The 72,089-nt window shown below is 41.9% G+C and overlaps 2 protein-coding genes across 4 annotated transcripts in view; both read left to right on the top strand.

Moving 5' to 3' along the window:
* Positions 1-5,400, top strand: part of LOC132897184 (leucine-rich repeat-containing G-protein coupled receptor 6) — a 188,658-nt gene extending 183,258 nt beyond the window's left edge. For both annotated transcript variants that reach the window (XM_060938605.1, XM_060938606.1), the window contains 2 exons: positions 5-85; positions 1,057-5,400. In XM_060938605.1, coding sequence (XP_060794588.1) covers positions 5-85; positions 1,057-2,201 — 1,226 coding nt within the window. In that variant the 3' untranslated portion in view covers positions 2,202-5,400. The remainder of the gene's footprint in view (positions 1-4; positions 86-1,056) is intronic.
* An 11,812-nt stretch (positions 5,401-17,212) lies between these two features.
* Positions 17,213-68,372, top strand: etv7 (ETS variant transcription factor 7). Of its 2 annotated transcripts, none has more exons than XM_060938604.1 (9): positions 17,213-17,548; positions 19,444-19,537; positions 20,765-20,929; positions 22,851-22,937; positions 39,561-39,656; positions 40,591-40,758; positions 46,342-46,484; positions 57,854-57,954; positions 67,482-68,372. In XM_060938604.1, exons 1-9 carry the CDS (start codon positions 17,513-17,515, stop codon positions 67,663-67,665), a joined length of 1,074 nt encoding a protein of 357 aa, XP_060794587.1. In that variant the 5' UTR covers positions 17,213-17,512; the 3' UTR covers positions 67,666-68,372. The 2 variants fall into 2 exon arrangements, with proteins under 2 accessions (XP_060794587.1, XP_060794586.1); XM_060938603.1 differs by having other exon boundaries at positions 17,215-17,548; positions 39,519-39,656; positions 67,482-68,370.
* Positions 68,373-72,089: the final 3,717 nt, after the last annotated feature.

Below are 72,089 nucleotides of genomic sequence, written 5' to 3'. Positions count from 1 at the left end.
GCAGATGATCCTGATCTGGAGGAATTCCAGGCAGCCATTGAAGAGTCCAAACTCCAAACTAATGTCCAGTGCACCCCTGTTCCAGGTGATTACACGTCTACAGAAACATTAATTATTGTTGTAGTAGAACGTAATTATTTCTAACCGATATTTAAAGGAAAGTGAAATGGACTTAACTGGGATTATATGTCTAATTTGTAGCTTGTGTTACTTTTCCCAAACACATTTTGTCAGAAGTTTATGGCTCTGAATGTATTGCTCTACGTCGCCCCCTAGTGGAATAATAGACTAGCTCTCTTCTTTTATTATTGTTTGATGAAATACTTGTCAACCTAATATTTAACAGTTATTCCATGAAATTGAGTCGTACATGAGCTGATGGTTGACGAGGTGCGTAGCACCGAGTTGTCTATAATCCGTGTACGACGAGATTGAGTGGAATAACTGTTTTATTTTATCCACATTCACTGCATTTTGAGAAACAGAGCATTTTGGGGTTTTTTGGCAAATTTGATAAATTATACAAAATGTCTGACAAAATCATTTCCGCTTAGAATGTAAACAAACCGGCGAAATGACAGGAACAATTTGTGAAAAAAGTGATAATAATAATTTTTGAAAAATAAAAAAGATATGTTCTTACCATCAAATAGTTTTATTCCATATTTTGTTGCTTTTTTGTATTTTTTGTGGGTTTTCTTCTTCATTAGGTTTTTTTTTTTTGGTGATTGGCAAACCAACTTAAAGGTGCATTACCACCACCGACTGGGCTGGAGTGTGGAACAGGAGATACTGGGGGGAAATACTATATTCTTTTAGCTACTTCTGTTTCTTTTAAATACTTGATAATTTTGGGGGTTTTGTTTTCGAGTAGAGTTTTTTATTTCATCCTCGGTTGGTTCAGCAACACGCGCCGCCATTTTGTTTTTCTCTACTCATGGTATATGAGCTGATATCCTAGTAGTAGAGTAGCCAATCAGAGTGCGTGATTGCTCATATCCAGTGAATGTGGATAGAATAAAACCTAATTACTGGATTAATGTCCCTGTCCTGCAGGTCCGTTTAAGCCATGTGACACGCTGTTCGACAGCTGGTTGGTGCGATTGGGGATGTGGATCGTTTCTCTCGTCTCTCTGCTGGCCAACATTCTCCTTGTGCTCTCCATCTTCGCTTCACCCAGCTACCTCTCACCTGTAAAGTTCATCATCGGCTCCATCGGCACTGCTAACCTTCTCACTGGGCTCTGTGTGTGTGTGCTGGCGCTAATCGATGCTTTGACCTTTGGCGAGTTCGCTTCATATGGTGCACGCTGGGAAACAGGTGCTGGTTGCCAAGCAACAGGGTTCATCTCTGTGGCAGCATCAGAATCCTCCATGCTGTTCCTGGTGCTCGCGGCAGTTCAGTGCAGTGTTTCCATCTCATTTGGGAAGTCGCCATCTCATGGCAGTGTCCAATGCGCCACTGCAATATGCGTGACGCTTTCGCTGGTCTCCGCAAGCCTGCCGCTGCTGGGGGTGGGGAAATTTGGAACCACGCCCCTTTGTATCCCCTCTCCTCTCCCAGATGCCCCACCCACCACATTGGGCTTCATGGTAGCTCTGATTATGATGAACTCTCTCTGTTTCCTGCTCATCACAAGCACCTATATTAAGCTCTACTGGGATCTGATGAAGGGGAACTTCGACAGCGTGTGGGACTGTGCCATGATCAAACACGTCGCCTGGCTCATTTTCACCAACTGCCTGCTTTACTGCCCTGTTGCATTCCTTACGTTCGCATCCCTGCTCTCCCTCATCCCGGTCAGTGAGGATGTGATCAAGTCTGTCCTGCTGCTGCTCCTCCCACTGCCATCATGTGTCAATCCGCTGCTTTACCTCCTCTTCAACCCACACTTCCGTGAGGATGCAAAGCTTCTCCTGAACAGAGCTTGCCTGGTGCAGGACCGCGTTCTTGACTCCTTTACCTCTGTGGAGATGGAGAAGAGCTCGTGCGACTCCACCCAGGCACTTGTGCCTTTTTGCTCTGAGGCAGACGCAATGCTGGAGGGCTCAGTGCCACTTGTGCCATGCCAGCTGCAGATGACGAATAAAGAAAATGACAAAAAGGAGGAAAACATGTGGAGCAAAACTATGGACAATCAGAGAGGAAGCTCTCTCATCTCTGGAGTTTATCAGTCTTCACATCCCATGTGCCATTCATAAATCCTGTTGGACATCGCGCAGATATCAGAACCCTTCCGATTAGGAGAAAGACATTGATCATGGACAAAACTATATTACTGTTTGAAAACAGAGAAAATAAATATGGACTCAAACTGTTGGACCCGACATGTTTATGCAATCAACAGGTGTAAAATTTCAAATCCTACTTTACAATAACAACTTGGTCAAAAATGAAATGCACACAATGTCGTCCAAATGTTACCCTAAACATACAGTACCAGGCAAAAGTTTGTACACCTCTACTCATTCATAGGTTTTTCTGTATTTTGTATTTTCTACACTGTAGAACAAGACTGAAGACATCGAAACTATGAAATAACATCTGGAACATGTTATTTACCAGCTGGGAGGTCCGTATGGTGAAATACCGTGACCGAGGTCTTGAAAGTACTGAGCGAGGCCCTCTGGGCCGAGGTCAGTATTCAAGGCTGAGGTCACGGTATTTCACCATACGGACTGACCTTAAGCTGGTAAATAATATATTTATTTTTTTATTTACCAAATTCTAAAAGAAAACGAGAGCGCCCGAAAGGGAAAACTGAGCCGAGCCACCATTTTGAATCCTCATTCACGGCTGTAATGCAAATGGCTTCCTCCTCTGTATACAAGTGCACTTCCATGGCAGGAAAAAAACTACATTTTGCTGCCTATGTCGTCCCCTATTTATACAAATAGGAGTCATTCAGGCTTCAGCCATGTTTTTGCTCAGTGTTAGCAAATTACAGGTTTTATCTTTCTCCTGAAATGTTTTATTTTATTTCTTCTTCCTCAGGGGAGTAAAACTCGCTTTCGCTGTGAACACTGTCGTTATCGCTATCCATGCTGTAAAATTAATGCTATTCTCCTGAGAAATGCTGACAAAAATGTATAAGGTTTTTGATAATCTTATAAATAAATATTATTTAAAAAAAAAGATAAACGTTGACAAAAAATTCTACTATGTTTGTTGTTGTTGTGAACGAGCGAGTCGTCAGAGGTCCGTAACTGGGGTCCGTACTGTAGGATACAGACCCGCTCGCCAGCCAATCAGAGCGCAGGATTTGGACCGCGAAAAAATAAATGGAATTATGTAGTAAACAAAAAAATGTTAAAACAGACAAAATATGATTCATATTTTAGAGTTCTCAAAGTGTCCAGCGTTTCCCTTGATGACGCTTTGTACACTATTGTCATTCTCTTAACCAGCTTCATGAGGGAGTCACCTGGAACGCTTTTCAATTAACAGCTGTGTCTCATCAAAAGGTCATTAGTGGATGAGTTTCTTACCTTCTTAATGTGTTTGAGATTAAACAGTAAACAGTAAACAATAAAAATACAATAAACAGCCCTATTCCATCCACAACTGGAGTAATCTATACAGTATTCTGTCAAGAACTGAACAACTAAGTAAAGAGAAACGACATCCATCATTACTTTAAGACAGGAAGTGACATTTACTTAAAAAATAAAGAAAAAACATTGAATAAGATGATGTGTCCAACCTTTTAACTGGTACTGTAGTCGATCACCTGAGATGCGTTTGCTTTCTGGTGTTAGCTAAAGTGGTAGCTATGAGGTTGTATGGTTTCTTAGCTGCATTATCCTCATAGCTCCAGTGCAAAAACAAGATAATAAACATGTATGCACTCCAGAAACTTCTTTACACCATGTATTACTCAGATTTATCTAGCGATTGCAATATAATACAGGTATCACGCAATTATGACATATCACAGTCACTACAAAAAAGTCGCAGTTGTAGAGTTTCATACAATTGTGACTTTTTAATCTCGCTATTTAGACATATCACTGAATTGTGACTTTATTTTCCCCACTTCAACAGAACATCACTCTGTTGTGACATATCATCACAAATTGCAACAACTGTGAGTGTTTTCTCTCTGTTGCAAGATAACATCATGCCACTGTGACACTGCAACGCAGTTGCAACTTTTTATGTCTCATAATTGTGTATTTTCATGCAGTTTATGTTTTTTTCTTTTACAGTTGAAAGTTAAAATTTCACAATTGTGACTTTGCATCCGGCGGCCCGGTGGTGCAGTGGTTAGCGCTGTCGCCTCACAGCAAGAAGGTCCGGGTTCGAGCCCCGTGGCCGGCGAGGGCCTTTCTGTGCGGAGTTTGCATGTTCTCCCCGTGTCCGCATGGGTTTCCTCCGGGTGCTCCGGTTTCCCCCACAGTCCAAAGACATGCAGGTTAGGTTAACTGGTGACTCTAAATTGAGCGTAGGTGTGAATGTGAGTGTGAATGGTTGTCTGTGTCTATGTGTCAGCCCTGTGATGACCTGGCGACTTGTCCAGGGTGAACCCCGCCTTTCGCCCGTAGTCAGCTGGGATAGGATCCAGCTCGCCTGCGACCCTGTAGAACAGGATAAAGCGGCTACAGATAATGAGATGAGATGAGCAGCTACTTGTTAATGTCACACAATTGTGACTTAGTGCTTCTGTTTCTAATAACCAAACCACAACACAATCCAGCAGTGTGTAAACAAGCAAAATAAAGTGCCCCCTCCAGGAGAATGTCTTGGGCTGAAGAGGACGATGTGTCTGCAGTGTTGGTGCAGGTTGGTTAGAGGTAGGAGATGGCCTTATAACCACAGGGTTGAGATATCCAAAAACTCACGTCAGCAAGATAAAAAGTTGCAGTTTTGAGGTCTAATATTTTCTCATACGTGGCAAAAACAAGCTTCTGTACACCACTCATAACATTCAGCAGAGTTAGAATGGACATTGTGTACATTTCATTTTTGGTTTTAATAAAATGTCCTTTAATATTACAGTGTGAAAATGGTTGCTCGAGCATACCTGTTCATTCAGGGTGTTTTAAAGAAAGCACTTATTAAAATGATAAACAACCACAGCGTATGTTAATAATAATAGTTGTTTATTAAGCATTGGCAGGTCTTCGCTTACCGTAACTGAGCACAACTCGCAGGAGAAGTGATAAAAACTGTCTTAAAAATTCAAAGATTAAAACTGGAATATAAATGTTTAAGGTGGAACAGTCTCACATTGGACTTGGACATGCATTCATTGGGTTTTATTGTTTTTAAAAACATGTAAATGTAATCAGAGAAACAGCCGTGGATTAGCCTGTACTACAGCGCGGGGGTTCTGCTTTTCACAGTTGTAAAGTAGCTAGCTATTATGTATAAAATATAAATATAACTACCTCTGAACTAGCATGCTCATTTCCTTTTTTTTTTTACCCAGAGTGTGTTTTGTTTCTATTCTGCTTAAAATGTACATGAAAAATAAATAATTTTTATATCGACATTTGAAACCCTTTAGTTTGAAATCCAGACATGCTATTTTGGATGTATATATTTTCATATTTCTGTACACATCTAATGAAAAATGATTTAATAAAGTTTATTAGTTTCATACATGTCCTGATTTGGGTAAAATCTGTCTGGGATATTTCAGTTTAACATCAACTGAAGCCTTGACCACTAAACTGTTTGCTCGCTTAGTATTTTCCTGCATTTATTAACATGCATTTGATCAAAAAAATGTACTTATTGAAGATATTTGTTTTTATTTCACTTAAGCAGCATATACAGTACATTATCATTTGTACATTAGCCAAACTGTAATATACCTATATATTAGTGAATTTACAACAGACACTCAACTTTTTCTATAGTTTGCCTCCAATATTTAAAGGAAAATTACTTGCTTTAATAATTATAATGCTGCTAATCAAGTACACAATAATCATGGCAAGTCCAACCCCAAATCAGAAAAAGTTGGGATCATATGGAAAATGCAGATTTAAAAAAAAAGAAAGAAAGCAGTGATTTCGAAATGTACTTTGCCTTGTATTTCACTGCAGACAGAACGACCCCAAGATATTTCATGTTTTATCTGGTCAGTTTTGCTTTGTTTGTGAATATCCATCCGTTCCTGCATTTCAAGCCTGTAACATGTTCCAAAAAAAGTTGGCATGGGGGCAATTTAGGGTGACTAATGAGGTAAAACAGTTAAATAATGATGTGATGTGAAACAGGCAACTGTAATCATGATCTGGTACAAAATCAGTCTCCAGGAAAGGCTGAGTCTTTGAGGAGAAAAGATGGGCTGAGGATCTCCAGTTTATCAACAAATGCATAAGAAAAATAGTGAAATTTTTGAAATCAATGTTCCTCAAGGAAAGATAGGAATGGATTTGGATATTTCACCCTCTATAGTGCATAATATCATTAAACTATTCAAGGAATCTGGAGAAATTTCGGTGTGTAAATGGCTCAAGCCTAATCTGAACCCCCTTGATCTCTGATCCCTCACTGCATCAAGAACTGTCATTCATCTACAGCTGATAGAACCACATGGGCTCAGGATTACTTTGGCAAACCTTTATCAAGCTACAGTACAGAGTTACACCCACAAACACCAGTTAAAACTTTACTGTGAAAAAAGGAAGCCTTGTGTTAGATTATGTTAGCCTTAGATTCAGTAGGGATTAATCAGAATGTCATAGGACCGACCCATAATGGTGGTCACACCCTCGATCTAATACTAACATTCGGGTTAAACATAGAAAATATAGTCACACTTCCACAGTCTGAAGTTATCTCAGATCATTATCTCATCTCATTCAAAATATGTCTGAGTAATAATATTTGCACCTCACCACGCTACTGTATTAAACATACATTCACGTCAACTACTGCACAGAGCTTTATAAATGATCTCCCAGAGTTATCAACTTTGATTGGGTCACTGTCAGCCCCTGCAGAACTTGATCAGGCAACTGAATGCTTAGAGTCAACGTTCCGTCATACTTTAGATAATGTAGCTCCTCTTAAAAGGAAAATGATCAGAGACAAAAAATTAGCACCCTGGTATAATGATGACACTCACACATTAAAACAGACCACTCGAAAATTGGAACGTAAATGGCGTCAAACAAAATTGGTAGCGTTCAAATTAGCGTGGAAGGAGAGCTTCCTGAAGTATAGAAAAGCTCTTAGTGCTGCGAGATCAACATATCTCTCCTCCCTAATAGAAGATAACAAAAATAATCCTAGATTCCTATTTAATACTGTAGCAAAATTAACCAGGAATAAGTCCACTATCAACACATGCACACCTGCAGTATGTAGTAGCAACGACTTCATGAATTTTTTTAATGACAAAATTGAGAATATCCGACAAAAAATTCAAACTACTAATTTAAAGTCAGACAATGTAAGTGACCCTGTAGTTAACAATATAACTGTATCAGATCATCAGTTAGAATGTTTTACTCCCCTTAGAGAAACTGAATTACTTTCATTAATCTCGGCATCAAAAGCCTCAACTTGCGTACTAGATCCCTTACCTACACGTCTATTCAAACAGATAATACCTGAAGTAATTGATCCGCTTCTAAAAATAATAAATTCTTCTCTTACGATCGGCTATGTACCCAAATCCTTTAAACTAGCAGTTATCAAACCCCTGATTAAAAAACCTGACCTTGATCCCTGTCAGCTGTCCAATTATCGGCCAATATCAAACCTCCCCTTTATCTCCAAGATCCTTGAAAAAGCTGTGGCACAGCAGTTATGCTCATATTTACATAGGAATAACATCCATGAAATGTATCAGTCAGGATTTAGACCTCATCATAGCACAGAGACAGCTCTGGTTAAAGTAGTAAACGACCTACTGTTGGCATCTGATCAGGGCTGTGTCTCGCTGCTTGTGTTGCTTGACCTTAGTGCAGCATTTGATACCATTGATCATTCCATTCTTCTGGATAGACTAGAAAATGTTGTGGGAGTTAAGGGAATGGTCCTCTCCTGGCTCAGCTCTTATTTAACTGATCGCTATAAATATGTTGATGTAAATGGTGATTTTTCTAGACGTACTGAGGTAAAGTTTGGTGTTCCACAAGGTTCTGTCTTTGGTCCACTGCTTTTTTCTTTATATATGTTCCCTCTGGGTGATATTATTCGTAAACATTGTATTAGTTTCCACTGTTATGCTGATGACACACAGTTGTATGTTTCTGAAAAACCTGATGAGAGACACCAGCTTAATAGAATTGAGGAATGTGTTAAGGACATTAGACGCTGGATGCTTATTAACTTCCTTCTGCTTAACTCTGACGAGACTGAAGTACTTGTACTTGGACCACATACAGCTAGAAGTAAGTTTTCTTATTCCACAGTAACTCTGGATGGCCTTTCTGTTTCTTCACGTACAGCAGTAAAAGACCTCGGAGTGATTATTGACCCCAGTCTTTCATTCAAAACTCACATTGATAACATTACCCGGATAGCTTTCTTTCATCTCAGAAATATTGCTAAGATAAGAAATTTAAAGTCACTACATGACGCAGACCCTCTCGATGTGTTGCTACCTTGTCGTGGTGGGGGGCTTGTGTGCCTCCATGACCCTGAGGGCTATACCGGTGGGGGCTAGACCCCTGGCAGGTGCAACCAAGCCGGGCAGGGCTCAGGGTAGAGGACAGATGAAGAGCAGCACCTGGTCCTCCAGGTTGGGGGTTGGGCGTGGGGTTAACAACTCCACCCTGGAAAAAACAAATTGTTACAGAATCGCAAACAAGAAACTCAAAAGTCACTAAAGTTCTGGGAGAAGATGGACCCACGGCTGGAGAACGAATGATGCCTAGTAGTGAAAGCCTTATGGAAGCTACTAGGCGGACAACCATCATCTCTACCAGGACCACAACTAACATGGGAACATGGAATGTCAGAACTATGTTTGAAACTGGCAAAACAGCTCAAGTGGTGGCAGAGATGAGACGCTACAACCTAGATCTCCTGGGAATCTGCGAGTCTAGGTGGACAGGCTCTGGCCAGCACAAACTAGCCACAGGGGAGCTGCTGCTGTTCTCAGGTCACAAGGAAGCAAACGCACCCCACAGCCAGGGAGTGGCCCTGATGTTACCGAAGATGGTCCAAAGAGCTCTCATTGGATGGGAGGCACATGGCCCACGTATCATCACGGCCTACTTCCGCACAACCAACAGGAAAATCAACTTGGATGTCATCCAATGTTTTGCCCTGACCAATGAGAGCGATAAGAACATCAAAGAGGATTTCTATAACAGGCTACAGACCATAATCCAGGCGTGGCCAAGAAGAAACATCATTGTCGTCTTGGGTGACTTTAACGCCAAGATCGGCAAAAACAACCAAGGGTTCGAAGGAATAATGGGAAAAGAAGGCTTGGGGAAATGAATGAGAATGGGGAGAGATTTGCCAACTTGTGTGCCACTACAAACCTTGTCATTGGGGGGAGCTTCTTCCAACACAAGCGGATACACAAGGCTACCTGGGTGTCACCAGACCTCAGGACCGAAAATCAGATTGACCATGTCTGCATTGGAAAAAGGTTCAGAAGATCACTGGAAGATGTACGGGTCAGAAGGGGAGCGGACGTTGCATCGGACCACCATCTACTGAGTGCCCGCATAAAACTCAAGCTGAAGCAAAACTGGACAGGACAATCCAGTCAGCGCCAGAGGTACAACACCACCACCCTGAAGGAAACAGACAGGCTAGAACAATTTAAAACTACACTTTCAAAAAAGGCCCAGATCCTACAACAACAGACTGAGGAAAAGACTATGGATGAAAAGTTGCAGAGCATTAAAGAAGTAGTAACATCAACATGCCAAGAAGTGCTGGGTTACAAGAAGCAGGGACATAAAGAATGGGTCTCAGCGGAGACGTTAAAAAACATACAGGAGAGGAAAAGGAAGAAAGCAGATATGAACAACAGCCGCAAGCATGCTAGGAAAGTTAAGGCCAAAGAAGAATATACAAAAGCAAACAGAATAGTTAAGAAGGGTTTAAGAGCAGACAAGAGAAGATATATGGAAACCCTGGCATCCGAGGCAGAAGACGCAGCCCAAAAGGGCAACATGAGGGAGCTGTATGCTAACATCAAAAAGCTCTCAGGTAAATTTAACCAACCAGAGAGGCCAGTGAAGGACAGAGATGGGAACAGTATTCCAGGGTTAGAACAACAAAAGCGGACATGGGTAGAGCATTTTGAGGATCTCTTGAATAGGCCTTCTCCACCAAACCCAATAAATATCCAGCCAGCCAGCTGTGATCTCCCTATTGCTTGTGACGTTCCATCAAAGGAAGAAATGTATAAGGCCATCAAGCAACTGAGAAGCGGGAAGTCCGCTGGTCCTGATGGTATTCCTGCAGAAGTTTTGAAGGCAGACGAAGTGACCATTGTGGACATGCTCCATCCCCTTTTCCAAAACATATGGGAGAAGGAGGATATTCCATTAGAATGGAAGGAGGGCCATCTGATCAAGCTCCCAAAGAAGGGGGACCTTAGCTCATGTTCCAACTACAGAGGGATAACATTGCTCTCAACTCCAGCTAAAATCTTCAACAGAGTCCTCCTAAACAGGATGAAAGACATGGTCGACCCACATCTCCGAGAACAACAAGCAGGATTCAGGAAGAACAGATCCTGCACAGACCAAATAACAACATTAAGGATTATCCTGGAGCAATCCTTGGAGTGGAACTCACCTCTGTATGTAAATTTTATTGATTACGAGAAGGCATTTGGCAGTGTAGATAGACAGACTATCTGGAGACTACTGAGGCACTATGGGGTGCCAGAAAAGATAACCAACATTATCAGGAACTCGTATGAGGGAATGTCCTGCAGAGTGGTTCATGGCCAACATCTCACAGAAGCTTTTCATGTAAGGACAGGAGTTAGACAAGGATGCCTACCATCACCCTTTCTTTTCCTGTTGGCGATAGACTGGGTAATGAAGACATCAACTGCCCAAAAGAGGAATGGCATCCAATGGACACCTTGGTCGCAACTAGAGGACCTTGACTTTGCTGACGACCTGGTACTTCTTTCTCACACCCATCAACAAATGCAGGAGAAAACCACAACCATAGCAACTTACTCAGCAAGTCTTGGCCTCATTATACACAAAGGGAAGAGCAAGATCCTTAAAGTAAACAATAACAACACAACCCCAATCAGGATAGAGGGAGAAGCAATAGAGGAAGTAGAGAGTTTCACCTATCTTGGAAGCATAGTGGACAAAATGGGTGGGACCGATGCTGATGTAAAGGTATGGATTGGAAAGGCAAGGGCAGCTTTCCACCAGCTGAGGAATGTCTGGGGATCGTCGGAACTGCCACGCAATATCAAAATCAGGATGTTTAACTCCATGGTAAAGCCTATACTTCTGTATGGCGCAGAGACCTGGAGGACAATGGCCAACACCATGAATAAAATACAGGCCTTCATCAATACCTGCCTCAGACGGATCCTAAGAGTATACTGGCCAAATACCATCAATAACCTGGAGTTGTGGCTCCAAACAGGACAACAGCCTGTAGAAAAAGAGATCCTCCAAAAAAGATGGAAGTGGGTTGGCCATACCCTTCGAAAACCTACATCAAATACCGCAAGGCAAGCCCTCTTCTGGAACCCACAAGGGAGAAGGAAGAGGGGCAGGCCAAGAAACAGCTGGCGTCATGACCTAGATGCAGAGGTGAAGAGGTCTGGCTATACATGGGGACAACTGGAAAAGATCGCCCAGGATCACGATGACTGGAGAGCACTTGTTCATGGCCTATGCCCAAAATTGGGCGGTAGGCGTAAGTAAGTAACATGACGCAGAAAAACTAGTTCATGCTTTCGTTCCCTCCAGGTTGGATTATTGTAATGCCTTACTGTCTGGATGTTCCAATAAGTGCATAAACAAGCTCCAGTTAGTTCAAAATGCAGCAGCAAGAGTCCTTACTAGAACTAGAAAATATGACCACATCACCCCTGTCTTATCCACACTGCATTGGCTCCCAATCAAATTTCGTATTGATTATAAAATACTACTATTGACCTTTAAAGCACTGAATGGTCTCACACCACAGTACCTGAGTGAACTTCTGCTCCTCTATGACCCGTCACGCCTACTTAGATCAAAAGGTGCAGGCTATCTGCTGGTACCTCGTACAGTGAAGGCTACATCAGGGGGTGGAGCCTTTTCTTACAAATCCCCACAGTTATGGAACAGCCTTCCAAGTAATGTTCGGGAATCAGACACAGTCTCAGTGTTTAAGTCTCGGCTGAAAACATATCTGTTTAGTCAAGCCTTGTGTTAATGGTGTTTATGAGGTAAAGGTGTAGATCTGGAGGATCCTCAGACAGAGTGTTTTGGTAAACTGGGATGTATGGATGCTGTCAGTCCCCACTCGCTTGCTCACTCGAGTTTGTTGACGGTGTAGTGGCTGCTGCTTTATGTCCCGGGGCCCCTCATGCCTGTGTTACCTTCTGGCTCTCCCCTTTTAGTTATGCTGTCATAGTTAGTTGCCGGAGTCCCTGCTTGTACTCAGTGCAATATGTATACTGTTCCTACTTATTCAGGTGACATTGGGCTTACCTAATAACCTGTGTTTTCTCTCTCTTCCCCCAAATCTGTCCCTCTGAGTTACATATCGGTCCTGGGATCGAGATGCTGAACCTCTTCTGCTCCTCGGACCTGCCTGATCCATCCTGGTGCCCTGTGTCTGGTTGGAGTCTCATCGCGTCGCTCCTGTGGAGGGCGGCCCCATGTGGACAGTTGAGGGTCGCGCCTGGAGGACACTCTGGACTCTTGCAGTGGTGTTTTTGTGGCTGGGGACTGCAGTTGACTTGCTGACTTTGGGACTGCGGTTGTCGTGAACGGTTTTGCGCTCGGGTTTCCATCGGTGTGGGGTTTATAGCATCAACAAAGCTGATTTTATGTTAGGACTGTTAATGTCATAGTCATGTTGTCTGTTGTTGCCCAAATGAGGATGGGTTCCCTTTTGAGTCTGGTTCCTCTCGAGGTTTCTTCCTCATGTCGTCTGAGGGAGTTTTTCCTTGCCACCATCGCCACAGGCGTGCTCATTGGGGATAGATTAGGGATAAAATTAGCTCATGTTTTAAGTCATTCAAATTCTGTAAAGCTGCTTTGCGACAATGTTTATTGTTAAAAGCTTGATACAAATAAACTTGACTTTACTTGACTTATGTTAACTGTGTCCAGAATCAGTGTTCCAGGTCTTTTTTGTAAGAAATGGACGCCGTGTGCTCTGAAGAGGAAAAGGACCATCGAGACTGTTAGCAGGAACAAGTCCAAAAGTCAGGGTGTCATGGTATGGCGTTGGGTCAGTGCCCTTGGTGAAGGTAACTTACACTTCTGTGATGGAGCATTAATGCAGAAAAGTCCACTGAGATTTTGGAGCAACATCTGCTGCCTTCAAGACGCCGTCTTTTCCAGGGAGATTTAAACAAGATGATGCAAAACCACATTCTGCTCACATACAAAGGTGTGGCTGTGGAAGAAGAAGGTGTTTCCCCTCTGTCCCCAATAGAGAATGTGTGGAGAATTTAGAAATGAAAAATATGACAGTGACGACCCCGAACTGTTCCACACCTTAAGACCTGTTTACAGGAAGAACGGGACAAAAATAACACCTGAAACACTTCAGCACTTGGAGTCTTCAGTCCATCAACATCTTTCAAGTGTCCGGAGAAGGAACAGGAGCGTTATACACATTATAAAGTAAGAAATACTTTACTGTCCCAACTTTTTTTTTTAAATGTGTTGCAAGAATCAAAATTGAAATGTGGTTATTTTGAAAAACAAATAACAAAAAACAAAAAACCCACAATAAAATCCATGAGATAAAACATGAAATGTGCTGTTGTACTGTTTTGAGTGCAATATGGGTCAAAGATTATTTATAAATAATTGTTTTCAGTTTTAATTTCAATTTCAACTTTTTCTGATTTGAGGTTGTAGAAATCACCAACGAGCACTAGATATGTTTAACAAATTTAAACACTGTAGAGATTTATGTTTTCAACTTTTAGTCCAGAAAATAATGACATTTTAATACGTACATTTACACACACCAGTCAATTTAATAGGAACACCTGCACTCCTGCTCATTCATGGACATGTCCAAACAGCCAGCTGAAGCCTGCAGAAAGACCAGGTGGTGTCCAGTTTGGGTGAATTTGTGCCATGAGAGCCTCAGCTTCCTGTTCTTGGCTGAAGGAGTGGAACCTGATGTGGCCTTCAACTGTTCTAACTCATCCACCTCAGTGTTTGATCTGTCGTTTATGCTGAGATGCTTTTCTGCTTGCTACAGTTGTAGTGATTATATGAGTTACTTAACCATGTCGTGGTTAAAGCCACAGAAATCACACGTTTTCCCTCATTCTACATGATGTTTTGCATTTCACTGCTGCCAGATGATTGGCTGATTCAATAACGGCATGAATGTGCAGGTGTACAGGTCTTCCTAATAAAGTAAGCGTACATCAGTACGTACAGAAATATCTCTGAGAATCATGATTTTTTTTGTCATCTTGCCCACTCCTACAACCCCGATTCCAAAAAAGTTGGGACAAAGTCTCATCTCATCTCATTATCTGGAGCCGCTTTATCCTTCTACAGGGTCGCAGGCAAGCTGGATCCTATCCCAGCTGACTACGGGCGAAAGGCGGGGTTCACCCTGGACAAGTCGCCAGGTCATCACAGGGCTGACACATAGACACAGACAACCATTCACACTCACATTCACACCTACGCTCAATTTAGAGTCACCAGTTAACCTAACCTGCATGTCTTTGGACTGTGGGGGAAATCGGAGCACCCGGAGGAAACCCACGCGGACACGGGGAGAACATGCAAACTCCACACAGAAAGGCCCTCGCCGGCCACGGGGCTCGAACCCAGACCTTCTTGCTGTGAGGCAACAGCGTTAACCACTACACCACCGTGCCGCTTGGGACAAAGTACAAATTGTAAATAAAACAGAATGCAATAATTTACAAATCTCAAAAACTGATATTGTATTCACAATAGAACATAGACAACATATCAAATGTCGAAAGTGAGACATTTTGAAATTTCATGCCAAATATTGGCTCATTTGAAATTTCATGACAGCAACACATCTCAAAAAAGTTGGGACAGGGGCAATAAGAGGCTGGAAAAGTTAAAGGTACAAAAAAGGAACAGCTGGAGGACCAAATTGCAACTCATTAGGTCAATTGGCAATAGGTCATTAACATGACTGGGTATAAAAAGAGCATCTTGGAGTGGCAGCGGCTCTCAGAAGTAAAGATGGGAAGAGGATCACCAATCCCCCTAATTCTGCGCCGACAAATAGTGGAGCAATATCAGAAAGGAGTTCGACAGTGTAAAATTGCAAAGAGTTTGAACATATCATCATCTACAGTGCATAATATCATCAAAAGATTCAGAGAATCTGGAAGAATCTCTGTGCGTAAGGGTCAAGGCCAGAAAACCATACTGGGTGCCCGTGATCTTCGGGCCCTTAGACAGCACTGCATCACATACAGGCATGCTTCTGTATTGGAAATCACAAAATGGGCTCAGGAATATTTCCAGAGAACATTATCTGTGAACACAATTCACCGTGCCATCCGCCGTTGCCAGCTAAAACTCTATAGTTCAAAGAAGAAGCCGTATCTAAACATGATCCAGAAGCGCAGACGTCTTCTCTGGGCCAAGGCTCATTTAAAATGGACTGTGGCAAAGTGGAAAACTGTTCTGTGGTCAGACGAATCAAAATTTGAAGTTCTTTATGGAAATCAGGGACGCCGTGTCATTCGGACTAAAGAGGAGAAGGACGACCCAAGTTGTTATCAGCGCTCAGTTCAGAAGCCTGCATCTCTGATGGTATGGGGTTGCATTAGTGCGTGTGGCATGGGCAGCTTACACATCTGGAAAGACACCATCAATGCTGAAAGGTATATCCAGGTTCTAGAGCAACATATGCTCCCATCCAGACGACGTCTCTTTCAGGGAAGACCTTGCATTTTCCAACATGACAATGCCAAACCACATACTGCATCAATTACAGCATCATGGCTGCGTAGAAGAAGGGTCCGGGTACTGAACTGGCCAGCCTGCAGTCCAGATCTTTCACCCATAGAAAACATTTGGTGCATCATAAAACGGAAGATACGACAAAAAAGACCTAAGACAGTTGAGCAACTAGAATCCTACATTAGACAAGAATGGGTTAACATTCCTCTCCCTAAACTTGAGCAACTTGTCTCCTCAGTCCCCAGACGTTTACAGACTGTTGTAAAGAGAAAAGGGGATGTCTCACAGTGGGAAACATGGCCTTGTCCCAACTTTTTTGAGATGTGGTGTTGTCATGAAATTTAAAATCACCTAATTTTTCTCTTTAAATGATACATTTTCTCAGTTTAAACATTTGATATGTCATCTATGTTCTATTCTGAATAAAATATGGAATTTTGAAACTTCCACATCATTGCATTCCGTTTTTATTTACAATTTGTACTTTGTCCCAACTTTTTTGGAATCGGGGTTGTAGTTGTGTAACATTAAAATGAGCGCTGATCTGAGCACAGCTGATGAAATAACTTCGGTGGCATGGAAACCAGCCCACTAGTCCTTTATTTACATCATGAGGCTGCAAAGATGCTACCATCACCTACATCTAAATTACATGAAACATGCTTTAATTTTAGCAGCCAATCAGAGGAACTGATTCAGCAGGTTACAGTCATCCGAGAGCCGAAATAAATGCTGAGTTATTTAGTGAAAAATAAGTGAGTTATTAAGTCAGACTTCAGTGAGTTTGTAAGAGGTGTTTGTGTCTGAGAATGCTGCAAATAAAAATTCAGCTAGCTATTTATTTATTTATTTATTTATTTATTTATTTATTGCTGTTTAAAGTCATGAACTCAAAAAGAACAAATTTCCAAAATAATATTTTTTTCACACTTTATGAACATTAATATTTACTTCTAGTAAAAAGTTTATAAATATTGTGCAGCTACGTTTTTTTCCTGAAACAAATAAAATGAAATAAAGATAAACCACCAGTAGAGGGCAGCAGTGACCCTTCAGTTTCATTATTAAGTGGTTATTATAGATGCAAAGAGACGAATATGATTCCATAAGTGAACGAATTAAAGAATGAATTCATCTCAGAAGGTTCTTTGTTCAGTTCCCTCCATGGTCTCACAACACACTAGAAGCTGAGCAGCTCGGACCCTGATGTTCCTGGGAGTTTCAGCCTCTTGCTGCTGCTGTTTCTGTAAATCCCACATGCAGATCCTCTTTCACTTTCATTTCCCGGAAGGTTTTCTACACGAGCAGCAGCCTGACCCTCCTTCAGCACCGACTGCATCTGGGGAACACTGCAGTTCATCTCTCTCCACATCCACAGCAACAAACTGAAGAGCTCCTTCACTGAGCACTTTAACTATTTATCAAACTAATGTGATGTGCAGTTTGGGAATAACATCATGACCAACAGCTCTACAGCACCAAAACTCATCACGGTAAGAGTTCACGCGCACACACACACACACACACACTCTCTCTCTCTCTCTCTCTCTCTCTCTCTCTCTCTCTCTCACACACACACACTAAGGAATGGTTATTTGAATCCTCACAGACAGCCATTGTACACACCATTAGGCTACAGAACAATCTACAGGAAATCCAGCCTCCATTTTATAAAGCTCAGGATCCCAGTTTAAAGCAGTGTGTTATTCATTAAAGTCGAACATCCAAGGGATCAAATTTTAGATTTGGTTCAATCATTCAAATATGGCTAAGAGCTAGAACATTATACAGTATAACATCCAGTATGAAGGAATAACTGCTTTCAACAACATTACAAAACTACTGAAAAGCACAAATCTGCTCTGCACAACACCAGCACACTGTTTACTTTCACTTTTGCCCTCAGTGATCCTTTCACTTTACAGCTACAAGAAAACAGGCAGTAAATCAGACCGCTTACAGGAAACCTGGGCTCTTTTCTTGAAAAGTAAATGCCTGATGAATACTCAATTATACTCCATTACATATGTACATACATGCATATACATTATACATACATATATATATATATATATATATATATATATATATATATATATATATATATATATATATATATATATATATATAAAGTACACACACACACACACAGAGTCTGAGGTATTCTATTGTGTTTTTCATACAAACTTTGTTGTAGATTTCTATTTTGTGACTTCTACATTATCAAGTCAGTAAAAAAACATTTTAGAGTCCAAATGTTCGTTTTCCAGCACAAAATTAAATGTTAGGGGAAAAAAAAGTTTGTATCTGAGCAGCATATTCCATAAGAGACACTTTTCAGATGGAAAAAGAAAGCATAATGAAGGCTGCTGGGTTTGGGTGTAAAATGAAGAAGTGAGTGTGACAGTCAAAGTGTCCAGAAGAACTGTGGCTGGTTCTGTAAGATGCTCAGGAAAACCTACAGATCATTTCCACATAAAACTGACCTCACTGGACCTGAGACGGAGATTTTTTTTAAAGCAAAGGGAATTTCGTCTCACACCAAATACTGACTCTGTTTCATTTATTATGGCTCACTGATTACTGTTTATAGTATTTTTTATGCTGAAACATTTCATTTCATTATTTTTTAAGCTGTTTTTGGTCGACAGCATTTCTTTACATATGCTTTTGCACAGAGAGAGAGAGAGAGAGATGCAGAATTAAATATAGAATTAAATTGAGGAATACAAAAATGATAGTAAAATATTAATATATTTATAAAATAACTTTTGTTGTTCTAATGATTATTTTCATTTCAGCATATCTGAGGTCTACAGGCTTTATATATATTTTGAAATACACCCCAAGAAATTGAGAGCAACTTTAGAAAAACAAGAAACAGCTTACAATAAAAAAACCCAGAACAGAACAGATAGATCAATCGATCGATAGATAGACACTTTCAAAAGGATCTGAACATCACATCTACAATGGATGTATGGCTATTTATTTATTTGGTTGGTTGGTTTTCTATTTATTTATTTGTTTGTTTGTTTACTTGTTTATTTATGTATTTACTTATCTATCTATCTATCTATCTATCTATCTATCTATCTATCTATCTATCTATCTATCTATCTACTTATTTATTGCTGAGCAAGGCACTTAAAGTTCCATGTTTGAAAAAAAAAGATTTGATTAAAATGAAAAAACAAACAAAAAACATTCAAAATAATACAAATATTTTGTTACAGTACACAAATTAAATGTAATATACAATCTGACCTGAGGGAATTCTTCTTAACATATTTCTTCACAAAAATATAAATAATATTTATGACTTTATCATTCCACTTCTTCAACAAACAAGCAAACAGCTGTTTTGTGATGGTTTTGATGTCTGTAGGATGCAGGGGAACCTGACCACAACACCACAAACCCCTCGAGCTCCATGTTTCCTGAAACACCAGACGAACTCTGCAGACTTCCTGGACGATTACGTAAGTCCTGAATTTACACCTGAGTTCTCATCTCATCTCATCTCATCATCTCTAGCCGCTTTATCCTGTTCTACAGGGTCGCAGGCAAGCTGGAGCCTATCCCAGCTGACTACGGGCGAAAGGCGGGGTTCACCCTGGACAAGTCGCCAGGTCATCACAGGGCTGACACATAGACACAGACAACCATTCACACTCACATTCACACCTACGCTCAATTTAGAGTCACCAGTTAACCTAACCTGCATGTCTTTGGACTGTGGGGGAAACCGGAGCACCCGGAGGAAACCCACGCGGACACGGGGAGAACATGCAAACTCCGCACAGAAAGGCCCTCGCCGGCCACGGGGCTCGAACCCAGAACCTTCTTGCTGTGAGGCGACAGCGCTAACCACTACACCACCGTGCCGCCCACACCTGAGTTCTGATGATTATTTTGATTTCTTATCTCTTCATTGTTTAAAAGCTAAAATATCTCATGGTTGATGTATTTATTTGCAGGTAAATAATTCCCATTCTTGTGTGTTAAATGCTAAGCAATTAGAAATATCTAATAAATTAATTACAAAATAGATGAATTCAATAAATAATTCTAAGATATATTAGTGATAAAGTACAATTTTAAATCAGTATATTTATGCATTGTCTCTTTTTTACAAGTGTGACATGAAATTACAGAACAGAAATAAAAACAGTAAAGTACTTTGTTGTTAATGAAATAAAATAAATACTCTTGTAGTCAAATTGAAATAGATGTTTCGGCATCTTTTCTGCATTTGCATTTTTTTAATGACTATTTTCAGACAGCATTTTATTGTATGCTATTAATCTCATGGATTATTTATTTTTAGATACTAATTTAATATTTAAAATAATTTAAATTAAAATAATAATAATAATAATAATAATAATAATAAAACATGCTCTATTTATGATAAAAGTACAGTACACAACATATTACAGAAGTAAAAACTAATGTGGTGCACTAAGAGAGATACTGTAATTAGTGCCTTATTATTTTAAATTAAAGAGTATGTGCAATAAAATAATATAAAAAAAGAAAAAAACAGACAGGCACAAATAATTCATGACTCATCATGCGTTTTTGTGTTATTATATAAAACATGTGACTTTAAACAAACCAAACTTGCCTCATTATATAAGTTATCCTGTGTAAAAGCTGTGGTATGATATATATATATATATATGTGTGTGTGTGTGGTTTATCAGGTATTAATCCGTCGCTGTGGGATAAGGACGATGTAAATTTGTGGCTGCGTTGGGCTCAGAAGGAATACGCCCTGCGCCGTGCTGATCATGAGAAGTTTGAGATGAACGGCAGAGCGCTGTGTCTACTCACCAAGGAGGATTTCCGCCTGCGCTGTCCCAGTTCAGGTGAAATGACAAAAGGGGAAAACAGTCAGTGTTTGTAGATACACCCTGAACGGGACCCAAAAGGAGTCCAACAATGTTCTTATTAATGTTCTAACCCCATTAGTGAGCTAATAAACATGGAGCTGTTTTGCTAATTTGCTGTCCAAGACAAGATTTCTAGTTCTACTTTCACTGAACACTTGACTGGGAACAACTGTGCAGGACATCTGCTCCAATCAGCCGGTCACGCTTCAGAGCTTCAGTTCACATCGAACACCAACATGAGGAATAAATGACTTTAACCACGCGTGGTGTGGCTGTTAGGGTCAGATGGACTGGTTTGAGTGTTTCAGAAACAGCTGATCTCTGGGGATGTTCAGGCACAACAGTCTGTCGTGTTCATGCGGGGGGGCAGTGAGGGGCAGGTCTGTGGGAGGAAATGAACTGAGGAAGTCAGAGAGCCAGGTTTGCTTGGCAAGACTTGTTTGAGCTGACAGGAAGGATATGGTAACTCAAATAAGCACTCTTTACCAATGTGGTAAGCAGAAAAGCATCTCATAACACACAAGTAAGTCGAACCTTGAGGTGGATGATTTACAACAGCAGAAGTTCTCATCAGGTTTCATTCCCATCAGCCAAGAACAGGACTCAGACGCTACAGAGGGCACAGAGTCACCCAGACTGGTCAAAAGAAGATCAGGGAAAAACACCAATAATTGCATGAATGTCCAGGTGTACAGGGGTTCTTAATGAAGCAGGGTCAGTCATAAATTCATCTCCCAACACACAAATAAAAGTTTTGTCCAGGGCCACACTGCAAAAACATGATACCTTGTGAAGAGAAAATATCTTTAATATGGATGAATTTATCTAATATTTCTTATTAGAAAATTATTAGAACTCAAATCTTACTTTTAGACACTTTTACTCATTTCAAGCTTTAAATTTTCTTATTATATTGGCAGATAATTTTGCTAATTTTAAGCATTTCATTCTAGAAAGAAATGAAATTATCTGCCAATAGAATGAGAAAATTTAAAGCTTGAAATGAGTAAAAGTGTCTAAAAGTAAGATTTGAGTTCTAATAACCTTCTAATCAGAATTATTATCCATACAGGACACATGTTCTATTCCCTTCTAGCGGGTTTCATTCATTTGGTTTGATAGCATGCAATATTGTTAGTATATCGCTTATCCTACGTGTATTACATCACTCTACCCAATGGAGAATGAGTGTTGAATATGGTTTACGATATTGCATGGTTGTCAAGACAACATGACGTCACACATCGGAGACGTAAAACTTCTGCACTAGCGAGCGGCTGTGACCATTTGTAAACAAACATGGCCGCCAGGTTTGCTTCATTAAATACAGAAGATTTTGAGAGAATTTTGAAAGAAAAAGATGCATTGAACACCTGAAAGGAATGTATAATAATAATAATAATAATAATAATAATAATATCGTCTGTCTTTTTTTTCGTGGTCTATCAGATATATTCCATTCAGCTACGCGTCTTTGACTCGTTCAGTATCATGTTCGCTGAATGGAATATATCTGATAGACCATGAAAAAAAAGACAGACAATATTAATTAAATATTAGATAAATTAATCCATATTAAAGATATTTTCTCTTAAGAAGATATCATGTTTTTGCAGTGCATGTTTTTGGCCGGCTGGAAACCTGATTGAGAAGCTAAAACAGTCTAATAAAGTATGGTGAGTTAGTGATCTAGTTAAGTGCGTTAATACAGACACAAACTAGTGTCTAAATTCTGATGTAGTGGAAAATTCAAGCTTCTAATGTCATACGCTGTATTTACAACCACAACAACAATGTCAACAAGTCACTGGCCAATGTCTTGCTTTATTAATTAATTAAACAAACAAACTAAAATCATATGTCAGGTATAATAAATTGCTCTGATTTTGGCTTCCAGGTGACGTCCTGTATGAACTCCTACAGCATGTGAAGCAGCAGAGGCGTTCTCATATCCACACACCACCCGGCGCTCTCGGGACTGCAGGTGAGAACACACACTCGGTGCTTTGCTCTGAAAGCCTGTGTGAACAGAAGGGTGATCTTGGCTATTTGGAGGCTGTAACAAGCAGAAACAGGGGAAAAAAAAAGCGAAGGGTTTGTTGATACAAGATGGTGGATATGAGGTAGTTTGCAATGTTTACAGTGATCCTATTAAGAACGGGCAGGGCCACCAGACCTCGTGGGCTGAAGCTCTGAATCCTCCCTGAATAGCGGTAATGTTTTCATGCTGATAGATCATTTATGAACAGATTTATTCAGAAATAGATAGTACGAGCGTTTACAGAAGAAATTTGGTGTTCGGGAAAATCCCATGACTTCAGAAAAACATTATCCTTCTCACGCTCTTCAGTGTGTGTAAATTTACACATAAGAAGACTAACGAATGCAATTCTTCACTCGATCAACTTCAAATCATCTCATTCGCATGAATTACACTACTGTTCAAAAGTTTGGGGTCACTTTGAAATGTCCTTATTTTTGAAAGAAAAGCACTGTTCTTTTCACTTTAAACTAATCAGAAATCCACTCTATACATTGCTAATGTGGTAAATGACTATTCTAGCTGCAAATGTGTGGTTTTTGGTGCAATATCTCCATAGGTGTATAGAGGCCCATTTCCAGCAACTCTCACTCCAGTGTTCTAATGGTACAATGTGTTTGCTCATTGCCTCAGAAGGCTAATGGATGATTAGAAAACCCTTGTACAATCATGTTAGCACAGCTGAAAACAGTTGAGCTCTTTAGAGAAGCTATAAAACTGACCTTCCTTTGAGCAGATTGAGTTTCTGGAGCATCGCATTTGTGGGGTCGATTAAATGCTCAAAATGGCCAGAAAAATGTCTCGACTAGATTTTCTATTCATTTTACAACTTATGGTGGTAAATAAAAGTGTGACTTTTCATGGAAAACACAAAATTGTCTGGGTGACCCCAAACTTTTGAATGGTAGTGTATGACATGTTTATATATGAAATATACTTTAAATTTCTTATTATTATCATGTTTATAGGATTGAGTAGACGCCCTTATCTTCTCCACGGTGACTTATAGAAGTGCTTTAGAGTCTTGATCTAAAACCTATACGAGTCACTATGCCAGAGACTAAGAGTACCATCAAGAACATTTTGTGAAAACCAGTCATTTGGAAAGCCATGGCCTAATGGTTAGAGAAGCAGCTTTAGGCCTAAAAGGTTGCTGGTTTGATTCCCTGGACCAGCAGGAATGGCTGAAGTGCCCTTGAGCAAGGCATTGAACCCCAGGCTGCTCCAGGTGTGTTGTATGTCACTCTGGATAAAAGCGTCTGCTAAATGCTATTAATGTAATTTTATATTATATGCATTAATTGTGAGCCAAAACAAACCGATAAATTAAGACAAATAAAATGAACCATTCAGTTATAACAAAATAAATGGCACTGTATAAATGGAAGATGTGGCGGTCTGTCTGCACACAGCTGTAAACTGTAAACAAATACTTAAAATGACATAAGGTTTAGGGCTCATTTATTATTATTATTATTATTATTACTACAACAACATACTTTTTTTAGGCACAGAAGTGAGTCAAAATAACTTCTATTTCTGTTTTTCAGTCTTTACCCTGATCATTCATTTCATGCTCCTCACTATCTGTCTACCTTTTCTGGAGTTTTGTGGGCGTGGCTAAATGCAAATTGTCTGTGTCAGGAATTGCACTTTAGAAGTGATCAACACACGAATGCGAGTATGAAGAAAATCAGCGTTTATGAAACTTTCAGAAATCAGGAGATTTTTTTTTTCAATTTGACGAACAAACATTTACACACAACTTTACAAAAAGACTGATAAATGAGGCCCATGTGCGTTTGGATATACACTCACTGGTCACTTTATTAGGAACACCCAGCCACCTGCAGTTCTGTAATCAGCCGATCCCTCGATGCATCAAATCCCACAGATACAAATCAGGAGCTTCAGTTAATGTTCACAATGTTCAAACATCAGAACGGGAAACATTGTGATCTCACAGTGTGACTTTCTCTCACTGTGGTCTGGGTGTTGGTTTGATCCAGATGGACTGGTTTGAGTATTTCAGAAGCTGCTGATCTCCTGGGGTTTTCACACACAACAGTCTCTAGAGTTTACACAGAATGGTGCAGAAAACAAAAAACACTGAGTGAGTGAGCGACAGTTCTGTGGGTGGAAACAAACGCCTTGTTGATAAGAGAGGGTCAGAGGGAAATGGACAGATTGGTTCGAGCTTTTTTGCCAGGAAGGATATAGTAACTCATATAATCACTCTTTACAACCGTGGTGAGCAGAAAAGCATCTCAGCATGCAACAGCAGAACAGAAGAACACACTGGGTTCCACTCCTGCAGCCAAGAACAGGGATCTTAGAATCAACAACACGTTCCTATTAAAGTGGCCGCTGAGTGCATATGCAATGGTCTGGGAAAACTCGTCAGATGTGGCTGAATTCTTGCGAACCAGCAAAAATGATATGTTTTTTGTGCCAATAATATTTACTATGACATACTTTTAGAAAAAAAAAACACTCAGAGAGCACTTTCTAATCAGCTAATAATGTGACCGCAGTGCAAAGCATAAAATCATGCAGATATGAGCCAGCAGCTTCAGGTAATGTTCACATCAACCATCAGAATGGACGTGATCTCTGTATTTTTGACCATGGCATGATCGTTGGTGCCAGATGGACTGGTTTGAGTATTTCTATAACTGCTGATTTCCTCAGATTTTCATACACAAAAGTCTCTAGAGCAGGGGTGTCCAAACTAATCCATAAAGGGCCGTGTGGCTGCAGGTTTTCATTCCAGCCATGCAGCAGCACCCTGATTTGGCTCATTCAATCAACTGACACACCCAACCTTTAATCAAGGGTGGGTGTGGCTGCAAGTATTTGACTGTGTGAAGACAGTTCAGTTGATTGAATGAGCCAAGTCAGGTGTGCTGCTGCATGGCTGGAATGAAAACCTGCAGCCACACGGCCCTTTATGGATCAGTTTGGACACCCCTGCTCTAGAGTTTACTCAGAATGGTGCAATAACGAAAAAAACATTCAGTGAGCAACAGTTTTGCAGATAGAAATGCCTTGTTGATGAGAGAGAATGACCAAACTGGTTCAAGCTGATAGAAAGAGTACAGTAAGTTAGATAACCCACTCTCAGGTGGGATTGTAGTGAGTAGAAAAGCATCTCAGAATGTATAACATGTTGAACCTTGAGGTGGATGCACTTCAACAGCAGATGACCATATCAGGTTCCACTTCTATCAGCCAAAAACAGGAAGTCGAGGCTGCTGTGGGCAGGCACAGAATCACCAAACCTGGACTGCTGAAGAATGGAAAACACAACTTGGTTTAATGAATCTCAGTTTCTATTAAGGCTTACAGATGGTAGGGTAAGAACTTGCCACCAGCAGCATGAATCCATGGACCCAACCTGGATTGTGTCAACAGTCCAGGCTGGTGGGGGTTGTGTAATGGTGTGGGGAATGTTTTCCAAGTGCACTTTGGGCTGTCAATACCAGTCCATCATCTTGAATGCCACAGTGTATTTGAGTTTTGTTACTGGCCACACGCACCCCATTGAAAGTTCTGCTCACGGTCAGGTCATACCAAACCCCATCATAAAAATGGTACCTACTGCTGTCTGGCAAGGCACGCTGCAATACAGATGTGAGTGGGGAGTCAAACTCTCACAGTTACCAGAGGACCCCCCCCCCACTGTAACCCTAGTTGTATAGGTGAGAGGCTGAGGGCTATGGAAGCAGAGATCGGCGTCTCCCAATGCGCCTTAAAGCAGATATGCAGAACCTTTATTTTTAAATAAATTTCTGAGTGGATAGTATCTCCATCCTTGACTCTTGTATGCTGCATAAATGGGAATAAAAAAAAAATATATATATGTATTTTTGAGAGTTAAAATCAACCGCAAAGTTGGCATTCGAGCCGCCCCGCTGAGCCAGCCAGCCCTGAGTGCGTGACGTCACAGCGGGAACCGGTTTTAAGGCCGAGGCCTTTTACAGCTATAGACCAAAGTCATATAAATAAAAATTTATGGTGAGAGTAAGAAATCCCGTTACCGACTCGCTCAACTAAGACTGATTTGACTTCATTGATTGTGGGTTGACTCTCATTAAAACAGGATGGGTGTTATAACTTATGCAACATACATGTACATGCATGCATTTTCACTGATAAAATGTAAAAGGCTCATTAAATAATCAGATGAACTGAGACAATCACATTCTGAAGCAAATTAAATAATCTTATACCGCTAACTTAAACACACAATACAAGTTACATGGATTAATCTAAATGCAGGGAAACAACATGTGCTGTTTTTGTTTTTTTATCCAAATGAGAGTCGGCGCTTACCCGTCTGTGTTCTGGCTTCTTGAAGGCGGATCTTGTGGCCGATTGTTTTTGAAACAATCTGACTTTCAGTTGTTCGTTCAATTCTTGGTTCATTCGCTTCTTCCACGTAAGGGCAAGATATTGCTGCTGAGGCGAGCACATCCAGCGGAGAAATCAGACGGCTGGTCCACTCATTCTCTATTTTCTCCATACTGAGCACTCCACCATTACTCCTCAGCTCAGGCGATTACTAAAACCCAGGATGGGACGGGACGTCACCGGTTTTAGCAACAACTGTGGGGAGGTCACTGCCTGAGCCGTCCCAGGTTTTAGCAACAACCCTCGGCTCACACTCCGGGAGAACGGCTGCAACTGAACTTACTTTCCTTTTCTTGTAGTTTTCTTTTTCTTTAATTGTTGGTACTGCACCCTCTTTCAATACGGGTTTATAGCCAACGCTCCTCAACAGATCAGAGGTCTCGTACGAGTCTTCAGTAAAATGTGCAGAGCAGAGGAGAGACCACTTTGTAGCCGCCCAATGTGCCCGTGATCTTCTCGCAAAACGCGTCCAAATCTTTGCAGTTTGAACATTCTTGGGCCGTGAATGCAACGTAAATCCACCTTCTGTCATGTTGCTGCACCGGCCAGCAACACATCTACATGGCATGGCGATAAATTAGCTCAAAATGGAGGATTGGAGTTGCAGTCAGCTCTGTGTTTTAGTATAGCGGAAATGGCGATGAGACGGATAGACTTCCTGCTGTGACGTCACAGATGTCAAGGTCATTCACTCAGACCGCTACCTATATAAATCACTTTAATTGTAAAAATTACTATATTAGATTTATTGTTAACACTTAAAACTATTCCTGTGCCATTCTTGATGTCTCAAGGCATTTATAAACAAAAAGTGAGGCCATGGCTCTGCGTATATGCTTTAAGGGCCTGGTTAGGACTGGGACGGGAGACTGCCTGGGAAGACCAGGTCCTGGCACAAGAAGGACTTTGACTTTTTGATGTGTGCCCCATCATGGCCACAATTTAAGATCTTCTAATGGGTACTTCCAGCATGATAATGCACCATGTCACAAATCAAAAGTCATCTCAAACTAGTTTCATGAACATGACAATGAGTTAATTGCTCTTGAGTGACCTTCCCAGTTACCAGTAATCCAACAGAACACCTTTGGGATTTGGTAGAATAGGGAAAATCTGCAAGAATTGTGCAATGCAATCAACTCAACATGGAGCAGAATCTCAAAGGAACATTTCCAATGTTTTGTGGAATCCATTCCACAAACAATTGAGGCTGTTTGGAGAGCAAAGCAAGGGTTTACTCAGTAACCACTTCCTTATTAGCAACTGTTAAGTTTCTTACAGTTTCAATTTCACCTCCAGTGGAAAGAGACAACTGAATCGGGACTTTCTTACTTCCTTGCAGATTAGGTATGCCATGGTAAAGTGACCAACCCAAACTACTGACTCAAATGGTTCCTCGGACCAATCCTGTCATGCCAGTGGTTGGATGTTTCTTCGGTTCCTCACTCACAGCTTTAGTTCCCACCTACAGTTAGTTCCCTTTTACTGTTTGACGCTCAAAAATAGCAGAAAATCATAAAGCTGTGGTTTCGTCTTATACAGTCATGAAGTAAAATAAAGGCTGGAAGGAAGCAGCAGAGACTGTTGGTATTTCTAATAAAAGTACATAGTTTGCTTGTTTTGGCTAATCTGCTGGACAGTGCACACCCACACATGACAAACTAGGTACCGTATGGCTTTTAATGGATGTTTATTTTTAGATCTTATTTATTAGATGTTAAATTAAATGTAAATGAAAGAAGAAAAACAGCAGTTACTTTTATACAGCCAGTTTTTTGTGGGGGGTTCCATGTGTTTTTGATTGGAACTGAAGCTCATCTCATATCATCTCTATCCGCTTTATCCTGTTCTACAGGGTCGCAGGCGAGCTGGATCCTATCCCAGCTGACTACGGGCGAAAGGCGGGGTACACCCTGGACAAGTCGCCAGGTCATCACAGGGCTGACACATAGACACAGACAACCATTCACACTCACACCTACGCTCAATTTAGAGTCACCAGTTAACCTAACCTGCATGTCTTTGGACTGTGGGGGAAACCGGAGCACCCGGAGGAAACCCACGCGGACACGGGGAGAACATGCAAACTCCGCACAGAAAAGCCCTCGCCGGCCACGGGACTCGAACCCGGACCTTCTTGCTGTGAAGTGACAGTGCTAACCACTACACCACCGTGCCACCCCTTTTCAGAATTATATAGTAGGAATTTTTTTTTATTTTATTCTTAAATTTGGTGAAGGGTTTTCCCAGGCTGCTACAAAAAAAGTCCGAGCACTCATAAGGATTGGATTCAGTGTGTCTGTAAAGGCGAGTAATATCCACAACATGGAGCTTTTCTGTGATCGAGTTGAGACAAGAGGGCTGGAGAAGAAAGATCAGATGATGACGTCCACGGCAGTGAGTCATGCCTTGATCAAAAAATCTGTGGTGGGTTTACCAAAAGCCTCTTAACATTAAGAGCATCTTAACTAGGAGAGAGAGTGTTCACTGTGATGCTCGCACTACCGTTTAACGATGACCTTTGTGCTACAATGCTTTTGGGAAACTCACCCCTGCTCAGTTACACAAGTCAGATATAACAAAAGTCCATGATAACAATCTTAACTTTAGGATAGGTATTACTGATGAATATACTCCACCTGTGATGATATGGTGACTTGTCCAGGGTGAACTCCACCTCTCGCCCATAGTCAGCTGGGATAGGCTCCAGCTCGCCTGCGGCCCTGTACAGGATAAGCGGCTACAGATAATGGATGGATGGATGGATGAATATACTCCAATTGACGTCATGTTTCTTCTGATAAGATTAGGTTAAACCAAATATCAGATTATTAAACCTATTTCTAGACATTTTTACTGATTTTAATTCCTGCTTTAAATTTTCTTGTTCAGACAACTTTACTAGTTTTCAGCACTTATTTCTGGAAAACAGCAAAATTAGCAAGGAAATTTTAGCTTGAAATTAGTAGTAATGTCTAGAAATAGATCTAGTAATCTCATACTTGTGTAACTGCCATCCTGTAACAGGAACTATGACACAAATTTGACTGTATTCTCAGTCTCAGTGACACTTTCTGTTTCAGTTTTCTCGGATGTTCCATAACATCAAATCACATTATATAAAGCTTAAAAATGTGTGCTGTGTCATTCACTAACAGATTAAACATTGGACCTGTTGGTAAACTGCTGTAGGATTAGCGCAGTAGCACCGTCCTGGATGTGCTGTTTATACAAAAATCACATACCATGGACTCTTCTCTCTGTGGAGGTCAGAGAAGCGTTTTCACTGGCTTAAGGCCAACATGTGGAGAATGAGGAGGAGCTTCTTCCCTCAGGCCATTCATGCTCTTAATCAGGACAATAACAGGCAATAACTAGGTCTCATCACCACTTCACCCTCATCCCCCCATCTCTTACACCTCTGCATGCAATTCCATCTCACCAAAGTGATTTTTTCAGGACATTTCTATTCCTATTGTACCAACTTCACTTCTTTACAGTGCAATATACAGTGCAATATACAGTATTCATCCCCCTTGGTGTTTGTCCTGTTTTGTCACATTACAAGCTGGAATCAATGGATTTTTTTGGAGGGTTAGCACCATTTGATTTACACAACATGCCTACAGCTTTAAAGATGCACATTCTTTTTTTATTGTGACACAAACAATAATTAAGATGAAAAAAACAGAAATCTGGAATGTGCATAAGTATTCACCCCCAAAGTCAATACTTTATAGAGCCACCTTTTGCTGCAATTACAGCTGCAAGTTTCTTGGGGTATGTCTCTATTAGCTTAGCACATCTAGCCACTGGGATTTTTGCCCATTCCTCAAGGCAAAACTGCTCCAACTCCTTCAAGTTAGATGGGTTGCGTTGGTGTACAGCAGCCTTCAAGTTATGCCACAGATTCTCAATTGGATTGAGGTCTGGGCTTTGACTCGGCCATTCCAAGACATTTAAATGTTTCCCTTTAAACAACTCCAGTGTAGTTTTAGCAGTATGTTTAGGGTCGTTGTCCTGCTGGAACGTGAAACTTCGTCCCAGTCTCAAACCTCTGGCCGACTCAAACAGGTTTTCCTCCAGAATTGCCCTGTATTTAGTGCCATCCATCTTTCCTTCAGTCCTGACCAGCTTTCCTGTCCCTGCAGATAAAAAACATCCCCACAGCATGATGCTGCCACCACCATGCTTCACTGTAGGAATGGTGTTCTCAGGGAGATGGGTTTGTGCCACACATGGCATTTCCCATGATGGCCAAAAATATCAATTTTAGTCTCATTTGACCAGAGAGTCTTCTTCCATGTGTTTGGGGAGTCTGCCACATGCTGTTGGGCAAACACCAAACATTATTTTTTAAGCAATAGCTTTTTTCTGGCCATTCTTCCATAAAGCCCCACCCACTCTGTGGCGTGTACAGCTTAAAGTGGTCCTATGGACAGATCCTCCCATCTCCACTGTGGATCTCTGCAGCTCCTTCAGTGTTCTCTTTGGTGTCTTTGTTGCATCTCTGATTAATGCCCTCCTTGCCCGGTCTGTGAGTTTTGGTGGGCGGGGCCTTCTCTGGTCAGGTTTGTAGTGGTGCCATATTCTTTCCATTTTGCTATAATGGATTTAATGGAGCTCTGTGGGATTTTCAAAATTTGGGATATTTTTTATAACCCAACCCTGATCTATACTTCTCCACAACTTTGTTTCTGACCTGTTTGGAGGCTCCTTGGTTTTCATGTTGCTTGTTTAGTAGTGTTGCAGAGTCAGGGTCCTTCCAGAACAGGTTGATTTATACAGACATCATGTGACAGATCATGTGACTCTTTGATTGCACACAGGTGGATCTTAATCAACTAATTATGTGACTTATGAAGTGAACTGGTTGGAGCAGCTCTTATTTAGGGGTTTCTTACAAAAGAGGGTGAATACTTATGCACACTCCAGATTTCTGTTTTTTCATCTGAATTATTGTTTGTGTCACAATAAAACAACAATGTACACCTTTAAAGTGGTCGGCATGTTGTGTAAATCAAATGGTGCTAACCGTCCAAAAATCCATTTTAATTCCAGCTTGTAATGCAACAAAACAGGACAAACACCGGGGGGTGAATACTTTTGCAAGACACTATATATTTCAGTTTTTCTTTTCAGTGAAACATATTGTATATTATGCAGTGTGTGTGTGTATAAAGCAGTTAGTTATTGCACGAAATCGAGTCATACGTGAGCTGATAGCTAACGAGGCGCGTAGCACCGAGTTGTCTATAATCTGTGTACGATGAGATTGAGTGGAATAACTCTTTTACTCTATCCACATTCACTGCATTTTGAGAAACAGAGCATTTTTATTTTTTTTACAATTTTGATAAATAAAACTTGATACAAAACGTACAACAAAATCATTTACGCTTAGAATGTAAACAAACCGGCGAAATGACAGGAGCAATTTGTGAAAAATGTGAAAATAATAATCCTTGAAAAATACAAAAGATATGTTCTTACCATCAAATACTTTCATTCCTTTTTTTTTTTTTTGTATTTTTGGAGTTTTGCTTTTGAGTAGAATTTTTATTTCATCTTTGGTTGGTTCAGCAACACACTCCTTCTTCTTTCGGGTTTTTTGGTGATTAACAAACCAACTTCAAGGTGCATTACCACCACCAAGATATCTGACTTGATGCATGCCGCCATTTTGTTTTTCTCAACTCACGGTATATGAGCTAGGGTTAGCCAATCAGAGCACGCGATTGCTCATATCCAGTGAATGTGGCTAGAATATTTTGTGTGTGTGTGTGTGTATTCTTTTTTTATTCTATTTATTACACTCTGTTTTACTCCCTCTCTTTTTTTTACTACTCCCCCAACTATCTTCACGACTTACGGAGTATTGCAATCAGCATTTCACCGCATGTTGTACTCTGTATGATTGTGTATTTCTCATCTCATCTCATTATCTGTAGCCGCTTTATCCTTCTACAGGGTCGCAGGTGAGCTGGAGCCTATCCCAGCTGACTACGGGTGAAAGGCGGGGTTCACCCTGGACAAGTCGCCAGGTCATCACAGGGCTGACACATAGACACAGACAACCATTCACACTCACATTCACACCTACGCTCAATTTAGAGTCACCAGTTAACCTAACCTGCATGTCTTTGGACTGTGGGGGAAACCGGAGCACCCGGAGGAAACCCACACGGACACGGGGAGAACATGCAAACTCCACACAGAAAGGCCCTCGCCGGCCCCGGGGCTCGAACCCAGGACCTTCTTGCTGTGAGGCGACAGCGCTAACCACTACACCACCGTGCCGCCCATGATTGTGTATTTGATAAATAAATTTGAATTTGGTTGGGGGATGGGTGGTTGTACCGACACTCCGCTTGCATGTCATGTCGCATCAGACCCCTCCGGCATGCAGTATTTTTGCAAAGAGCACGGTCTGGAGCGTGTCATGCCTTACTTATTCTGTGCAATTTCTTACTTATTCTCTATCTGATGCAACAAGTCAGTTTTTGTTTTTTCCCCCTAATATATCTAAAAACAAACAAAAAACAGAAAAGAGATGTAGATTATGCAGCAATGCAACTTGTTTGCACACTACACTATATATCAAATACATTATTTTCTCACAATAATTTTTTTGTTTACATGCAAGATGAAAGAAAAAAGAAGAAGAAAGCACAACTTTATTCATCACACGCTTCTGAAATTTCCTCTCTGCATTTAATCCATCTGAAGTAGTGAACACACACACACACCCAGAGCAGTGGGCAGCCATGCTAACAGCGCCCGGGGAGCAGTTGGGAATTCAGTACCTCGCTCAAGGGCACCTCAGCCCAAGGCCGTTCCATATTATCCTAACCTGCATGTCTTTGGACTGTGGGGGAAATCGGAGCACCCGGAGGAAACCCACGCGGACACGGGGAGAACATGCAAACTCCGCACAGAAAGGCCCTCGCCGGCCACGGGGCTCGAACCCGGACCTTCTTGCTGTGAGGCGACAGCGCTAACCACTACACCACCGTGCTGTTTTAGCAAAATAATCACCATCACAGTGCTGTGATGCATCCTGAGCCCAGGCAGTGCTCCTAATTATTATCCAATAACAGCATATTCAGTAGTGTGTTATGCCTCATATCCCCCTTTTATCTGAACTACAGATTTTCATTTAATAATTATTCATGATGTGTATGAAATCCTCAACTCCTACTAAAATGGTTTCTTTCATTCAGACGGAAACACGTTTCCATATTTTACTTCCATAAAGCTTCACTGTTGGAGAGGTTCACACAGGTACAGACTGCCTCGACTGCTCCTGTTTGTTTTGGTTTGCTTTTTTTTTTTAATTTCCTTGTTGGACCGATGCCAGAATGGAGATGAAAACCTGCACCGACCTGCAGCACTTGTTCTCCAGAAAATAAATAAATTATCTGCCTCTTCCTTCTATGCAAGTGAACAACTGAAATGTAACCTGATAAAATGTCTGCTTTTATTCTCCAGTGCATTTTTAGATACAGGTGGAGTCAAATAACTGGAGTGTATCAGAAGGTGTGGTTGCCTTCAACAAAACAGGACTTTTGTTGTGCTGAAAATGAGCCTGAATGTCTTTCCACTCTGCAGTGAATCAAATGAAACTCTGCAGCAGCATCAGAGCCAATACACTCACAAACATTTAACTAAATAATCCTCATTAATGTCACACACAATCGAGTCCAAAAGTCAGAAACGGTTGCAGATGGGCAGACAGACAGATAAGGATTCATTTTAATTTCAGGTATTTATACTAAACATTGAGGTGTTTATGATAAAATTATCTTATTTTTTAGAATTTTATTTCCAGAATAATGTCAGTCCGGGCGGCACGGTGGTGTAGTGGTTAGCGCTGTCGCCTCACAGCAAGAAGGTCCGGGTTCGAGCCCCGTGGCCGGCGAGGGCCTTTCTGTGTGGAGTTTGCATGTTCTCCCCGTGTCCGCGTGGGTTTCCTCCGGGTGCTCCGGTTTCCCCCACAGTCCAAAGACATGCAGGTTAGGTTAACTGGTGACTCTAAATTGAGCGTAGGTGTGAATGTGAGTGTGAATGGTTGTCTGTGTCTATGTGTCAGCCCTGTGATGACCTGGCGACTTGTCCAGGGTGAACCCCGCCTTTCGCCCGTAGTCAGCTGGGATAGGATCCAGCTCGCCTGCGACCCTGTAGAACAGGATAAAGCGGCTACAGATAATGAGATGAGATGAGAATGTCAGTCTGCCTCGATGAACAGAGACTCAGTTAATATCATTTGATAGACAGACAGACCGATGGGTGTAATCTCTCATAATCTCATCTCATCTCATTATCTGTAGCCGCTTTATCCTGTTCTACAGGGTCGCAGGCGAGCTGGATCCTATCCCAGCTGACTACGGGTGAAAGGCGGGGTTCACCCTGGACAAGTCGCCAGGTCATCACAGGGCTGACACATAGACACAGACAACCATTCACACTCACATTCACACCTACGCTCAATTTAGAGTCACCAGTTAACCTAACCTGCATGTCTTTGGACTGTGGGGGAAACCGGAGCACCCGGAGGAAACCCACGCGGACACGGGGAGAACATGCAAACTCCGCACAGAAAGGCCCTCGCCGGCCCCGGGGCTCGAACCCAGGACCTTCTTGCTGTGAGCTGACAGTGCTAACCACTACACCACCGTGTCTCCCTCTCTCATAATCAAAAACAATAAAAGTAATTTTATTACTTTTTAAAATAGCTGAATTAAAAAGTTCTATTATTTCAATTTTAAAAATGTGATTAAAAAAACAAAGAAAAAACTTTCAGTAAACAAGCAAACAAACAAATGATCACATTTCACAGTTGTAGTTTTACTATTTGGGTAAAATCACTAAGAAAAATCATATTTAATATTTTTTCAAACTCATTCTGTGTAACACAAAAACTGTAAGGAGGCAGATAAATAAAAAAATAAATATGCTACTTTTTAAGTATACTACTACAATAAAAGAACATTGAAAATTACTTTTCTTTCATTAAAAAAATATAATTCATACAAACAAAGAAAAAAGTAAGTAAATAAATTAACAGGTATACATTGTGTATTTTCAGTTATACTACAACCAGAAATCAGAAAAAAGTTGGGATGGTGTGGAAAATGCATTATAAAAAAAAGAAAGCAGTGATTTCTAAATGTACTTTGCCTTGTATTTCACTGTAGACAGAACGACCCAGAGATATTTCATGTTTTATCTGGTCAGTTTCACTTCGTTTGTGAACATCCGTCCGTTCCTGCATTTCAGTAACACGTTCCAAAAAAGTTGGCATGGGGGCAATTTAGGGCAAGTAATGAGGTAAAACAGTTAAATAACGATACGATTTGAAACAGGTGATGATGTCAACAGGTGACTGTAATCATGATTTGGTATAAAATCAGTATAATGAAAAATATGACAGTGACGACCCTGAGCTGTTCCACACCTTAAGACCTGTTTACAGGAAGAACGGGACAAAAATTACCAGAATATCCAGCACCAAGACAGTGAGCACAGGGACCCCCCAAGGCTGTGTGCTCAGTCCACTCCTGTACACCCTCTTCACCTGCGACTGCACCCCCACCCAGAGTAACACTTCCATCATCAAGTTTGCTGATGACACCACTGTCATTGGGCTGATCACCGGCGGAGATGAGAGAGCCTACAGGGAGGAGGTGGCTCAGCTGGTCTCTTGGTGCCAGGAAAATAACCTCTCCTTGAATGCTGAGAAGACCAAGGAGATGATTATTGACCCGAGGAAGAGGAGGAGAGACCAGCACGCCTCGCTGCACATCGACGGGACACAGGTGGAGAGGGTGAAAACATTTAAATTCCTCGGAACTCGCATCAGTGAGGATCTCACCTGGTCACACAACACACAGCAGACCATCAAGAAGGCTCAACAGAGACTGTTCTTCCTGAGGAAGCTGAGGAAATTTGGACTGTCCACCAAACTCCTCAGCAACTTCTACAGGTGCACAGTGGAGAGCGTCCTGACAAATTCCATCACTGTGTGGTACGGGAACTGCACAACTCAGGACAGAAAGGCTCTCCAGCGTGTCATTAAAATGGCACAGTTCATCTGTGGAGCTGTCCTCCCCCCACTACAGGACATTTACAACACCCGGGTCACAAAAAGGGCACAGAGCATCATCAGGGACCAACCACACCCACAACACAGACTATTCACGCTCCTACCATCTGGCAGACGCTACAGGAGTGTGAAAGCAAGGACTACTAGACTGACAAACAGTTTTTACCCCCAGGCCGTCAGGCTTTTGAATCACGGATTATAATCACCATCTACCTCTATATTTCTATCAGGCTTTGAGCCACGGATTATATTAGCAATTTTGCACAAGACATTGCACAGTATATCTACCTCTATGTTTGCACATTGTTTGTTTGCCTCTCCTTTTTTTTTTAAATGTTTTCTTTTTTCACTCTACCTTTATATTTTGCATTCCATATGCACTTTATATTTTATATTTCATATATATATATATATATATATATATATATATATATATATATATATATATATTTCTTTTTATATTGGTAAGCGTAGTTTGGTCGGGCAGTTGCAAAATAAGAATTTCATTACTCAATAATAAACCGCTGTGTCTGTTATTGTGTATATGACAAATAAAATCTTGAATCTTGAAAAATAACACCTGAAACACTTCATCACTTGGAGTCTTCAGTCCATCAACATCTTTTACGTGGCGGGAGAAGGAACGGGAACATTATAAACATTATAAAGTGGGAAATTATTTACTGTCCTAATTTTTTCTGAAATGTGTTGCAAGAATCAAAATTGAAATCTGTTCATTTTGAAAAAAAAAAAATCCAATAAAATCCATGAGGTAAAACATGAAATTTTTGTTTTGAGTGCAATACAGGTCAAAGATCATTTACAAATCATTTTCTTCACTTTTAATTTCAATTTCAACACACTGTTCTAACTTTTTCTGATTTGGGATTGTATTTTGATAAAACAACTAAATAAAATGTGATAAACAAACAGTACATAAGTAAACAGCAGAACATATGCCATTTTTTTGTTATACTTGAATTAGACACAAAAATACTTTTCTTTAATTGTATTTATTGAACTTGTATTGTTCTTCAGTAGAATGGAATGAATTATCTTGTAAATTCTATTCAGGTTTGTTTTCCTTTTAAATACTGCAGTTATACTGAATAACAGTGCAAACCTTGTCTCTTTTTAACTCTGATAAATTTGTCTCATTTGCTTTTTATTGCCCTTAGACAGATCTGTATTTATCTCTGTGAGAAATCCTCAAATTAAACTTAAATGCATGTGAAAATTTTTGCTTATGCACTGTTAAGTGTTCCTCTCTCAATGACTAATGCAAATATGATAATGAGCTGATTAACAGTATTAATGGAACAAATGCTTTCAGTCAGTAACACGCTGTTTAGGACTCAGCGTTGTGTTAGTTATTTTTGGGAGCAAACTTAGATTTTTAGATCTTTGTGGTTATTTAACAGTTATTCCACAAAATTGAGTTGTACATGAGCTGATAGTCGACGAGGTATGTAGCTTATGTAGGTATGTAGCGAGGTATGTAGCTTATGTAGCGTATGTAGTTGTCTATAATCCATGTATGATGAGATTGAGTGGAATAACTGTTTTATTCTGTCCACATTCACTGGATTTTGAGAAACATAACATTTTTATTTTTGCAAATTCCATCAATCAAAACTTTATACAAAACATCAGACAAAATCATTTCCGCTTAGAATGTAAACAAACCGGCGAAATGACAGGAGCGATTTGTGAAAAATGTGATAATAATAATTCTTGAAAAATAGAAAAAGATAAAGTTTTACCATCAAATACTTTTATTCCATATTTTCTTGCTTTTTTTTGTATTTTTTGGGGTTTTGTTTTCAAGTAAAGTTTTTATTTCATCCTCAGTTGATTCAGCAACACGCTCCACCATTTTGTTTTTCTCTACTCACAATATATGAGCTGATATCCTAGTAGTAGAGTAGCCAGTCAGAGTGCATATCCAGTGAATGTGGATAGAATAAAAACAGTTACTAATTCTCTTTCATGTTTCCTCATTGCAGGTCTTTGCAGCTCCACTAACAGATCTGTGCCTGTGTGTCCAGTGAATCCACACTCTCGAACCTTAAAAACACTGGGTCAAGAAATGAAACAAAACTCACAAGTTCAGCACTCGAGCCTTCCACAAACACACCACACAGGTCAGAAACTAAAATATATGTATTAAACCGATTTCATCTTCTGCTGTACATCCTAAATATGTTTGATATTACTGTTTGTCCCTTTGAATATGCTTTTCAGTGTTATGTTAACTTGAACATATTTGAACTGCTGGAGTAACACTCTGGAGTGCCAGTGAATACTTTAACAAAGAGGCAGTTATGTGAATACAAAAATACTAGAAGTACACTCGGTAGAGTGCATACTTCCACCAAGCCACGTATTTAGATTTTGATGCAAATTTAATCAATTGTTCCTTGGCCCATGGCCCACCTTTCCTCCAAATTTAATCAAATTTCGTTCACTACTTTTTGAGTTAGGGCGGCACGGTGGTGTAGTGGTTAGCGCTGTCGCCTCACAGCAAGAAGGTCCTGGGTTCGAGCCCCGGGGCCGGCGAGGGCCTTTCTGTGTGGAGTTTGCATGTTCTCCCCGTGTCCGCGTGGGTTTCCTCCGGGTGCTCCGGTTTCCCCCACAGTCCAAAGACATGCAGGTTAGGTGAACTGGTGACTCTAAATTGAGCGTAGGTGTGAATGTGAGTGTGAATGGTTGTCTGTGTCTATGTGTCAGCCCTGTGATGACCTGGCGACTTGTCCAGGGTGAACCCCGCCTTTCGCCCGTAGTCAGCTGGGATAGGCTCCAGCTTGCCTGCGACCCTGTAGAAGGATAAAGCGGCTACAGATAATGAGATGAGAATGAGACTTTTTGAGTTACATTGGGAACAAACAAATGGACAAACAGAGACAAAAACATAACCTCCTCTAACACAGTTGGCAAAGGTAATAACCTACACAGTGCTTTACTGATAGAGCTAATAAACAACATCTAATCTGAAAAATAATCTAGACAAGGTTTTTTTTTTTGTACTCCAGTGCATCAAATCACAAGGTGTTTTTTTTTCTTTTCTGAATTGTTTAGAGACTCCATGCATTTCTGTTTCTGAAGAAGGGAAATCACAGCTGTCTCCAGTCATGGCTGCTCATCCTCATGTCTTGTGCAGTACAGATGAACCACTCAACCTGTCCTACAGAACAGAATTATCCAGGATCAAAACACCAACCAATGAAGCCAACGGAAAAATTGCAGGTAGCTGTAGGAAAACACTTCCTTCCAGCACTCTTTAACAGCTCTGTTTATCTAAGGCTGAGGAGTTAAAACTATGTGCTAGATATTTCTTAGCACATCATGATTTCCTCAAGTTAATTTGGATCAGCCAATAAGAACTCTGGTATCAACACAAGCTTTGCTTTGTCGTCTTCTTCTTCTTTTGACTGCTCCCGATTAGGGGTCACCACAGCGGATCTTTCGTCTCCATTGCTTCCTGTCTTCCGCATCCTTCTCTATCACACCTTCCACTTTCATGTCCTCTCTCGCCACATCCATGTATCTCCTCTTTGGCCTTCCTCGTTTTCGTTTGCCTGGCAGCTCCATCCTCAACATTCTCCTTCCAACATGCTCTGCATCTCTTCTCAGGATGTGCCCGTACCATCTCAGTCTCATCTCTCTGAGATTAATTCCCAAGCTCTCCACATGTGCTGTCCCTCTGATGTGCTCGTTCCTTATCCTGTCCAACCTCATCACTCCCATCGCAAACCTTAGCATCCTCAACTCCGCCACCTCCAACTTTGCCTCCTGTCTCTTCGTTAAGGGTACGGTCTCCAATCCATACATCACAGCTGGTCTCACTACTGTCTTATACATCTTACCTTTCACTTTTGCTGGGACTTTCCGATCACAAATGACTCCCGAAATCCTTCTCCAACTGCTCCACCCTGCCTGCACTCTCTTTCTCACCTCACTATCGCAGCCCCCATTTTCCTGCACAGTTGACCCCAGGTACTTGAATTCACCAACTTTCTTTACATCTACTCCTTGCATCTTCACTACACTCTCATCCCCATTCTCACTGATGCACATGTATTCTGTTTTGCTCCTGCTCACCTTCATTCCTCTTCGTTCCAATGCATCCCTCCATCTCTCCAAACCCAACTCAACCTCCTTTCTACTTTCACCACATATCACAATATCATCCACAAACATCATGTTCCATGGTGACTCTTGCCTCACTTCGTCCGTCAAGCTATCCATCACTATGGCAAACAAGAAAGGACTCAAAGCAGATCCTTGATGGAGTCCCACCTTCACCTTGGACCATTCAGTCGTTCCAACTGCACACCTCACTGCTGTTTCACTGTTCTCATACGTGTCTTGCACCACTCTAATATACTTCTCATTCACTCCACTCTTTCTCATACAATACCATAACTCATCTCTCGGCACTCTATCGTATGCCTTCTCCAGGTCTACAAACACACAATGTAGCTTTCTCTGGCCTTCTCTGTACTTCTCCATTAACATTCTTAAAGCAAAAATTGCATCCGACGTGATCTTCCTTGGCATAAACCCGTACTGCTGTTCACAGATTGCTACCTCTCTTCTCAATCTCACCTCTAATACCCTTTCCCATAGCTTCATGGTGTGGCTCATCAATGTTATCCCTCTGTAATTACTGCAGCTCTGTACATCTCCCTTATTCTTGTATATTGGGACTAGCACACTCTTTCTCCATTGATTTGGCATTTTCTCATTCTCTAGGATCTTATTAAACAATCTCGTTAGGAACTCCACAGCCGTCTCACCCAAACATCTCCAAGCCTCAATCGGGATACCATCTGGTCTGACTGCTTTCCCAGTCTTCATTCTTTTCATGGCTGCCCTCACCTCATCCTTACTAACCAACTCTGCTTCCTGATTTGCTGTCTCCAACGAATCTGACCTTTTCTCTCTTGGATTCTCCTCATTTAATAAATCCTCAAAGTACTCTTTCCACCTTCTTAATACCCTCTCTTTGTCAGCACATTTCCATTTACATCTTTCATCACTCTAACCGGGGTGGCACGGTGGTGTAGTAGTTAGCGCTGTCGCCTCACAGCAAGAAGGTCGGGTTCGAGCCCCGTGGCCGGCGAGGGCCTTTCTGTGTGGAGTTTGCATGTTCTCCCCGTGTCCGCGTGGGTTTCCTCCGGGTGCTCCGGTTTCCCCCACAGTCCAAAGACATGCAGGTTAGGTTAACTGGTGACTCTAAATTGAGCGTAGGTGTGAATGTGAGTGTGAATGGTTGTCTGTGTCTATGTGTCAGCCCTGTGATGACCTGGCGACTTGTCCAGGGTGTACCCCGCCTTTCGCCCATAGTCAGCTGGGATAGGCTCCAGCTTGCCTGCAACCCTGTAGAACAGGATAAAACGGCTAGAGATAATGAGATGAGATCACTCTTACCTGCTGTACATCCCTCACTTCCCTGTTTCTCTGCCGAGCTAGTCTGTGCAGGTCTTTCTCTCCTTCTTTGGTCTCCAGTCTTTCATACAACTCCTGGTATGCATCTACTTTCGCCTTCACTACCGCTCTTTTTGCCTTCTGTCTCGTCTCTCTGTATAACCGCCTGCTTTCCTCGTCTCTCTGATCGTCCCAATTCTTCTTTGCTCGCCTCTTCTCTTTTATAGTTTCCTGCACTTCTTTGTTCCACCACCATGTCTCCTTGTCTTCCTTCCTCCTTCCTGATGACCACCCTAGCACCTTCCTTGCTGCCTCTCTTACTAATACAGCAGTAGTATTCCAATCTTCTGGCAGACTTCCATGACCACTCAATGCTCGTCTCATTTCTTCCCTAAACTCCTTCTGATGATCAACCTCTTTTAGTTTCCACCACTTAATCTTCGGCTCCACTATTTCACGCTTCCTCTTTTTCACTTTCAAGCTCATCCTGCACACGACCACTCGATGTTGTCTAGCTACACTCTCCCCTGCCATCACTTTACAGTCTCCAATCTCCTTCAGGTTACCCCTTCTGCAGAGTATGTAGGCCACCTGTGTAGATCTTCCTCCACTCTTAAACGTCACCCTGTGCTGCTCTTTCTTCTAGAAGTACAGTATGTATTGACTATTGCCAAATTCACCCTCTTTGAAAAATCAACCACCATTTGCCCTTCCACATTTCTCTCTCTTACACCATATCTGCCCATCACGTCCTCATCTCCTCTGTTTCCCTCGCCAACATGTCCGTTGAAATCTGCTCCTATCAGCACGTGCTCCTCCCTCGGTATACTTTCTACCACTTCATCCATCTTTTCCCAGAAAGACTCTTTCTCTTCATTCTCACATACAACCTGTGGGGCGTACGCATACACAACATTGACTACCACTCCTTGAATTCCCAACTTCATGCCTATCACTCTATCTGACATCCTCTTCACATCAATCACACTGTTGACCAACTCTCCCCTCAAAACAATACCAACACCATTTCTCTTTCCATCCACTCCATAATAAAACAACTTGCATCCATCTCCAATGTTCTTGGCCTTGCTTCCTTTCCACCTCGTCTCCTGCACACACAAAATGTCCAATTTCCTTCTTTCCATCATACCTGCTAACTCTCTCGCTCTGCCAGTCAATGTTCCCACATTCAGTGTTCCTACCCTCAATTCTAAGCTCCGTCCCTTCCATCTTTCACGCTCTCTCCTAACACGCCTCCCCCCTCTCTTTCTTCTTCTCCATTTTGGTGCAACAGTCGCACACTTTCCACTGGCACCCTGTTGACCAACAGTACCAGAGGTGGTTGTTTTTAACCCGGGCCCTGATCGATCCGGTATGGTATTTCTCTTTTCATTCTGCATGTTAGATTTGGCACAGTTTTACGCCGGATGCCCTTCCTGATGCAACCCTCTCCAATTTATCCGGGGTTGGGACCGGCACCAAGAGTACGCTTATGCAGCTCCAGTGGCTGGATTACAAGCCTTGCTTTGTACTGGTTATAATTACACAATATGATATCCAACAACATTGTAGTTAAGCAAGACAAGTGAACTAATAAGCTAGTTCATCTTAGGTAAACTAGTATAATGTGTAAGTGAAACCCAGGGCCAATAAATTAGCTAAAATGCATAAGTTATTCCTCCAGTGAAGCTAACAAGCTAGCTAATGTTTGGTAAACTATGCAGCCGGTAGCCATGTTTACTAAGAGTAATAAATAAATAAATTAATTAATTATAGAAATAGTCTCAACCACCTCACAACCTCTGCCTCTCATAGTAACAACATTCAGCGTTGATACCTGAAACATTTGACGTGGTCACTTTATGACGATCTGGCGGTGCCCACCTCTGAAACCTGCCCTACCGTTACCAACACTTCTACAGATTATTACCATGATTTTAATGAGGCAAGGTTTTACAGCTGGATGCCCTTCCTAATGCCAACCTAGAACTCACAGCATCTAGGGAGCTGGGTTCTAAAGGTTGCGACCCACTGGGGGGCCAAAACAAGCAAACCAAAAGATGAAAGGAAAGTGCACACAAGGAGACTGTGGATGCAATCAAAACCAAGAAGAGCAACAGCAACAACTGGTTTTAAGGCTCCAGTGACCCGCCTTTCACCCCTTCTCCTGTTGGTACCAAACAGTTTTGCCACGTGAAGGCCAGGAGTTGGACTTGGTTGTCAGAGGCTATATTTTGCGCTGAGCCATTGGGGAATTTTATAGGCTGAGAGGGCAAAACCTCACAACCACCCTGGAAATAACAACCTTTAGAAAAAAAAAAAGCTCGAAGGGTAGTATTTTCTAAAAGTAAAGGTAGTGTTTTCTACCAAGCAGTGCATCAAGTCATAAAAGAGAAAGACTTGTGCTAGAACCGAAAAGTGAATACAGAAGACAGTTTTTAGTACAATTTATTGAAGATAATCAAGTGTTCATCCCTTTTCTTTTAGTTCTGTCTCATAGCATGGCATGCTTCTTATCATCAGTTTATAAGACATAGTTTTGGATTTTAAATCTGATCGACTCAATCATCTTCAAAGTCACTGTATTATGTCAAGAACCGCTCGACTAAGTAAAGAGAAACCACAATCCATCATTACTTTAAAGGGCATATCACAGGTAAATTCAGGAGCAAGATCAATGTAATTCGCCTATTTTATTTTAAACTTTGGTCAAATATCTGTAACATTCTGCATTCTCTGCAATTTTTTTTCACCTTGCGCAATACCAGAAAAAATCAGTTGAAATCAAGCCATTTGAGGCGAATTGATCCGCCTCTGAAAAAACTTGCCATTTGGATTTCCCGGCAAACATTGATTTTCGTGACATCATCTAGAGGACTCCTCCCTCTGAATCCTACGTCAGCGCTGGTTGGTTTATGAGAAAACGACTTGGTGGTTTTCTGCAAATTTCTTCAACGTTATCGTGTAATTATTAAAATGGTTAACAGATGTATTGTACAGTAGGAGGGTGTAGCAACACCAATCATGATGGGATTAGTACTCATCGTTTTCCAAAAAAACAGACAATGAGAGAGAAATGGGAGCGCTTGGTCTACACAGGCTGTGCACTGAAACCGCGCAAGCTCGCGCAGCCTGCTGGCACTTCCGCAGATAACGTCACAATTCTGGCTCCAGACTCCCTTGGGATTTTTCCAGATGCATTTTTTATTTTATTTTTTTCTGCTGTAGACAGATGGCCTTGTGCAAAATTACCCTTCTGGATGAGTGTGTAAAGGGACATACTTTCCTATAAAAAAAAAAACGAAATTAGTCCAGAATATGCCCTTTAAGTCACAATGTATCTTTTATTTCAGAATAATTATACAATGGCTCATGTCTCTACATTCTCCACCACTCCAGATTGCAGGCTATTATGGGATTACGTCTACCAACTGTTGTTGGACACCAGATATGAAGCCTACATTCGGTGGGAGGATCAGGACTCCATGACCTTCAGAGTGGTGGACCCAAATGGACTCGCTCGGCTCTGGGGGAACCATAAGGTGAGTGCACAAGTGACCTAAAACACTTTAGAGCTTCACTTTTTTGTTGCTAATTTAAACAGCTCCAGGCTCCCTGTTCAACCCTGAGCTTGGGTTACTGACTCGCCAGAGTTTTGTCCATACTGTCAGAGATGTCCACAAGCGTCGATGACCAGTGGTTTTCTCCACCTACACAGACGGTCTGTGCCGGCTACTCGATCCCAGAAAAAAAATAAAAACTTACCTTTCAATGTTCAAGTGATTTATATCATCTCTGCTGCCAATAATTTGCTGCAAATCCAATTATTTCACCACAAAATTGTCTTCGATTCGGGTCTAGCATGACCAGAAGCAACGCCATATTTGTTGATCGATTCTCGCGCTCTGATTGGCTGAGCTGGACCATGTGAGCACGCTGGAGCAGACGACTTAGCAGATGATGGTAAAGGCACAGTTGGTTGTTGCAGAAGATTTCACTTGGTTTTCACAAAATATTTTATAATGTATTGTCATAATGTAATTTACACATGCACCAAATAAGCTCACCATGTAGTTACAGCACCCTCCACAATTATTGGCACCCCTTGTGCTGTATGTCGAGCATGTATAGCATATTTGACAATAAAGTTGACTTGACTTGTTAAGATGTTCTTAGGCTTCTAATAAATTCATTTTTTAAAAATAATATAGGACAACAATGCAAAGAAAGAGAAAAATCCAACCTTTAATTCAAGTGCATTTATTCAGTGGGAAAAAAAATCCCACATTAAGAAATAATTCTTTTACATGAAATCATGTGTGCCACTATTATTGGCACCCCTGATGTTAATACTTTGCACAACTCCCTTTTGTCAACAAGACAGCACTTAATCTTCTCCTATAACATTTCACAAGATGGGAGAATACAGAGAAGGGGATATTCGACCATTCCTCTTTGCACAATCTCTCTAAATCATCCAGAGTCCTGGGTCCTCTCCTACGCACTCTCCTCTTCAGCTCACCCCACAGGTTTTCAATTGGGTTGAGGTCTGGGGACTGAGATGGCCATGGGAGGAGCTTGATTTTGTGTCTGGTGAACCATTTTTGTGTAGATTTGGCCACATGTTTAGGGTCATTATCTTGCTGAAAGACCCAGTGATGACCCATCTTCAGCTTTCGGGCAGAGGCCACCAGATTTTGATTTAAAATGTCCTGGTATTTCAAAGAGTTCATGATGCGATGCACCCTAACAAGGTTCCTGGGGCCTTTGGAAGAGAAACAGGCCCACAGCATCACCGATCCTCCCCCATAGGCCTACTTCACAGTGGGCATGAGGTGCTTTTCCGCATACTCATCTTCTGTGATGTATTAGAGTGTTGCCAAAAAGCTCTATCTTGGTCTCATCTGACCAAAGCACACGGTCCCAGTTGAAGTCCAAGTACTGCTTAGTGAACTTCAGACATTTACGTTTATGCTTGTAAGTGAGAAAAGTCTTTTTCCGTGCATGCCTCCCAAACAGCTTGTTGGCATGTAGATAGCGCCTGATGGTTGTTATGGAGACTTTGTGACCCCAAGATGCTACTCTTTGATGCAATTCTCTAACAGTGAGCTTTGGAGAACTTTTTACTTCTCTTACCATCCTCCTCACTGTATGTGGTGGCAAGATAAACTTGCATCCTCGTCCAGGCTTGTTTGCCGCTGTTCCAGTTGTTTTAAACTTCTTGATGATTCCTCTGACTGTAGATATGGGCCGGTGTAGGCGAGCGGCTATTTTCTTGTAGCCATTGCCTGACTTATGAAGGTCGACACACATCTGCCTACTTGAATGGTGTGTTCTCTTGTCTTTCCCATGTTGAAGAGTGGATAAGAGAAATAGGCCTCTGTGTCGCATCATATTTATACCCCAGGGAAACAGGATGTGATGAATTACTAATTAAAGGTTCTTAGATACTCTGATCAACTTTATAAACTCCAGTAGAAATTACAGAAATGCTTCAATTACATTTATTTTCTAGGAATTGTTATGGGTGCCAATAATTGTGGAACAGGTGATTTTATGAAAAATAAAGCGGCTAGAGATAATGAGATGAGATAATTATTTCTTAGTCAGGGATTTATTATTATTATTTTTTAATTCACTTGAATAAAAGGTTACATTTTTCTACAATTTTCAGTGTGAGATTATGCTTCTGCAATAAAAATTGAATTTATTTTAAGGCTTTTAACACATCTTAACCAGGGGTGCCAATAATTGTGGAGGGCGCTGTATGTTACAGAGCCAGGCAGCGTACTACAGAGGGAAACTGAGAAAGCCAAGCACACACACATCTAGAGGGAAATTTCATATAGATTTTGCAAGTATTTTACAAGGAAATAGTAATTTATTAGCCGAGAGTGCACCAGAAGCCACCAGAATGCATGCCCCCAGACCCCCCCAGCATAGCATGTTTTTGCCACCACAAATTCCAGCGATGCCTACTACTTTTTTTAGCTGGTGACTTCAGATTTCCTGGAGAACCGTCCAGATGGTCACCCCCATGTCCATATGTGTTTCCACTGGTTTCCATCTATTTCCCAAAAAACTGTCATTAGGTGGATTGGTGATATTAAGTTGCCCCGAGGTAGAAATGTGTGCTGTGACCAATAACAGAGTGGCAGAGTGTATTCCAGTCTTACACCCATTGTTCTGAGGATAGGCTCCCTGTCCAGGATAAAGTTCTTACTGAAGATGAATGTATCAATGATTTTTCATGAGGTGTACCATATATAAAGCAGCCTGTTCACTTCATTGGAAGAGCACATGGTACATGATAAAGGGAATCATTTCAGGAAGGAATTTAAGAGTGATTTCACTTTGGCCCACGTTTCCAAGATTGGTGAATCCACTAATTTTGGAAGTTTAGGACAATATAAAACGATTAAGTAGAGTATTATAGGCTGAAACTGTGAGTTGGCTGAGTGGTTAGCGTGTCCACCTCTTGACTGGGAGATGGGGAGTTCTACTCGCGGTTGGGTCATCTCATCTCATTATCTGTAGCCGCTTTATCCTGTTCTACAGGGTCGCAGGCAAGCTGGAGCCTATCCCAGCTGACTACGGGCGAAAGGCGGGGTTCACCCTGGACAAGTCGCCAGGTCATCACAGGGCTGACACATAGACACAGACAACCATTCACACTCACATTCACACCTATGCTCAATTTAGAGTCACCAGTTAACCTAACCTGCATGTCTTTGGACTGTGGGGGAAACCGGAGCACCCGGAGGAAACCCACGTGGACACGGGGAGAACATGCAAATTCCACACAGAAAGGCCCTCGCCGGCCACGGGGCTCGAACCCGGACTTTCTTGCTGTGAGGCAACAGCGCTAACCACTACACCACCGTGCTGCCCTGGTTGGGTCATACCAAAGACAATTATCAAAATGTTACCTGCCGCCATCTGTATATAATACATAATACAGATGTGAGTAGGGAGTCAAACTCTCGTGGTTACCAGAGGACCTACCCCCATTGTAATAGGCGAGAGGCCGAGGGCTATAGAAAAGGAGATTGGCACCGCCCAATGTACCTTATAAGGACCTGGTTAGTACTGGAACAGGAGACTGCCTGGGAAGACCAGGTTCTGTCACGGGAGAAACTTTCACTATCAGCTGAGGTCATGTCTTTGTAGAAGACTTAATATAGAGTGATTGTTTATTAGTACACTTCTCCATTTTACAACTTTCTTCAAATTATATGAAACGCTGATTGTAATGCGAGTCTCACTTTAGCCCCATTGTAGGTCTGGATTAGCAACATTTTGGATTGGACATAACTGAACAATATTTGAGAGGCAATTCCAAACTATTGTACAGTAGCGCACATATAGAGTCCTGATCATTTAGGGTCTTTCATAAGACATAGTCAAAACAAGCAGGTTGGTCAAGCTCTCAGACAAGTGCTGCCTCGTTATTCATGAAAACTAGCAGTTTGAAAACGAGCAAACTAGCAAAAATCAAATCAATGCAGCTCAGCCCAAAAGACAGAAAACATTAGAAAACATCACAACTTTCAAAAATATCTCAGGTCAAAAGACATCATTGGGGCAAAACCCAGAAACAAAACCAGCCCAATACCAAAGCTCAAAATATTTCTGTCCCTGAACCGATACATCATGATTGTCATCATTCAAACCTGTTTTAATATTACAAAACATGTCTCGAAACAAACAGGTATTAAAAACTGCAAATTCCCTCAATAGTTCTTTCACCATGTTACTATAATGTGCTTGTCTCACTGCCATATATACAGTTAGGACAATTAGATGTACAGAATACAGTCAGAATGAAAGTGAATAAATATTTTTTAATGGCACACATTTACAGTATTCTGATGCAACCAGAAGGCATGCAAGAATAATAAAATACGCTAAGCTTAAAAAATAAAGTCACTTTCCTTAACATCTAAATTAATCCATGTAGAAAACTCAGATTCCGTACCTTTAGCACTCACAACATTCTTCTGGAGAAACTTTTAAAACCACTACATTAATTGGCACCACCAGTGAAGGGAGACACATTCTTCCCATGCAAAGCACGATGGGAAAACAACTGCCTCCAACCCCAGGGCCTCCACATCTAGAGTGCCCCCTTGTGGAGACTCTTCACTTAAAACAGTCAATCATTCAGTGCATTGGCCAATAATGTACAGAGGATATTACACAGTTACACGAAGTTATGAGGTTTATTTTTGAGTGGTGAGCATATTTTCCAACACTAGAAGATAAACTTAATATCTTTGTGCCACTGTGTAATGTTCTTGATATTATATGGACACACACACAAAGTTAATCACAATATTTTTAATTTTGAACCAGTTCACCATTTTGCCAATGTGCGTCTAGTCAGCAGGAAAACACTGGGAGTGACATCGGAGTGAAATATCAGGAATTATTATCCATACAGGACACTTTTTCCATGGAATAAAAACGTGTTCTATTCCCTTCTAACGGGTTTCATTCACTTGGTTTGATAGCATGCAATATTGTTCCTTATCCTTAGGCAGCCTTTGGTCTCGAGAGACCATGGATAGCGCCATGGAAGGTCAGTTTCTGGTTTGTAAGCAGCGTCTGGAGTGGCTGAGGAGCCCTATTCTGGCGTGGCAATCCTTGCCACACTAGTTGCAGATGAAATCTGTAGGTTGCTGCTGGCTTTGTTGTCTGTTTCCTTGTCGCTCTTTTCACCTCCATCTGGTGGGTGTGTCTTTCATCACCACTCTTCACTGCTTTCATGACAGCACTCCGCCAACGACTTCAGTCATCTGCGAGGGACTCCCAGCTTTGGATGTTGATACCAGCGAGCTTCAGGTTGCGCTTACACACATCCTTGTACCTGAGCTGCGGTCTGCCAGCAGGGCGAGATCCCTCAGCCAAAGCGCCGTAGAGAAGGTCTTTGGGGATGCAGCCGTCCTCCATTTGATGGATGTGGCCAAGCCATCGAAGACGCCTTGCTAAGGAGACCTGCTGTGTCCAGGACCTCAGTGTTGGGAACTCGTTCCTGCCAGGAGATGTTGAGGATTCGCCTAAGACAGGGGTTTTCAAAGTGTGGGAGAGTCAGCCCCCCCTCGGAGAGCAAATAAACAACAGCGCCCCCCCCCCCTACAATTTTTGTTGTTGCTATACTTAATGTTCCATTCGTATTTAAAAAAAACGGTTGTTGTACACATTTTTATTTTTTTCTTTTTCACATTTTAAACATCTGTGCTTTTTAAAACATCTTGTTTTACACATTTTAAACATCTCATAGCATCGTTAGCTAGCACCTCTTGGCAGACGACACACTGTGGCAGTGGAGCATCTTCAGATCCAGTCCATGAAAATCCAAACTTTAAATAATCGTGGTCATACTTCCTTCTTTTTTCAGTCCCCCCAGGATTCCGCGGGCCTTTTTTGTGATTGTTGTGGGCTAAAATGTCTGATGTTGCGGGGGGGTTCCCAAAAAAATTGCGATGAAAGTTGCGGTGTTTTTTAGGTTTTTGTTGCGATTACATTGCGGGAGGAAGTGAAAGTTGCGAGAAATTGTTGCGATTTTCTCTTTTTGTGATTAAAATTGAGTGATATGTTAAATATTAAGTTATTACTGAAAAACTATTGATTAAAAAACAAAGACACTGAGAAATGGTCCTATAAACAACTTTACCAATATAAAAGATTACCAGGACTACAAAAATGCAGAAAAATAGGCTTTACTTATCCAAATGCACCTGTTGGTTCAAAAGTTATAGTGCATAGAACCTCACAGCACAACATGAAGTTACCTTCAAATAGAATATAAATGCTGCAGCTTTCATGTAAGAAAAAAAAAACTATTAATACTAGTACTGTGTGCAGGCAGTCTCTCCTGAAGACTAAATTAAACAATAATCATAAACTAATAAAATAAATGGCTCAGGCTTCATAGAAGAAAAAAAAAACAATTTGAACAGAATCTCACAGTATGATGCTGAAGCTGCCTAAACAATGGAAAATAAAATACCATTTTGGCAAAAATGTTGGCATCCATTACTTTCTTGTATTAAGTAAAAAAAAAAAAAGTGCACACAGTCCTTCACTGTAAACATAACACACTTTCAGTAACAGAATTTAAGCCTACATAAACACTGACTCGCACATCATGCAATGTTGCCAGATACTGCTGACGTTTTCCAGTCCAAAATATGTTCAAAATCTGCCAAAATGCACTTAAAACCAATCTGGCAACACTGCGCGCATGCTGCTTCTCTTGAATGTAAACACGGAAGTAAGGCGGAAGGTAGTTTGTCGACGTCACTTCAAGACGACGCCAACGATTGGTCAAATTTGTGGGAAAGTTGCGGTGATTGGATATAATTGTAACACCGCCCTGAATTCGCGGGGATTGGTTGAATTTGCAAATCGCAACATCCTGGAGGCTCTGGGTTTTTTTGCTTGGCCCAAACTCTGTCTCCTCACTCACTGTAGCTTTAGGTACTAAAAATCGATCCATTTTGTCTCTGGTAAAGGCTCCTCACGTTGCGCCCCCCCCCGAAGAACTCTGGCGCCCCCCGGGGGGGGCGCGCCCCACAGTTTGAAAAGCCCTGGCCTAAGACATTGAAGGTGGAAGCTCTCGAGCCAGTTCTCCTGCCTGGCATATGTTGTCCATGATTCACTGCCGTAGAGCAGGGTGCTCAGGACACATGCCTGGTACACTTTGAACTTGGTGTTCTTTGTGAGGCACTTGTTGTTCTACACCCGCTTGCAGAGCTTGGACAACACAGCAGTGGCCTTGGTGATACATTTGTCTATTTCCACATCCAGAGAGACGTTGCTGGAGATGGTCAAGCCCAGATAGGTGAAACTGTCAGTGGTGTCAAGCTCTGCATCACCAATGTTAATGACTGGAGGGTCATTGGTGTCTTGACCCATCACCTTTGTCTTCTTGATGCTAATGGTCAGTCCAAACTCATGACAGGCCTTCGCAAAGCGATCAATCAGTCTCTGAAGCTGTTCCTGTGTATGGGAGGTCAGCGCTACATCATCAGCAAAAAGAAGTTCCTTGATCAGGACATGTCGGACTTTGGTCTTGGCTTTCAAGCAGGCTAGGTTGAACAGCTTTCCGTCACTTCTTGTGTGTAGATGGACTCCGTCGTCTGAGTCACTGAATGCATATGCCTGCAGCAGGGAGAAGAAGATGCCGAACAGAGTTGGAGCAAGGACGCAGCCCTGCTTCACTCCACTGTGGATCTCAAAAGGCTCAGAGATTGATCTGTTGAAGGAGACTGTGCCTTTCATGCCTTCATGGAACGATGTTATGATGCTGAGCAGTTTTGGGGGGCAGCCAATCTTGCCTAGCAGCTGGAAGAGGCCGCATCTGCCCACCAGGTCGAAGGCCTTAGTGAGGTCTATGAAGGCCAAGTACAAGGGCATCTGCTGCTCACAGCACTTCTCCTGTAGCTGACAGACAGCAAAGATCATGTCCACGGTTGATCTCTCTGCCCTGAATCCACTCTGGGATTCAGGATAGATGTGTTCAGCCAGGGTTTACAGTTGGGCCAGTACCACTCAGGCAAAAGCCTTTCCCATGACGATCAACAGCGAGATACCACGGTAATTGTTGCAGCCGCTACGATTGTCTTTGTTTTTGTACAGGGTGACGATCTTGGCATCGCGGATGTCTTGGGGTACCTTGCCCTCCTTCCAGCACTGACACAGGAGCTCATGGAGTGGCTTCAACAACACTAGCTTCCCGCTCTTGATGACTTCAGGGGGGATGGCATCCTCACCTGGTGCTTTGCCACTGCTGAGAGCATCGATGGCCTTGCTCAGTTCTTCAACCGTGGATTCTGAATCCAGCTCCTCTAAGACCGGCAGGTCTTCTATGACATCCAGGGCTTTCTGGGAGACAGAGTTTTCTCTGGAGTAGAGCTCCAGGTAGTGTTCAACCCATCTCCCCATCTGCTTTTCCTGTCCATGATGACTTCCCTGGTCTTGGTCTTCAGCGGGGCGGTCTTCTTTATGGGTAAGTCTGTGGCTTGTTTGATTCCCTCATACATGTCTCAAACGTTGCCAGTGTCAGAGGCAATCTGGATGGAGGAACAGAGGTGCTGCCAGTAATCGTTGGCACACTGGCGTTCTGTCTGCTGGGCCTTATTGCGGGCGAATCTTAGTGCCTACAGGTTTTTCTGGCTGGGGTTGCATTTGTAATTGATCAAAGCAGTCCGCTTGGACTCAATTACAGGCTCCATCTCTGTGATGTTTGCCTCGAACCAGTCTATGTTCTTCCGAACCTTCTTGCCATACCTTGTTATGGCGGCACTGTAGATGGTACTGCGAAGGGAGGCCCAGGTTTCTTCTGCACTGCCAGCTGATGTCTTGGGGAGAGTCTGACACAGCAATTCCACAAACTCTTGGTTCTTCTTGGTGTACACCATCTTGCTGACCTTTTTGTTTGGAGCGGTAAAGCTTCTTCGGCCTGAGCTTCACTCTCAAGATGATGAGAGAGTGGCCAGTATCGCAGTCAGCGCTGTGATAGGCTCTGGTGTTGGTGATGTTGTTCAAAGAGTTGTGCCTGACAATGACCAGGTCCAGCTGGTGCCAATGTTTTGACCGGGGTTGTCTCCAGGACACCTTATGGCATATCTTGCTGTGGAAGAAGGTGTTTGTAACCTAGAGATTGTGGAAGCAGCACAGCTCCAGGAGCCTCTGCCCATTTTCATTCATCTTCCCGATGCCATGGTGTCCGAGTACAGCTGGCCAAAACTCGTGGTCGACACCAACCCTAGCGTTGAGGTCACCTAGGAGGATCATGTGCTCTTGCATGGGGATACTGCTGATCCTGGCATCAAGCGACTCATAGAACTGGTCCTTGACCTCCACCGCTGCCTGTAGAGTGGGGGCGTAGGCACAGATGATGGTGACTGGGCCTTGCGTGGTGGACAGGCATAGGCTGAGTAATCGCTCTGTGCCATCTGTTGGAGCCTCGATCATGGGAAGCAGTGCATTTCTGACGGCAAAGCCTGTCCCATGCTCTCTGGCTTCCTCTGTGCTCTTGCCTTGCCAGAAGAAGGTGTAGTGCTCCTCCTTCAGCATGCCACTGTCTGGGAGTCTGGTCTCCTGCAGGGCTGCTATGTCTATGTTCAGTCTGAACAGTTCCATGTTGATCACTGCAGTCTTTCTGGTGTCGTCCACTACCTTGAGACTGTCCATCAGTCCTGGACGCATGGTCCTGATGTTCCAGGTTGCTATACGAAGAGCTGGAGGCTTCGTTTTCTTGATATGATGTTTGCCTGGTGCAGGTTTGACGATCCACTTGTCGAGCACTGAGACTCTGGGCGATAGCTGACCAGTGGGACGCGATGGCTCCTCCCACCGATGAAGACAGCCCCTGGCATCCAACTCTACAGCAGTCGAGCTAGGACTTATAACCGGTAAATGCTGTCTTCCTTGTTGCATTCTCACCACACGGCAAGACTGGAGTGACCTCTCCAGGGCGCATGCCAGGGCGAAGTGTATGGAGGCCTTGTGGTGCCCAGACAACAGGACCCCCTTCTTGACCTCATCGACTGAGTCCAAAGGAGTGCAGGGCACTATGTTTGGGGACAACTTGGTTGTAGAAGCTGCCGGAAGGGTGACAGAGTCAGTGACCAACCACCTGTGGGGCTTCATTCTGGGTTTTTCTGTAGGGGTTAGCTCCCTTAGCCTTGTGCTCTCCCAAGACTAACCCACAAGGCAGTGGGGCTATTTGCCCATAGCTGGCTCCAACAGTGTGTTTTTTTTTCGTGGTATGCTCCCCTAGATCCGCCGTGTTCTGCGTTGAAACAGGGGCACCTCGGGTAGGATGTGGCTTGAAGCCACACACGGATGGTCTTCACCATGGAGAGGCTTGTGGCCACTTGACAGTGCCATGTATCCAGGATCCCCCTGGACTCACTTCACATGGTGCTGGATATGGGGAGACCAGTGTAGGACGCCACAAGGGCCGCTACAAAGGTGCTACTCCTCCACTGATCCTTGCCCCTGCAATATTATTAGCATATCGCTTATCCAACGTGTATTATGTCACTCTACCCAATGGAAAATGAGCATTGAATATGGTTTACAGTATCCTCCTGGGAACCAAGAAAAAAAAATGTGTCTCTCAATTTCTCTTTTGTTGTGATTTCCTTACTAGGAATTTCCCAGCAACCCTCCTAGTCACATGATACAGTATATCATTGGAAAGCCCAGGATGTACTCTTTACAAGACACCAGGATTCAAGTGAATAGCTTGAAAGAGTAAGAGGGTGTGCACGTAAAACAAATGTCAACTACAGAGGGCACAAGCTTATGGGTTGGTTCTCAGGAGGATATACAAAGTATAAAAAAATATTTTATTGAGCTATACAATACTACATTATCTATAGACAACCATCTAGTAATTTTGGAGCAAGGTGAATCAATTGACAATATAGAGTTTGCAATTAAATTAAAAAAAGGAAAATTAACTGTTGTTTGAACTAATCATAGATCTATACTTGAGGATACTAGTTAATCAGGTGCAAATCTTTGGTTTTAGCAAAAAAAAAAAATGGATAGCTTGTTTTAAATGTGTGACACGTGGTTGGTGGACATAAGCAGTTAGTTAATTAGTTCATGGGAAAAAAAAAGAAGAGTGACAGACCTCTGACCCATGTTCCCGCCCACTATACCCCAGGGCATGCAGAGATCATAACACTCTGATCCGGGATACACAGCTTAGCCTTATATAGATAATAAATACAGATTTATTGTATGTACTCACTAGATGTGACAAATACCAGCATCAATATAACCTACAGTACAGTAAGACACGAGTCCAGCGTGAGAACAGTGATCACAGAGCAGGTCTACACTGTGTTCAAACTTGAAGTAAGAACTTCTTTGATTTTGTGTATTTCAGAACCGGAAAAATATGACCTATGAGAAAATGTCTCGAGCTCTGCGCCATTATTATAAACTCAACATCATCAAAAAAGAGTCGGGGCAAAGACTCCTCTTCAGGTGGGTGAACTATATTTCTGTTTCTGAAATTAATATTTAACAGTTATTTCACGAAATCGAGCCGTGCATGAGCTGATAGCTATAATCCATGTACGATGAGATTGAGTGGAATAACTGTTTTATTCTATCCACATTCACTGGATTTTGAGAAACAGAGCATTTTTATTTTTATTTTTTTGCAAATTCCATCAATAAAAACTTTATATAAAACATCCAACAAAATCATTTCCACTTAGAATGTAAACAAACCGACAAAATGACAGGAGCAATTTGTGAAAAATGCGATAATAATAATTATTTAAAAAAAAAGATTCATTCTTACCATCAGATACTTTTATTCTGTATTTTTTTTTATTTTTTTATTTTTGGGGTTTTGTTTTCGAGCAGAGTTTTTATTTTGTCCTCGGTTGGTTCAGCAACACGCTCCACCATTTTGTTTCTCTTCTTTAGGGTTTTTTGGTGGTTGGCAAACCAACTTAAAGGTGCATTACTGCCCCCGACTGGGCTGGAGTGTGGAACAGATTTTTTTTTTTTTTTTTGGGGGGGGGGGGGGGGAGGGGGGACCTATATTCTTTTAGCTATTTCTCTTTCTTTTAAATACTTGATAAAGCTACCATTTTGTTTTTCTCTACTCACGGTATATGAGCTGATATCCTAGTAGTAGAGTAGCCAATAAGAGCACACGATTGCTCATATCCAGTGAATGTGGATTGAATAAATACTGTATGTACACTTCAGGGTTGAAAAGACAGATCAGATTGACTTTTTTTCATTTAGTGTTCAATATCTTGGATATTCAATGCTTGAGAAACAAATTTTAGGTTTAAATTTAAGCAAATTTGTGATATAAAAATATTTTAACTCTGATTTTCTGTTGAAGCACACGTCCAGTCGATACATGGATAAATTTGATTGAACATGGATCACTAGATTTTACATAAACCTGTGCAGTCCATGCAAGATCAAATGCACGATGACCTTAAAGCAATGTAATGGCACTCTGTTTCATTACCAAATGTACCACTTGTGAGCTGCAGACACAGTAATTCTTCACGCGCATGACATGAGAGGTAGTTTCAGTTTTAGGAGTTTTTCGTTGAAATTCCAAAATGTTACAATTGTCGCATGGCACACGAGTCACACGGTAAGAAAACTTTATGTTCCCGTGCCTTGCGCAGCTCTCACTAAACTGACTGAATCTGCGCATGCTCTGTTACATCATCAATCTAAGGGAGCGTCGCTAATACATTCTATATCCACATTATCATTTTCTAAATAGCCTATTATAAATTACACTATGTCATTACTATGCATCAAACAAAATATAAATTGCAACTATAAATTATACATATTTTCTGCATATATTACCATTACTGGTTTATGGCTCTTACATATCCGGCCCCTAATTGGGTAAACTGTAAGATTAGACAATTATCAATTTAACTCAAAAACTAAGAGCCATCAAATTTAAAACATCAACAGACTACAAATGGTTATCTTTAACTAAAATCACTCCTCTGTTTTATCAGATTGTCCATTGTCTTTATACGGCTTCTTGCAATAGGCATAACTTATGCACAGATCTCTCCAGGGTGCTGTTTTTCGTCTGCAACTTCACCCGGCGTACAGTTCCACTGGAGTCAGGTAAGGTCTGTACTATTCTTCCCATGATCCACGTGTTTCATGGGGATGAACTGTCGACTACTAGGACCACATCTCCAGGTTCAAAGTTCCTTTTCTGTCTCGTCCACTTCTGGCGTTCCTGGAGTAGGGGGAGATATTCACAAGTCCATCTGTGCCAGAATAGATCCGCAAGATATTGAACTTGCCTCCAACGCTTTCTTGCGTATAGGTCATCCTTGTTGAAGGTCCCTGGTGGCATGTTGGGCTGTGTCTTCATCAACAACAGATGGTTGGGAGTCAGAGGCTCTATGTCGCGGGGATCATCTGACACACTTGTTATTGGTCAACCATTTATTATGCTTTCAACCTCACAGAGAAGGGTTTGAAGACTGTCGTCTGTGAGGGTCTGTTCCTTTAGCAGAGCGCCGAGAATCCTACGCACTGTGCGGATTTGCCGCTCCCAAATTCCTCCCTGATGTGAGGCAGCAGGGCTATTGAAAATCCATTTGATGCCCCTCATTTGCATTGTCTTCTCTATCTCAGACTGGTTCAGGTTTTCCAAGGCCTCTCTCAATTCCTTCTCGGCACCAACAAAATTGGTGCCATTGTCAGAAAGTATTATGGACACCTGTCCTCTTCTACTTATAAAACAATGGAGGACATTGATACAGGCACTTGTGTCAAGACTATCAGCCACCTCTATATGCACTGCCCTGATGGTGAGGCAGGTGAAGATCACACCGTACCTTTTAACAGTGCCCCGACCCCGTTTCACTTCAAATGGGCCGAAATAGTCAATTCCAACATTGGTGAATGGTGGCTTGTCTGGCAAGAGACGGTCTTCTGGCAGAGGCGCCATTTTCTGTTCACCAACTCATCCTCAAAGTCTTCTGCAGACCGTGCATTTAGATATGAGCTTCCTGATGGCTGATGTTGTTTGAGGGATCCAAAACCTTTGTCTCAACTGCGATAGCATATAGTTGCACCCACAGTGACCGATCTTTTCATGGATGTTATTCAGTATGAGCATTGCAACTCTGGAGTGTTTGGAGAGTATCACAGGATGTTTTGTGTCCACTGGCATGGCAGACCTGTCCAGCCATCCTCCCACTCTCAGTATGCCATCTTGCAACAGGGGATCGAGCCTGTACAGCTGGCTGCTTTTCTTGACAGGCTTATTACCGCAGAGGGCTCTAATTTCATCAGGAAAGCACTGACTTTGGCTGTACCGGATGATTTCCTTCTCTGCCATCATTAGCTGCTCAAAGGTAAGAGATTTCTTTTCAATGGAACTTCTGTACCTTTCTATGTTCTTTTGCACGAGTATCTTTTGTTTCTCTGGATCCTTTTCTGTTTGACTGATCTCAGCTTAAAACTCTTTCCTTTTGTTTTTTAGGTGGACCAACAGCTCTTTAACTCTCATAATCCAAGCATTCGCTCTTTTCAGTCGGTTCCAACTGTCGTAGTATTGAAGTAGTTTGTTCATGCTGTCAAGCTTTTCCTCAGTAGTGATGGTGTTTACTGTGACATGTTTTACCTCTGGATCATTCATGTTTTCTGGTCTCTGTGGCCATTCACTTTCTGGTTGTAAAAGGAATTGTGGGCCATCTATCCAGTCTTTATCTTCCATCAAACTTTTAGCTTTCATGCCCCTGGTAGCTTTGTCAGCCGGGTTCTGCGACGTCCTAACGTACCTCCACTGCGATGGTTTAGTGGCCTCTCTTATGAGTGAAATCCTGTTTGCCACAAAGGTCTTGAAACGGGCAGTCTCACTGTCTATGTATTTTAGGACTGTCGTGCTGTCAGTCCAGAAGATTGACTGCTGGAGAGGGATCTGCATTTCCTCTTGCAGCATCTTGTCCACCTTCACTGCAACCGCTGCTGCAGTCAGCTGCAGCCTTGGAACAGTGATCTGTTTCAGTGGGGACACTCTAGACTTTGCCATCACAAGGAAGCTGTGGATCCTGCCTTGGTCATTCTCCAGGATGAGGTAAGATGCTGTGCCATAGGCAACCTCACTCACGTCAGCAAAATGGTGCAACCGGGCCACCACCATGGTTCCAAAGTCCTTCGGTTTGACACATCTACTGATGCTGAAGCCTGAGAGGAGAGTGAGATCTTCCAGCCACTTATACCATCATTCTGTCCATGAGTCACCAATTTCTTCGTCCCATCCTAGCTTTTCTTTACACAAGTCCCTCATCAGAAGCTTAGCAGGGAGTATCAGTGGTGCCAGGAAGCCAAGAGGGTCGTAGGTTGAATTTACGACAGAAAGAATACCTCTTCTCGTCTTGGGCTTATCCTATGGCTTGATACAGTAAGTAAATGTATCATCTTCTGTGCACCATTGTACACCAAGAGCTCATTCTGTGGGCAGGGCTTCTTGTATGAGATCAAGGTCCTTCAGTTCAGTGGCTCAGAGTTCTGCAGGAATGGATGACAAGACTCTCCTGCTGTTGCTGACCCACTTAGTGAGGGTAAACCCTCCTTCAGCACACAGGTCTCCAAGACTCTTCACCAGAACAACTGCTGAGTCCTCCGTAGCCACAGATTTGAGACAGTCATCTACATAGAAATTACGTAGGACCGTTTCCATGGCTTCTGGGGCTGCGGTGCCTCTCCTATCCTCCGCTGTTCGGCATAGCACATAGGGGGGATGAACTGAGGGGGATGAAGTCGCACCGAAAAGATGCACCACCATCTTGTACTCCTTTAAAGGTGCACTGAGGTCACCAGCCGGCCACCACAGAAATCACAACAGGTCAGCATCTGTCCCAGGAACTCTCACCTGATGAAACATGGACTCAATGTCCGCCATCATTGCTATTGGTTCTTCTCAGAACCTCATTAAGGCACCAATGAGCGTGTTGGTGAGGTCAGGTCCTTGCATCAACTGGCCATTGAGCGACACATTCTGAAAGGTGGCATTGCAATCAAATACAATGTGTATTTTCTTTTTCTTTGGGTGGTATACCCCATGGTGTGGGACATACCAAACCCTGTTGTTGTCATGAGCAAGCTGATCTTGAGGAACTTCCATGGTGTAGCCTTTTTCCAGGATACTCTTCATAAAGCCTTTGTAGTCCTCAAGGAAGTCTTTGTTCTTCATCAACTTTCTCCTTAGACCAGCAGCTCACTGTTCAGCCACACAGTGGTTGTTGGGCATTTTTGCATCTCTGTCTCTCAGTGGGAGCCCGACACAGTAATGTCCATCTACAAACTTGGTTGTCATTTGCACTGACCGCATGAACAATTTGTCCTCCTGGGACATTTCTTCTTTATCGTCATACAGATGCTCTGGAAAATCAGTGTTATACTGCTGTATCAGTAACTGTTCCACCTCCTCAACTGAGATTCGGTTGATGCTGTAATGAGCTGTGTTGCATCTGAAAAGAGTGTTGTCCTTCTTAACGGGTCCACACACCATCCAGCCAAGAATGGTCTTTACCACATAGGGCCCTTCCTCCTGGCTATTTATTACATGCCAGGGCTCCATGGCTTTAGAATTGTTTGCTCCAATGAGAAGGCCTACCTTAGCACTGATATGCGGTAGATTCACTTCTCTCAGGTAGGACCACTTCTGCAGATGGTGCTGACTGGGGATATTTTCTCTCTGAACGGGGAGGTTACTGTGTGTGTAAACTTTGGGTAGCCTCAGGTACTCTTCTCCCTCAAGGCTACACACCTCTAGGTCTGAGAGCAGGTAACTATTAATCAGTTTTTGTTCCCCTGCTTCGTTCTGTCCCATTGTGCTCAACGAGATCTGAGTCAGCTTTCCCTTCTCATTCAGCTTCTTTCTGAGATCCTCTGTAATGAATGTGGCTGTACTACCGGGCTCTATGAAAGCATATGTCTCTATGGACCTTCCACTGCTGCGGGACTTGACCTTCACAGGAACTACGGATAATAAGCAGTCTGTTTCTCCGGCCCCAGTGTAGCCACACATCTCTTGTGTGGCAGGACTTGAGGCTGAAGAGATCTCTTCATTCTGAGTGTTACCCTGGCTCGACACAGCGGTGGTGTTCTTGGCCTCCTCATTCTGATGAAGAATGTCTGGGTGTCTCCATGAGCACTGTTTGCATACTAGTTTCTTTTTGCAGGTCTGGCTCATATGACCTTGTCTTAAACACCCGAAACACAGTCCCTTTGACTTCAACACATCAAGGCGTTCCTTGTTTGGAACCTCTTTGATCTTGTTGCAAGATTCCAATGTATGATTCCCTTGGCAGAAGAGGCATGGTGCTTCAAAAGCAGTACCTGTTTTGGGTGAGTTCACTTGTTTTGGTATGGCAGCTGCATTCTTCTTTTCCACTGACACATTAGTTGCGAAGCTGCTTCCTTTTGCTCCACCCTTACCCACTTTTCCATTTTCCTTACTTTTTCCTGCTGGCGGTGGGTTTTTGCCTTGGAGGTCTCCAAAAAGTGGATCCCTGGCTACCTTAGACTGTCGATCAATAAAGATGGCGAGGTCAGAAAATCTTGCTCTGCGTCCTCTCTTTTCTTTGATGTTATAAGCTTCATTGCGCCAACTTTCTCTCATCTTATAAGGTAGTTTGGACATCACTATCCTCATATTTGTAGGATTATCCATTTCCTCCATCAATTCCACATCTTGCATCGTGTTATGACAGCCAGTGAGAAATAAAGCATAGGCTTTGAGTGCCTTTCCGTCTTCAGCCTTAATCTGTGGCCACTTTAAAGTTTTATCAATGTAAGCACTTGCAATCACCAACTCATCTCCATAATTTTGCTGTAACAACCGTTTTGCTTCTTTAAACCCTCGGTGAGCTGGCATACTGTATGCTTGCAACTTCTTACAAGCTCTTTTGGTTCTCCTGCAGTGTACTGTTGCAAGTAGTACAACTTGTCTTGTTCACTGTCTGTTTTCTGTTCGATGGCTTGTTCGAAAGCTCTTACGAACGATTTATAGGTAAGTGGATCACCTCTGAACACTGCAACCTCTTTATCAGGAAGCTGAGCATACTGTTGTTGCTTAACAAGCAACTCGGTGATCGCATTCTGGTTCTCCATTACTTGCAGAAGGCCACCCATGCCGTCATCCCGTTGCCTGGCAGTGTTTCCTGTAGCAACCTGACGTCCTACATTTTGCAATGGCTTATATGAGATCTTGCTTCTGACAGCAGGCTTACTCTTAGAGATATGGCTTGTTTCCTCTTCCTTCACTCTTGCACCACCTGCTGGCTGAGAACGGACATAGCTGTTCATGCCATCACCTGTTTTCTCATACTGTTTCAGTATTCTGACTTGTGCTCTTTTTTGTGCAATAGCTGCATCTATTTCTAGCTTTTCTTTTGCAGCTCTAATACGTGCTTCCTCCATATCCAACTCTTGTTTCTTTTGCAAAACTGCAGCACGTTCCATTAAGCCAGAGAGCTTGGCTTCCTCTAGAGCACATACTGAAGAATGAGTAGACATGACAGCTGAATGTCCAGTACATGAACCTTTCTTGCTTACAGGCTGATTGGTATTAATGCCCACTTGTGATACGCTATCATCAGGGCCTATGTCTTCCTCTGCTAAATTTTCTTGGTTTGCTTGGTGTAAGCTTAAAGTCTCATGCTCCATCCATTTTTCAGTTTCTTCAATAAACTGTTTGATTACAATCATTTTAGGCGCAAACCAATTGTTATTGTCTGCCTCCCTCTCATCTTGAGGCAAAAGATCTCGTATTTGCCTATTGATGTCTATAAAATCCTGAACAATGGGGTTAAACTCTTCCTGCATTATTTCTTGCACTGTTGGTAAATTACCAGCCAGTGTGATAAGACTGCCAACTTCCCTCCTTAGAGTTGTGAGTCGAGCTAACAGTCCTCTCCTAGTGCCAAGTAGCCTGTGCAGTTTTTCCTCAATTGCCTTCTCAGTTAACTTGACTGTTCGTTTTGAACCCATTTCCTCAGTGCTAGCTGTTGTAACATTGCTGTCATCATCCATTTTTTTTTACTGTTAATAAAGCTGTGTGCAAATTGTGTGCACTTGAACAAAAAGTATTCCACTAACACTTTCCCTCATCCAACAGATGCCTCACAATTTCCAAAAGACATGGAGCTTTCAATAATTTTCTGGCTTAGGCTTCAGTTAATCAGTTAGCAAAAATGTGCAAGTCACTCAGTGCGTTTACATGCACACAGACAGAATCGAATTTCTGCCGTTGCTCGACTGAAATCGAAGTTCAAAATGCCATGTATACACCTTAATTCAGCTGAAATTGAACCGAACTTGATTTCTCGGAATCGAGCTACACGACCTAGATTATGCGATTTCTGCCGAGCTACTTAGTGCATGTATACCCTATCGAGCTAGTAGTCGAGCTACTTACTGCCCCTTCCGGAAGTGACGAGTGACGAGACCACAAGCGGGAAACACAACAGCCTCGGTCGGCATGACAACAGTAGTAGCGAGCAGCAGAAGAGGTCAGGAGGAACAAACGGAGAAGAGAAAATGGCGAGTAGAAACGTGCACATCTGGAGCAATGAGGAGACAGAGTTCATGCTCATTCAGCTTAAGGAGTTGAATATATTAAAATTCATGGATGGGAGAAAAACGCGCAATGGAGAACACGGAACTGATAACTTTGTTTACACTCTTGAATAGCTCTTCTTCATGACGACAACCGGAGGTGTACCAACACGATGGGGCGTGTAGCGCCACCTGTGGCTCGGGTGCACAGTGCACCTCACACAATAGCCCGATTTCATTGTGTGCATGTACGATTGGATTTCTCTGGCACCCTGCTGGGACCTTCAGCTCGATTACTGACAGCAGCTCGATTTGGATGTGCATGTAAACGTAGTCACTGAGTAGTTAACTAGCGTTAGCTTCTTGGCTCAAATTAACACGGCTTGTCTATTCGTTTTCTTTCATCTTCTGAGTGACTGTCTATCTTCATATCTTAATTCAGAAGGCTTACCACCTCGTTTGTGTTGAGAAAACCCACTTTAGAATGTTGTTCCAGTCGCACACACTGTTCCAAAGTGGTCAGCTGATGGCTTGCCTCGAATTCACGTTAGCATCCAAACGTCGGAGTTTTCAGTCACTCAGTCCATGCGTGAGCAGTTTTCTTACAAAATGTAATGGCACTCTGTTTCATTACCAAATGTACCACTTGTGAGCTGCAGACACAGTAATTCTTCACGCGCATGACATGAGAGGTAGTTTCAGTTTTAGGAGTCTTTCGTTGAAATTCCAAAATGTTACAATTGTCGCATGGCACACGAGTCACACGGTAAGAAAACTTTATGTTCCCGTGCCTTGCGCAGCTCTCACTAAACTGACTGAATCTGCGCATGCTCTGTTACATCATCAATCTAAGGGAGCGTCGCTAATACATTCTATATCCACATTATCATTTTCTAAATAGCCTATTATAAATTACACTATGTCATTACTATGCATCAAACAAAATATAAATTGCAACTATAAATTATACATATTTTCTGCATATATTACCATTACTGGTTTATGGCTCTTACAAGCAAAAAAAAGGAGAGAAATGAAATGTTCAGAATTTCTGAAATTCATTTAGATATTTGTAAGATTCTACTTTTAACTCAAGTAGTTGCTGGTATTATTATTTGTAATGAAAAACTTTTTACATTAAATAAATCAGCGAAATCAGAACAGAATGTAAGATAGAAACATCTTCGCAAGTGTTTTCTTAGACTGTTGAATTAACCTCGCTGTATAACTGAACAGGAATTTCTTTCATAGTAATAGATGAACAGCTAATGAAGTGTTTGTAAATTTAAAATGTAAAGGTTTTCATTTCAGAAAATAGATAGTTGTATTATTTATATATAAACTGGACACTGATCCTGAAGATCCCTTTGATTTCATAGTCATCATCCCTTCTTTCCTCTTTCTTCTTTCTTCATTCTATTTGGTAGATTTCTGAAAACTCCTGATGAGATCCTTCAGAGCAGATGTGATCGTTCTGAGCCCCCTGAGTCTCCTGACAGCCCCATCGCTCCTGCTTACAAAGAGGGAACTCTGGAAGTGTCGCCTGCCTCGACCCCAGACCCATCCAGTCCTGAAGCTCTTCGTATACTCAGTGTCTCCCCACTGCCATGATCACTAAAGAACCTCAGTCTTCATCACAAAATATCTCCCTGCTGCAGTGGTTCAATTCCCAACCCAATTTTCCCAAGTTTCTCTTCAAAGTGCTGCCAAATGTCTTTATGCCAAACGTACTGGCTTTATCGCAACAGTCCTACTTTAATTTCAACCTGAAAGACCTGCACTTCACATAATTATCTGAACTTTTACACTTTTAAATAGAATTTTACATTTTTAAATCAGACTTTACTTATTGCTCCATCACTACAATTCCATCATCCCAGTTTTCATCAACATCATCATCAGCATTTTGTTTAATTAAATGTGAAACTATATACATTGTTTTCTTGGTAGAATACAATTTATTATACATTATGATTTTTTGTTCTGGTTAGATTTTGTTTTCTTTATTAATGTAATTAATGTAATTATCAACACTTTTAAATGGAAAAATTATCAAATAATAAAGGTTTGGAAATATTTCAGAAGTTATTTTGGATGGGACAGTAAAAAAAAAACAATTCCATCATTGCAGTTTTCAGCAGCAGCAGCAGTTTGTTTAATTAAATGTGAAACTATATACATTGTTTTCTTGGTAGAATACAATTTATTATACATTATGATTTTTTGTACTGGTTAGATTTTAATTGTTTTCTTTATTAATGTAATTAATGTAATTATCAACACTTTTAAATGGAAAACTTATTAAATAATAAAGGTTTGGAAATATTTGAGATAAGTTATTTTGGATTGTACAGTAAAAAAATAAAAAGATTTGAAGAAATAAAAGATTTGTAAAATACATGGAATAGTATCCGATTTATTTATTTATTTATTTATTTATTTTTTTTTTTTTTGGGGGGGGGACAAAACAAAACACTTCTTTTATTTCCAGACATTGAGATTATATCAGCCAGGGTAAGAAACATTTCCAAAGCATGGAACTTGATTTGTGGCCACTGGAGTGAACAGATGAGTAATGTAACGAAGGTGCCTGGTCTAATGAGACACAAACTAAATAAAAACTTTTGCCATAAAATTGAAAGGCTAGGGTGGCACGGTGGTGTAGTGGTTAGCGCTGTCACCTCACAGCAAGAAGGTCTGGGTTCGAGCCCTGTGCCCGGTGAGGGCCTTTCTGTGTGGAGTTTGCATGTTCTCCCCGTGTCTGCGTGGGTTTCCTCCGGGTGCTCCGGTTTCCCCCACAGTCCAAAGACATGCAGGTTAGGTTAACTGGTGACTCTAAATTGAGCGTAGGTGTGAATGTGAGTGTGAATGGTTGTCTGTGTCTATGTGTCAGCCCTGATGACCTAGCGACTTGTCCAGGGTGTACCCCGCCTTTTGCCCGTAGTCAGCTGGGATAGGCTCCAGCTTGCCTCTGACCCTGTAGAACAGGATAAAGCGGCTAGAGATAATGAGAATGAGATTGAAAGGCTATGATCATGAACTGTAGGTTTCAATTTTGGTCAGCAGGCTATGGGACGGTGTTACACCACTGACTATGATCACCCTACAACCAGATCTTCCTAGAGTTTGCTAAACCTCATTGGAATGTTTAATGAAACCAGTTCAACAGAAGACCAAACTGTGGAATTCCCACTCTAAACTATTGGTCTGGCTATGTCATGTTGTGAATGCCATCTAAATGCCTTAGGAGCTTTATAAGGGATGGTTCACATTATTACCACAGAAGCCTTGACATCTTGGAGAATAAGGAGATTATTTTAGTCAGTGGGCTATAAGTGGGTTATGAAGGAATCTTTAAGCTGAACAAAACAAATTAACTGGGAAACAAATCAAATCAAATCAAACCTGCAGCATGAACTGAATGGCCACAGTCATGTCCATGAACCAAGAACTCTTGGTATATTCATTTTTGTTCTTGGGGAAATAAACTTTATAACAGCTCTATCTCATAAAGAGATGGACAGCAAATGAAGTGGGAGGAGAGTAGTCTGAATTGGGTTCTGGAAACCATCTCCAACATTGAACATGAGTAGCACTACATCACACAACTGACTTCTCTTATGAAGACACACCACTCAAGCCCAGTGTTTCTGTTTGCTCACTCACCTGGATCAGGTGATACCCTGCAAGGACAGTGATTGGCTCCTGTCTCAGACCTTCCCCAAGGTTCTAGAGAGAGTGACATATGGCCCTTTTCCACTACCCTTTTTCAGCTCACTTCAGCTCGCTTCAGCTCACTTCAGCCCGACATGGCTCGCGTTTCGACTACCTTAGAGCAGCACGACTCAGCTCGCTTCAGCCCTGCTTAGCACCCAAAACTCGCACGGTTTTGGAGTGGGGCTGAAGCGAGCCAAACCGAGCCGAGTGGGGCTAGGGGCGTGAGGAGACACTCCCCTGTGCACTGATTGGTGAGGGGGAGTGTCCTCACATGCCCACACACGCCCCGCGAGCACGCTGGGATCTGTCAACACCGTAAACCCGGAAGAAGAATAATTACGAATTACGAGAATTTCTGAAGCCTTATGCGCCTCGCCTCATCTAGACGCTCTTGCCAGTATCTGCTGGCGTTGTCGGTGACAACAAGCCACAGCACCAAGACCAGCAACACTACCGACTCCATGTCCTCCATGTTTATTGTTTACTATCCGGGTCGTGAGACTACCACTTAAAAGGTCACTGATGTCACTGTTTGCGCCGCCTAACGACATCACGTGACGTCCACCCACTTTCGCTAACTCCACCCAATGTGTCCAACCACTTCCAGCCAGCGCGGTTCAGCGCGGTTGTAGTCGAAATGCAACTCCAACAGCCCCACTCAGCTCGACTCAGCCCAACTCAACACGGCACGGCTCAGCCCAACTCAGCCGCGTTTGTAGTGGAAAAGCGGCATAACACTCAGTTGGTAACCTCTGCAGTGAGCTTCCTCCCACCTGTTTTGAAAAGTTGCCACAGGAGCTTAAATAACACCACAGCAGCTCTAGCACACTCATTCATGGTTAGTTTCATATTTTATCAAACAAACACTGAAAGAACAGGAATGAAAAATTTGACAATTTCATTACTTTTGGTGCTTTATGAAGCCAATATAATGGTCACATGTTTGATATTTGTTCAGCAAATCCAATTAAATCTTTATAAACCTGCTCTAGTGTTTGTGGTTTATGATAATGAGGTGGCTGCATGTGCATTTTCCTCATGGCTCTGAACCTCAAAGCCAAGATTTTTCCAATTAATCCAGTTGGAGAACATTGTGGTTACATTCCCAAGAAAAATGGAAAGACACCAAGATAAATGATTTGTTTTGAAGTCTTATGAGAAAGAATGTCTCATGACCATGTGTTTTCCAGACCCCCTAATGGTAGAAAAGTGTAACTGGCGCTAAAAGGATGAAGAGCAGCTCTCATCCGACTTCTTGTCCATCATATCAGGATAACTGTGGTGCTCACAGCAAGGTTTAGACAGGAGACACAGATAGATAGATAGATAGATAGATAGATAGATAGATAGATAGATAGATAGATAGATAGATAGATAGATAGATAGATAGATAGATAGATTGCAGAAGAGCCACAAAAACATCTGATTATGAAATGCCTTCACCATCAAAGGTGGACAGTAATGAAGTACATTTACTTGAGTACTGTACTTAAGTACACTTTTTGAGTATCTGTACTTTATTATTTTTTTTGGCAACTCTTGACTTTAACTTCACTACATTTGAAAGACAAATATCGTACTTTTTCCTCCACTACATTTCTATCAAGGTCCTCATTACTCATTACTATGAAGTGATTTTGAAAGTGGATGTTTTTTCTTTTCTTTTCTAAAACATGATTGGTTTTTATTGGAGGTGACACTGAGACAGCCTATCAGTAATCACTAGGGTCATGTCATGTCCATAGACTGTATAAAATCAAGATCAATGATTTCTCCGCAGCATTATTTAACACGATCAGTTGATGGCAGAATGGAAGGAGGCGATTCTTCTGGGGAACAGACGCACCCATGTTTCAGTTTTCTGAAAGGAATAAAGAGTTGTTTCATTTTAAATGTTTGCTTTGTTTGTTGTGTCAATAATACAACAATGCATTGACAGAAAATGTATTTTTAATACTTAAGTCTATTTAAAAGCCAGTACTTCAGTACTTTAACTTAAGTAAAAATTTGACTGTCCAACTTTCACTTGTATTGGGGTAACACAAACAGCCCCGATAGCAGAGGGTCGTTGAAACGACGTAGAGTTTTGGTCAGAATGGTCGGTTTCCGTCGTACGTCAGAAAATCAACGTTGAAACGGCGCCGTGAAACGTCGATTTCTCCGCCGTCTGAGAGGGTCGATTTATCACCATTGAATCAACGTGGGTAAAGGTTGATCTGTCGACCGTCAGAGAAGGTTGAATATACGACGTTGAACCATCGTCACTTTTGCCGGCCAGTTTTCAACATTGGTAGGATGAGCAACTGGCCCGTAGCCAG

Source organism: Neoarius graeffei, chromosome 13, assembly GCF_027579695.1.
Source record: "Neoarius graeffei isolate fNeoGra1 chromosome 13, fNeoGra1.pri, whole genome shotgun sequence".
NCBI classification, from domain to species: Eukaryota; Metazoa; Chordata; class Actinopteri; order Siluriformes; family Ariidae; genus Neoarius; species Neoarius graeffei.
The sequence above is the reverse complement of the archived record's forward strand: the minus strand, read 5'-3'. Positions and strand labels throughout refer to the sequence as shown.

Bases quoted from the DNA above. Each gene is read 5' to 3' on its own strand.
- etv7 (XM_060938603.1), top strand. From the start codon at position 17,513: ATGACCAACAGCTCTACAGCACCAAAACTCATCACG. The intron at 22,938-39,518 runs GTGAGAACACAC...TCCTCATTGCAG, and splicing joins CGGCGCTCTCGGGACTGCAG to GTCTTTGCAGCTCCACTAAC. The intron at 57,955-67,481 runs GTGGGTGAACTA...TCTATTTGGTAG, and splicing joins GGGCAAAGACTCCTCTTCAG to ATTTCTGAAAACTCCTGATG.